The sequence below is a fragment of the Mus musculus genome, chromosome 3 (assembly GCF_000001635.26).
Source record: "Mus musculus strain C57BL/6J chromosome 3, GRCm38.p6 C57BL/6J".
In the NCBI taxonomy this organism is placed as follows: Eukaryota; Metazoa; Chordata; class Mammalia; order Rodentia; family Muridae; genus Mus; species Mus musculus.
The window spans coordinates 142,939,026-143,011,114 of record NC_000069.6 but is presented as its reverse complement, the minus strand read 5'-3'; the positions used below and the strand labels follow the sequence as shown (position 1 = coordinate 143,011,114).

Sequence of the window (72,089 nt, the reverse complement as noted above, 5' to 3'; positions counted from 1 at the left end):
CATCACATCGCAGGAGCCATGAAAACTCTGTGCTTATGTGGTGTAGAGAACAGTACCCACAGATGAGATAGCGCTATGTCATGCTTACAATCCACTGGCCCCATAAAGCACAGGTAGAAAACACAAGTTCAAGCCAAAGCTTGGTAGTACGAGCCTGTGATTCCAGCTACTCAAGAGGCTGAGTCAGGAGGATCACAAATTAGAGGCCAACCTGAGCAACTTCGTGAGACTTTATCTGAAAGTAAGAGAGAAAGATCAGTGGAGACAGACCTCAGTAGCTAAGACGAGTACTGTGAAAAGGCTTAGATGTTCTTAGGGAAATCTGCTGTCCAGAAATGGAGGTTCTACAAAATGGACTGGTACACCGAAATAAACCCTTTCCCCTGGAAGTTGCTTTTGTCGGAGTATCATAGAAACAGGAAGAGGAATTAAGATAGTTTCATGGTAATAGTTAGGCTGTTTCCAAATTTTCAGTAAGACTTTTGTGAATAAATGGTCTTAGCCACTTAGCTGGTTATTTACTCGTCAAGCTTGATTTCTAGAATTACTGAGTTAACAAGCCAAGCACTTCTGTTTTCAATGCCAGAGAGCCTTTACAAATGGTATACCAGCTTGTACTATAGCAACGTCCAAGAAAACTAACCGCTTTATACTCAATATAGCATTGATTTTTTTCAATATATTTGCTGGTCTTGAATAAAAAATAGTATTACACACTTCTTGACTATGGCTGAGAGGGACAGCATTCATAGTTAAATGTCATTTTTATTATTTTTAACAGTTTAACATTCTACTATCCTGCCCCACACTCTGAGACTGGGTGGGAAAGAAGTAAATCAATTGAGGGGCCACACACTTGAGAAGCTATGACTTCAAGGCCAGCCTGGTCTACATAGCTAGTTCCAGGCCAGCAAGGGATACATGGGGAGATCCTGCTTTGTTTTTTTTAAATAAATAAATAAATAAAAAACGCAATGAGTTAACTGAAGCAATATATTACTTCCTTGCACAGTGAGTGAGATAGTAACATATTTATTCAGTACTTCTGAATAAACAAATTTTTCATATACATTTTATTTTTAAATCTTCAAAATCTCACTGAATCCTAAAAGGAATGGAGACTACAAAATGGAGTCATCCCCATTCTGAAGAGGAAAAACTGAGGTCTGAAAAGACAACATGACATCACTGGCAGAACAACAACTTATTTGCAAGTCTAGCTGGAGTCAAAGCCAGTGTCCTTAACTTCTCCACAGTCTGCTCCTAAACTCAATCTTGAGGTTTCAGTTTTCATATTCATGTGACAAATGGACCTACACCTGGTTGACTTTGACCATAAAATGATCCTTGGCCACAGAACAAGACTGTCTAATACCCAGCAACCCTGAGGATGTGAGCCAAGAGGAAGAATGTTACCCAAACTCTATCTGTCTGGCCAGGAGCTGAAAGGCAACGAGAATGCCGAGGGAGCATCACTCATCTTGAAGCCTCATAAAAGAAGGGAAATTGTATTTGCAAGTCCGATTTCTGAGTGTTTGAGGCAGCCTGGCAGGAACACTGCAAGGAGGAGCTCAAATGAGGGCCCTGAGAAGAGACACGGATAATATAGTGTGTGGGGCTACCCACTGCAGGGTATGTAAATACTTTATACACTAATTCAATTACATTTCCAGGTTATTCAGGGAGGCTGATTTAAGCAACAGCCTGCACCAATGTCCCATCCCCCATGCATACATGCAGGAGGACAGAGTTAAGAGAGCTGGGTCGACCTTAACTCTGGATTTCTTGACTTTTATGGGTGTAAGTTGGAACTTTAATGTTTTATTAATGTCAAGGTTTTGGAGCTGGTATTCAAAATGTTTCAAGCAGAGATACGATGGGTCTCAAATACCTAAAATCTGTTCACACTGACAGATAGTAAAAAAATTCACTATTTTAGAGAAATTTCCAGCCACTCAAAGAACTCAGTGGGATTATCTTTGCATAAGTTATTATATAAAAGATTATTAAACATGCAAAAGGTGAAATGTTTAACTTATGACAACTGATATTTATTGGCAAGGACAGTATATATAATTATGAACGTTTTAAAGGGACTATTCCAATATATAACTAAACACGTTCTTAAATTAATCATCTTCAGAGAAAATGCAACAAGAACCATCAAAAGGAGATCTGCTCAAAGCATAAGGGAAATGAGCATCGGGAGATTCTGGAGTGTCCTTCCTTTCTATTACTCGTATCTTGTGCTGATTTATGCAAGAAGTCCTTTCCAAAACCTCAAGGCTCTGCTTGTATGCATTATTTTCTGGGGGGAAAAAATTCAAAGATGAGACAAGGTTGCAATTTCCAACAATAAAAACTTTTTTGGTCACACCAATTCTCTATTTCAAAAGGTCTGGCCTTAGGAAAGCAGTGAGGTGCATGGAATTTTTTTTTTTTTTTTGAGAAGAAAGGAGTTGGATAGAGAAGTAATTTCTTATTTTTCACATCTGAATAAATAAACATATTTGGTGATTTGTACTTTCCTTTAAAATGTTACTTAATGACAGATTTCCTTTTCCCAGGGCCGAGGATCTGCGTGCTATAAAATTTTAATCAGATTATTACCATTAATGAATGCTAACACATTCTCACGGTGTTACTTGTGTCTTTGCCACCATTTAGATGAGTCGTTCCCTCTTTCCCAGTTCATTCGCGATCCTCACAGGTTTTATTGGGGAGATTTTTATTTTTCCGGAAATTGAGAATTTCAAGGTACATATTTCCATATTCATAAATGTCTCAGCAATAAAGAATAAAGTGGAAAGAGAGTCAAACTGGGCAGAGAGAGTGCTTGTAAAACAGTCGCTCAAGAATAATCATCTCAACTAAAGTAACTGTTTGTGCAAAGACAAAAGGGCCCAAATTCCATCCTTGGATGTACACCCGCAGCTCTTATTAGCTTCAGAAAACAGCTGCGTGAGTGGAGCCAAGGACAGTGCTTAGCCCAATTTGCTCTAATCTATCCAGACCACTGCAGCCATGAAAGATAAAGACAGATTATAAAACACTCTGCGTGTCCGTACAGTAGCATGCTGGGTGTTTCTCCAGTCCCCAGGGCTTCCGTCTATAAGCATATCTGAGAAGTTTGAAAGGTGTAAGGAGCAAAATGAGTTGAGTTGAGCCTTGCTATAGTTGGTGGCTTTGTGTCACAGGAAGCCACTCTTTCTACTCTGGGGGCCAAACTCTGGCAAATTAAATTTACCAAAAGAATCAGCCCGAGTCATGTGCAAATGAAATTAAATGCAAAGAAAAGAATAAAAGGACATTGATTGTAAAGTTTTTTTTAAGAACCAATCAAGAAATGTTGAGTTACTATATATTAGACAGTTTCAATTATCTAATTTACAAGATAGATTTCAATGAGGGAATTTTTATAGTGAACTAAATTAAATTTCCCTCAGACATGCTTCTACCTGTATACTTAGTAACTACAGCAGATACTTATTCTCAGGACTAGCTTTGTCTAGGCCAGCACTTAGAACACAGGAGCAAGAGTGTTAATTCCCCTGCAAAACTGTTGACTCAATGTATTATATATACTCAGACACACCCTTATCATTCAGCATTGAACTATTGGGCTGTGATGGATCTTCTGGGCTCTTCCTTTTTCTTTCACTGGCATTTCATTAACAAAAAGAAAAAAGAAAAAAAAAGAAAGAAAAGAGGAAAGCACAAAGAAGACTTGGCAAACTGCTTTTCAAGTCCATGTCAAACAACACCCTGCCAACTGCACTCTGCTTACTGCAGCTGAAGGCTGCCCAGGGATGTTTGCTCTGGTAGCACACACCTGTTTGACATTTCTTACTTCCTCAGACCTTTTGAATGCATTTGGTCTTCTGTGCGTAGCTAGGGGACCTGACTCAAGATTTCTCACATGTTTAAAATTCCTATTGACATAAAGAAAAAGTATTTGGCATGATTACAAGATGGATCATGAAGGCCATCGCAGAACTTTGGAGGACCTTTGAAGCACAAAGTAAGAGAGATTTATGAGCAATTTGTCAGCTTTCGCTAATAATAGGCTGAGATTTCGTGGACATGTTTGACTGTTCTCTGGAAAAAGGAAACATTTCAAATTTCGTGATCCTGACATGGAGGTAGAAACATGTTGGTATGGGTGTTTAAATCTCTATGTACATATATAGAAGAGAGAACACGTGCACACATTGAATAGTTATACTGAATGCTCAGACCTATCAGATTTAGTCCATAGCACTGATTCTATAAAGGGCTTAGTAAGCAAAAGAGAAGAGCATGGGAAGGAGAAAGACAATGATTTTGACAAGGACAATGAGGAACAGTGACCACAAAGTTGAAACTTCTGGCCAAAATAAGGTATGTAGATGTGCTCATACTAAGCTTGCTCATTTGTGGAAAGAACAATGAATGTGGCATGCCCATGGTACTCCAGGTTAGCTGAGGCTTAATAGTAATGATGGTGGCATAAGGAAGAGGGATGTTAAGGAAGACAGTGAAAGAAGATATGAAGTTGCATCCTTCCTTCCCCTAAGAAAAATAAAATCCTTGGGAGCCAACTGGAGCCTTCATTGCATTCTTTACTCCAGGATTGACAAAAGTGAGCTGGAAAAGTGTGCTGCAGTTTTAAGACCGTAGTTGGTCATCTGAGTTGAGTAAGTACAAGACTGTGAGATGCACACCTTACAAAATGGGAACCAAAGTCAATGCAGTCACTATGCTGGGTTATACATATTACACAATATAGAGAAACAAAATGTTAATCTAAAATCAAAGCAGAGAATGCTGAGGACCCAAGAAATTGGATTATGTAAAACGAGACACTTGATCCCTCTGAGACAACAGCTATGACATGAGCATTGTCCCAAGGGGCCATTCATTCATGACTCTATTCTGCTCCTTGCTGGGCTTGGACAATCCCAGATCCCAGGCAGAGAAGCAGAGTGAGGAATCTTCTGTTAGTACAAGGACAGGTCTGTAGCCTTTTGACATTGACTGTCTAGTGACAAGAATAATCTCTGAATTCTGAAGTAATCTCCTACAGATCATTATGCAAAAGGTAACTTATACCTCATTGGGTTGAATACATAGCACAAAATATGAAAGCACAAAAGGTTTTCACCATAATGCTATGGTTTAAATATATTTCTATATTTTTATCATTCCTAAATGTATGCATTGATATTGATAGTTAATTTGCTAGAACATTTCAAACTTTTGGGAGTTTGAGAATTATATGGAAGTGATGTTATATAAAAAAACAGCCATAATCATTTCCATATATTGAACATATACTGTGTGTTGAATTACATAGTGTGTATATATACCTGTCAGGTTTCATCACTGTGATAAAACACCCGGCAGAGTGAACTTAAAGGTCAAAGGGATTATTCAAAGGTTCTCACCAAGGTATTCTGGTCCACAGCCATATGGCTCAATTGTTTGTGGGCCATGATAAAGTAGAATGCCAGGTAGCACATCATGGAACAAAGTTGCTTACCTTGTGGGGTTAGGGAAATAGAGTGTAAGCAAGAGGCCAGATGCAAATGGTCCTCTTCAAGACCATGACCCAGTGACCTATTATTCTTACTTCAGATATGTCCTACCTCCTACCATATCATATTACATATCATAACGGAGCCTTTATAATCATGCCACTTCCCCAAAGCCCCATCTATACTCATCTAAGCATCTGCAGAATAGGCCTTCAACACAGGAAACTGGGGATATTTCAGGTCCAAATCATAACAGGATAGGACGCAGCAATTCACACACATTTTACTTTTAGAACATGTGTCTGGTATTCCATAAAATAAGATAGAGGAAAATAACTATGGGTTCAAAGAAGGTCCAAGCATATAAACAATTCAAGATTAAAGTAGCAGAGTCCCCATGCTCATGCTAAACAGCTCTAGGTTAATATGGAAGCAGGGTCAAATCCTCACCAAGAATAATGCTGGGTTTTTCTTACGGCCTTTCTTATATTCATCAGAAAGAACTCTGATTACACAGACTTAAAGTTTTCTATCGCCTTTTTTCTCAATACTCAGGAAAACACGGGAAGAGCTTTCACATCATGATAATATCTAGTGTTTGATATCCTTATATCTATTTTCATTTCTAAGAAGGAAAATATAAAACGTAGAGAAACACTCAGGGTGAGTATGAAGTCACAAATAAAGCTGAATTGAAACTGGTGATAAGTGGCCTCTCGGATGCTGTTTCCATTTGATCCTGCTCTGCCTAATGGCTGACAATTCCCTCATCTTTATTCTCAACAAGCTCAATGGTATTGGTGTCCTGTGCATTGTAGGAAAGAAAGACAAGTCAGGAGCTTGCTTTATTTGATTGTCCAACTGGTTTTACAAGATTGGTGATTTGTATTCACACCTAGATATTCTTTGGGAATTCATTACCAGTCTCAGTTGGACCAACCAGGATGCTATCATAAAGGAAAGAAGCCTTTAACTATGTTTTACATCACCAAACATTCTGAAAATTCTCCAGAACAAACTAGAACTTTGTCGAATATGTTTTTAAAGTCATCCTTGAAACTTTTGCCTTAGGCTTTTTATATTTTTATTTTTTTCATAATTTCTTTGTTTTCTTTTCTTAAGCCAAGTTTATTGAAAAAGGAAAACTCACTGTGCTTAATCTGAATATTTTGCCAAGCCTGTCTCCCTCTGTCCCCCTTTCCTTTTGGGGTCATTCTGGGAGCTGGGCAGACTTCACGGGTGTTGAAAGAGTTGGGGTGGGGAGTAGCTCAGCAGGTAGAATGCTTGCTTAGCTGGTATCTCCTGTCATATTCATGGTAGTATAACCCTGTAATCTCCTGTCCCTTGGGAGGCAGAGACAGGGAGATCAAACATTTAAAGTCATCCTTGACTACTTGATACCTGAGTTCAAGACCATCCTGAACTATAAGAAGCTACTTTAAAGAGCAAGAGAGAATGCAATGGGTCCAGGAGGCTCTCTCAGAGTTAATGAAAAGAGCCTTCATTTCACATAGGGAGAGATAACACTTCCTATTCCCCAGCTTTTCACCATTCACTCCTTTGTTTGCAGAGCACAAAGCAGCCAGCAGCACCTCCAAGACTATAAAGTGCCAAACATTACTCTCCTCCCCATTTCGTGCACATAGTAACACTTGAGACCCTATAGAGATGTGTTATGTATTGATTGACTAAATAAAACTTGTATCTAAAAAGGAAGTTTATCAGGGACTTTGTGTTATCCAAAGGAAGACCTATGAGTTTCCGTTCCTCAGAATAATGAAAATATTAAGTTTAGTATAACTATAGCAGGTCTCCTTGCTTCCTCACCTCTCACCTAGAACTGAGAGATTTCCCTATAAACACTTGTGGTAACAAAATCATACATTTTGCATCTAGGACAATACTGATCGTTTCCTAGTCAACACAATAGTTTAAGATAGAAGTATGGAAAGATAAAGAAATCAAGCTAAAGCTTCAGTAAGTGACAAATGACATATTTATAAGGTTAAAGGGATAAGACATCAATCAATAAAATTATTCCTGAAACTACTCTTCAGTCTACAGTGTGACTTTATAGAGAGTTCTGGTTATTAGATTCTAATTATTATGTAATTTTTCCCAATTTAAAATAAGAGTGTGATTGATAGAATTTATTAGATGTCCCTTCCTAGTTTTCAGACTCTGAGTGTGGTAAGACATCATGAACATTAATATGTTAGACTACATGACAGAAGGATTCTGTGCAACTGAGGCTCATCATCAAATCCATCTTACACTAAGACTATCACTCTATATTTCCCCAGTACATCCATGTGGTCACACGTTCTGAGAACCTGACAGTAGAGTGAGAAGAGGAAACAGAGCCATTCCACAGAGGCGAGCCCTTCACGTGCCACTGGTTTAAAGATGGAGGAGGTAATGACAAAAGGAATCAAACTGGACTTTGTCAGCCATAGCAGCCCCCAGCTGACATCCAGCAAGGAAGAAGCTTGAAAGTTTCAACAGAATTTGATCAACAATTCAGCTGGGAAGTAGATCCTAAGAACTTCCTATCTGTGAAGAGCCAAGCTCAGTGGACCTCTTGAGTGGGTGTGGCAAGACCATGTGCACAGAAAAGAATGGAGCCTGCTGAGAACTATAAGCTACAGAACTGTGACGTCATCGGTTTGTGTTATTTTAGATCTTCAACTTCATGTACTTTTTACAGAGACAGTAGAAAGCAAAATGGTGGGGAATCCATCACCAGTTTTCACATAATAAATGCGGATAAAGGATTTAAATATACAAATAAAGTTTCATTTGCAACTGTTCTTCAGATGTCCAAGTCATGAGGCATTTTTGGTGGATATTTAACTAATGGCAGGGTGGCAGGGAGGATTTGATGGTCTAGGAGAGATATGTGCCACGAAACACTGTCCAGCATAACCCACAAAAGTTAAACCACTAAGTCAAACAGCATTTATTCTTTACCTGCTGCTCACAATGCCGAGCAATGGGAATACAGGTTAATCAAATGCCTGACTTGGTAGCACGTGAGTTCAGCACTTGAGAGATGGAAGCAGAATGATCAGAGATTCAAAATCATCCTTAGAGCTATGTAGTGAGTTTGAAGCCACCCTGGGTTATAGGAGACCCATCTCAAAACAAAATTTCCAGAATGTCACATGACCTTCCATGACCTGATCTCTGCTCACTTGCCTCACTTAGACCTAATCCTTACAATACAGAGGGTTAAACCAGTCACCACAGTGACTTCTTGAAGTCATCTGAACATTCATATTCTCTTTCATCTCAGTATGGCATAATGTACTCCCTTTAACTCTCACCCTCAGCTCGGTCTCACTAGAATATAAAGTTCGAAAAGTCAATTCAGAGTTGCAACAGTCTCTGTCAATTCAGAAACAAGGCTAAAGGCTAGGAGTGACTGGCCTGAGAGGAAAGGCAGGAGTTCAAAGGTTTGAAGCAGCTATCTGAAGAGGAATTCCAGTGAGAGGTTGCCAGGGACCGGCAAGAGGAATGGCAAGAGGAATGCTACACCACTGAGAACCCAGATGAATGCAAATAGATCAGCATAATAGTCGTTTTTCTGATCTTAACACCTGCGCACATACAGAAGATATTCTCCCTGTAAATGTTTTCACTGCCACAAAAGAAGACTGAGGACTCAATGTGTTGGCACATGCCTTTAATCCCAGCCTTTGCACGGCAAGAACTCTGTGAGTTCTAGGCTAATCAGGACTACATAGAAAGGTTCAGAACAACCAGAGAAATATACATAGTAAGACCCTGGTTTTTTAAAAAATAGGAAGAAAAGAGAGAAAAAAAAGAGAGGGATAGAAAGACAGAGGGAGAAAGAGAGGGAGAGATGGAGAGAGAGAGAGAGATTTTTCTTCATTGTTGCTATGGTCTTACAAGGGTCTGTGGTTGAGTTATAAATATTAGAAAGTCACGTATTTTTATAAATCACAACCACGTGTGTTTTATTCTTGTGTATGTGTTCCTACCTTTTCACATTGGAAAAAAATTACAGGTGGATAGAGGGGAGGTGGGAACCATCCACCAACAGGGTTTTGTGGATCGCAAGGCCCCATGCAATTAAGGCACCATTGTTAATTTTCAAATTGTCATAATCCATTGGAGAATTTAAGACAATTCAAAAAACAATTATGACTGAATGAAAAGTGAATTGGGCAATCAACTGAGATGAAATTTAGCCCAGAGAAACAAAACATTGAAGGGGGGAGCCTGGAATACGGTAAGAATGAAAGGCATACAGAAGGGACTGATTGTTCAGGGATGGTCTTCAAAGGCCAAGGCTCCTTGGCAAGAAGGTGGGGGAGTGTTTTACACTGTGTGTGATTTCACCGTTCTGCTAAGTACTGCAGATTTAGCCCTTTCATTTCTAAGTTGCATAATAAAAACGTGGAAGGCTACCCAGACACACATAGATATGGCTGTGTGCTGTTTACCTAAGACTATCATACAGAGGCAAATAAACAAATGGGTCCCCACAGACATTACTAAACAGCTCACTGCAAAATGGAATTTCAATTGTTTATTCTGATTCTTAGAAAGAAGATTAATTTGTGGTGCATCTAAATGAATTATTTCTCCCTAAATCAGCAAGTTCAAATAATCAGATCCTATTTTCTTATTTTGAATTTGAATAAATGTACTTAGCTAGATCATCAAATAACCTCAAAAGACCCTCTCATAAACTGTGAACAGCTACACAAATGTATGTCCTTTAATAATTTTTTAATCCTTTTCTTCCCCCACCGAAAAAAAAAGAATTCTTGTTCCCTGAAATCTTGCACACAAGCAAATCTTGCACACAAGAAAACCGATCAAAAAAGAGGAGCCAAATATTATTACACCATGGCTTGTGTTATTTTAAATTCTTAAATCTTTATTTCCTTCCAAGTCATTTTTACCTCTTGCAATCATCCTTCTGTGCCTTTTGCAAGACATTAGACAGGATTCATCTTCATCCTAGTGCTGTCCTTGATAAATCATGTCCCATCATGGTCTTCCTTGAGTTCTGAGTTCCCTCTGAATGCATTTGTTCATTCACTCACTCATACATGGGTCATTTTGCACTTTCCATGAGACCTCCTCCACAGAATCAAGCTCTGTGTTCTCCATGCAATGAAAGTTCATCTATTCTATGCCTCCCTAGGGTACTGGGCCTATTCTAGGCATCATAAAGTTTATAGAAAGGAGTATAGGTACTTATTGGTTTCTTTCAAAAAGATTGAAAGTGGCTGACTGTCAAAACAAACTACAAGATAATAACATGTTCACCCAAAAATAAAAGAAAAAAATCAAGCAATAAATGAGAAGAAAATTATATCAAAACCTTCCCCTGCGTTTTTATAAGCTCAAATGGGGAAAGTGGATGAATTGTGAAGATTTCATCCCCTGGTAAAAAGCTCCTTTACTGTCCCATTCCTTTCCGACTCAAAGTGGAACAAGGATAAAAAAAATGTCATGGTTAGTGTCACTCATGACCCAAGCTCAGCACCCTTCTCCACAAAGCATCCCAGCAAACAACTATTAGTTCATTAGAATGGTATTCAAACTATTCTCTATAGAAATGGCATGCTCTTCCCTCAAGCTTGTCATTTAAGGATCGGTATGGAGAATACAGTTAGGGATTATACTGGTTTAAGAAAGTGACACCCATAGGTTCTCCTCTGGAGTTTATGACCTCACCCACCATGGGTAACTAGCTAGGTTTACAATACCAAACATGAGTTCCCTCCTACTGAGTTGACCCTAAATCCAACTAGACTAGTGTTGGGTATCCCCAAAATATAAGTAACACTACTGCATCATTCAGAATATCTTGGCATGCTGGTCATAGTTGTTGTTCACAGACTTTACAGCTAAGTACAACTATTTATTGTTTTTCTCCATTGGCACCTTCAGATACTATGAGTCCAAACCGGGCAATGGTGGTGCATGCCTTTAATCCCAGCGCTTGGGAGGCAGAGGCAGGCAGATTTCTGTGTTCAAGGCCAGCCTGGTCTACGAGTGAGTTCCAGGACAGCCAGGGCTATACAGAGAAACACTGTCTTGAAAAAACAAAAACAAAAACAACCAAACAAACAAACAAACAAAAAAACCCCAGATACTATGAATCTTCAGAAAGAAACTTACAGGTCAATTTCAGATAGATTTCATCAAGTCCTGTATCTGAAGTTTATGGTGTCTTCAAAATATGAACTTACCTTCAAGTTTTAGGAGGCAGTCAAAAGTAATACTAATAGCCTATGATATTTGGGGAGTCTCTTGAACTCTCCTTACCAATAACTTGAAGGAATATTTTGGATGCCTGGCACTGGGGATTTTGCCAGTCTATGGCTCTTTGGGAGAGCATTTTGTCCCAAGTAAAATAACTTTATTCAGAGAGAGAGAGAGAGAGAGAGAGAGAGAGAGAGAGAGAGAGAGAGAAACACATCCAAGATGATTGCTGCAAGAGAGTGTCATCTATACATAACAAGAAAGCTGCACCCATGAAACCTCAACAATATGGCTTCTTTAACAAGACCAGCACAGTGATAACATCAGTTGACATATCAGTGTGGCTTGAGGAAATCTCGTAAGACCTCACCCATAGATCAAGAGTGACAAGAAATTAATGGCTACTGAGAGAAGAAGATTGTCTTCTCTAGGGACAAGCCCCTACAGATCATCTAATCTGGAACAATCTTCCCTAAACCCATATACACGTGAGCAACACGAAATAAACTTGACATGTTTAATTTATATATAAATGTAAACATAACAATAATAATTAAGAAGATGAGCTCAAGAATTTTGACACAGAGTGGAAAGGGGACACAGAAGGTGAGAGAAAATGGTTGAATTACATAAATATAATACTTGTGTACTAAAATCTCTGCTTGCTAAACAAAGAAATTAAAAATACAAAAATATGATTTTGCTATGTAAAAAGACTAATGATGGACATTTATAAAATTATAAAACATTTTAGGCTTAAACCAAGCACTAGTGATTAAGTCTTGCTTGATGTTCTTTGTATCCTAGATAGAAGCTAAACATGGTGTTCAACAACCTTAGTTGTGACACTAAGGAGACAAAGGTAGGTTCTTCTCTGTGAGTTCAAGACCAGCCTAGTCTACATAGCAAGTTCCAGACAAACTAGGATGATACAGTGAGACTATGTCTCAAACCCAAATTTAAATATTCAAAAGTAATAAAACACGAGCTACTGACCTCAGATCAGGCCCTATATAAACATACCACCCAGAGTAGTGTGACCATTGAGAATAATCAACAAGAGGAATACCCATACAAATCTTTGATTAACTTACAACACAATATGCATTCGGAAAAGAAGAGCCTTGGTAGGAAGATATAGGGGTGACAAAAAGCCAAGAATGAAGGATGTTTACAGTTGAACGAGTGACCAATGGACCTAGAGTAAATTACTTATTGAAAGAATTTAAATTAAAAATAATAACTAGACATTGAGTCTATAACTTGTGTGGTTTGTTTGTTTGTTTTTTTCTTTTTGGTTTGGTTTATTTTGTTTCCTTGGTTTTGTTGTTGCGTTTGAGTTTCTGGTTTTGTGAGAGAGAACTTAAAGTTGGGTGAGTAGGAGAGTGGAGGATCTGGAAAGACCTGGAGGAGGAGAAGGTCATAATAAAAATATTTAAATTGTAAAAATATTTTTAATAATAAAAAACACAATTTAAAAATTCATAACCATGAATTGCACTTCTTGGACTCTATTTGTTATCAGCACAGAGGTTAAGGGTTGTTTCCTTGCCGTTTTAGCTTTACCTACCTCCCTGGTGTCTGGTCTTGAAGAAGTAAGTTTAAGAGTTAAAGAAGCACAAAAGCCATTTTAATTGAATCCCCAATCCACCTGACGGCACCTATCATGTTTCTCTGTGGAATCACCCCTTAGCTTTCCTCAAGACAGGGACCTCATTCTCATTTGCCTCCTGTTGCTGGTAGTTACAGGATGTAATATGCAAACGCCTATATGCGGAGGAACCCCCCCAAATCAGCAAGTGCTCAAAATTGTGTGCAAAATATGAATAAAATATTGATTTCATTAAAAATGTTAAGGACTACTTAATTCAAAAACATTTTATATGTTTGCATATTTATTTTGAAATTTGCATATTTGTTTGCATATAACTTGTAAAGATGAATGTTAATTATACTTTAAAATCATTTATAAATTGTAACTAAGAATGTTGTATGAATTTTTAAAACTGACAAATTCTCAAGTACCACTAATTATAAAGTGTCATGTAAAGTACACTGGAGCAGGCCTCATATTGAAAAAATATTGAGATCTTGACAAATAGGAAAGCGAAATTATGAAGAGTGCTTGCTGATTAAACGACACCTCGGGCGAGTGAAAGTTAAGTATCATCCATGGTTTCTCACAGCATCCATCTACCCTCCCAGGGTCAGGATGCTCTGCTCCTAACTTGACAAATGCTCTACCTGGCTCTGCCACATTAGCCCACATTCAAACCTACCATCTGGGCGTTACTGCATATGTCATTCAGTTGGACATACTCTGGACATGAGGAACATAAGGAAACAGAAATTGTAGTGAGCCTTATGGCTGTTTAAGCAGCACTTCCAGTCACCTGGTCTGAGCTGAGATTTGGCCACGTACTAATTAAATTTGTACAATTATTTGGAGTAATTTTTAGTCATTTCCACAAGGTCAGATTTGAACTGGTTTCCATAAGGAGCCACTGGGGAGAAGGAAATGTACAGGTAATTACGCCGGACATGTGGACCTAACACTCATTATTAAATTGGACATGATATTGGATGCCTTAAAACTACAATAGGTCTTACCTTATTATATAACTTTCTGTAGTTTTGATAAAATGTTTACTTATCCTGAGCACAGACACACCATAGGAAAGAACCTTGGTCTATGTGTCAATTTTCCTAAATTAATAACTACTGTAAACCAATTTTAATTTTTTTAAAGAACTGTCATTTATTCCAACATCAAGGAAACACATTGCTACCGCTTCCCCTTTCTCTACCAGCATCATGCCCCTTGTCTCTGTTAGTTTAGGGCTGATTTGCAAATGTCTTACTACAGGAAATAATTAATGCTAAGTTATTCCATGTTGTTATATTATCAGTGTCCTATCTGAATCCATACTAACATAATTAGAGATAAAGTCGACAGCAAAAAACAAGTAACCCTTCAGGTTCCATGCCAAACAGCATCAGCCCTGCTGGCAGAGCAGAACTCAGTTCTCAAAAAATAATGTGATATTAAAAGGCAAAAGTAAACAAATTAGATTTGTAAGTTTGTTTTCTCCCTCTGGGTATTAATCAACCCCTGTAAACCGTGGGTTGGCCTCTTCAAATCTGCCTCAAATGGAATTTAGGGTTTTGAAAGGCAAATGGAAAAAATTGTCTCCCTCTGGTGGGGAATGTAACAAGTTTTCCATTTTCTTTTTCTTTCTTTTTCTCTGTTTCTCTTTCCCCCTCTTCCTTTGTTTTCTCTTCTTTTTCCTGCAGTCAGCTAATTTCAGCTAATTTTCCTGATGGCCTCAAAAGACTATTTTTGAATAACCAAATTTGTGTCATCTTTTCAGCGGATTTTATTATAATTTAAATGTGGCCAATACTCAGAAAATCCATATTCAAAAACAATCTCTACTTCTTTCACATTTTCTTCTGAATAAAATAAAAGGCTAAAAGGTGGGAAACATGACTCTAGAGAAGTCGGAAGGCTTTGTGTTTTCAAGAAACACTCAGCTGGCAGATGGCTGTTGTCAAGAACTATACTTTAGAATCTTTTTGAAAACGCATTTATTATTATTATTATTACTATAATTATTGGTTATTTTATTTATTTGCATTTTAAATGTTATACCCCTTCCCAATTTCCCTTCCGCAAACCCTCTATCACATCTCCCCTCCCCCCTGCTTCTATGAGGGTGCTCCCCAACTCACCCAACTTACATTTCTAAATAAGCAATTTCAGAGGAGGAAGATTCTAGAAGGCCCACCTCCCTCCATCCACCCACACTATTTGCCAAGGCCACCCAGGGCTCTCCCCTTCAGTGATCCTGAAACAATGGAAACATGTTCAGTTATCACCTGACAGCTGGCTTGTTTGTGTGTCAGACCCTCCAGCTAAGACTGGGAGCCCTTCAGCAGATGTCCTCTGTGTGTGTGTGTGTGTGTCCAAGTTATCAGTGTGTAACTTAGTGTTTAGTACACTGAGAATCCACTCTCATCTGAAGTAAGGAAAGCTTTGGGTACACAACCATGGGCAAAACACACCAGTCCCTGCCGCCATGAAACTATACCCTACCTATGAGATGGATCAAAAGGATATTCTGCTCTAGAAACAATAGATTAAATAGTAGTGACTGGATACAAACCGTATGCAGCTCATACTAGAGTTGGGATAGGTTATAATTTCCCTTTATGTAGAATTGTTCCTAAAAGTTCAATGGGATTACTCCCATTGTGGACAAAGGCTTTGCAGGTACTAGGAAAGTATTCAACCACGAGGTGCACCCCAAGGCCAAGACTTTTCATTGTTTGCCACAATAAATTTAATTGTGTTTATTTAAGACATACAGCGGCGCATGTGTGTGTGTGTGTGTGTGTGTGTGTGTGTGTGTGTTGTAAGCCACCTAGATTATAATAATAAAGCAAATTAATATCTGTCATCAAAATTATTACCAGCTTTACTTTCTTTAGGAAGAACAGCTCACATCTAGTCATTTAGCATGAGTTCCCAAAACAGCATAATTTTCTAACCTGCACTCTTGGTGTGTGCATTCAATCTCTAGATGTCTTTATGCTACTTGTCTCAGCTTCACTTCCTGCCTCTAGATTCCTGTCATAGCTTCTCTGATGATGGACTGTAAGCTGTAAGCCCAAAAGAATCCATTTCCCCCCCTAAGTTGCTTTTGGTCAGAATATTTTACTTCAGAAACAAAGAAGCTTAGATAATTCACCTACCGTCTTTGATTCCTGCTCACTGATTACCACCACTCTGTTCTCTACAAATCTCTACAAATCTACAAATCTCTACAACTATATTCGTACACACACACATGCACACACACACACACACACATACATATATACACACATATACATATATATATATACACATATACATATACATATATACACACATATATTGCAGGTGCTGCTATGTAGTATAGGACTCACCTAGCATGTACAAGGCTGAGTTCAGTACCCAGTACTGGAAAAAGAATAGCTTCCACATATGAGTTCAGGGAATGGATTCCTTTCTGTATTTGTTTTCTATCACTTGGCATAATATCAAGATTCTTCAAGATTTTAGCAAATGGCAAGATATTTTTTAAGTGCATAATATGCCACTGTCCATATATGCCTTGGTTTCTTATCTATTGACAATATTGGTTGGCTATTACATATTTTGCCTATTTTGTGTAATGTTCCAATGAATGTAGAGGGCAGCTATCTTTCTGAAATGGTCTTTCATATCATTTTGGTATTTGTACAGAAGAAGATTTCTGGGTCACCTTGGGAATTCTAATTCCAATTTCCTCTGAACACTCAATACTGCTTTAATCTTTTCTACATATTCTCGTCAACATTTGCTATCTTTCATTTTTATAATAAACATACTAATAAGTACATGTTGTTAACTTGATTTTATTTATTTGTTTATTTATGTGAGGACAGAAGTCTGTGCCAAGCACAGTGTGGAGATCATAGGACAACTCATTGGAGTTGGTTCTTTCCTTCCACATTAGACCCCAGGGAGCAAACATGGTTTGTCAGGCTTGCCATCAAGTGCGCTTGCACAGTGAGCCATTTAGCTGGTGCAGTGTGTTCTTTTGCAGTGGTCTTGTTTCTACTTCTCCGGTAACTAATGATGATGAGCATCATTGTGTGTTTTGTCCATTCGTAAATTTCTAAAGAAATGTCTCTCCAGATCTCTTGACCATTTCTAGTCAGGTCTTTTGTTTATTTGTGATTGACTTGATTCTTTAAAGTTGGGGTGTTGATTCCTGATCAACTATCCAGCTAATGAATGTGTGTCCCAGGGTGCTATAGTACGTTGTTTCCTTGGCTGAACATGAGATTTCGACATGGTGTGGTCCCATTTCTTTATTTTGCTTTTGTAGCCCAAGCCTTTGGTGTTATATCTAAAAATCATCATCACCATGGGCCATGCCAAGATGCTTTTCATCTGTGCTTTTTTTTTAATCATTGTCTAATTCTTTCTTGCTTTATAGTTGAGTACTTTATCCACTTTGAGTTATTTTTTATTTAATTTTAGTTTTTAATTATTCACTTTACATTTCACTCACTGTCCACTCCCAGCCACCCCCTTCCACAATTCTTTCCCCTACCCTCCTACCTTTCTCCTCTGAGTTGGGAGGGGCCCTCTGGGTATCCCCCTCATCCTCTGAGGGGCTAGGCACTTCCTTTCCCACTGAGGTCAGACAAGAAAGCCCAGCTAGAAGAAGATATCCTACATACAAGTAACAGCATTTGGTACAGTCCCTGCTCCAGTTGTTCAGGACTCACATGAAGGTCAAGCTGTACATCTGCTACATATGAGCACGAGGCCTGGGTCCAGGCTGTGTATATTCTTTGGTTGGTGGTTCAGACTCTGAGAGCGTCAAGGGCCCAGGTTAGTTGACTCTGTTGGTCTTCCTGTGGAGTTCCTGTCCCTTTCTGGGCACGCAAACCTTCCTCCTATTCATCCATAAGAGTCCCCAAGTGCCATCCACTGTTTGGCTGTGGGTATCTGTATCTGTCTGAGTCAGCTGCTGGGTGGAGCCTCTTAGAGGATAACTTGCTCCTGTCTGCAAGCATAACAGAGTATTACTAATAGTATTGGGGCTTAGTGCTTGGTGCATTTCTCAAGTTGGTACAGTTATTAGTTGTGTATTACCTCAGTCTCTGCTCCCTCCCCCATGCCTGCATTTCTTATAGACATAAATTTTAGGTTAACACTTTTGTGAGTGTGTTGGTGTCTCTATCATTCCACTATGGTTCCTGTCTGGCTACAGGAGGTGGCCTTTTCAGGTTCCAGATCTTCACTGTAGTGAGTTACAGCTCAGGTCACCACCATTGATTCTTGGGCACCTGAAAGCTTACACACTCATGGAAGGTGAACAACGCTCTACTCAATGATCTCTGAATCAGGGAAGAAATAAACAAAGAAATTAAAGACTTTCTAGAAGACAATGAGAAGAAAGACACAACCTACCCAATTTATGGGGACACAATGAAATCAGTGCTAAGAGGAAAGTTCACAACACAAAATGCCCCCATAAAGAAATTAGAAAGTTCTCATATCAGCAATTTAAAAGTACACCAGAAAGCTCCAGAAAAAAAAGAAGCAAGCAAGCACACCAAAAAGGAGTAGAAGGCGGGAAATACTCAAAATCAGGGCTGAAAACAATCAGTTAGAAACAAAGATATCAATATAAATGAAACCAAGAGCTGGTTCTTTGAGAAAATCAGTAAGATAGACAAACTGTTAGCCAAACAAACAAGAGACTGAGAGACAGTATTCAAATAAACAAAATCAGTAAAGAAAAGGGAGACATAACAACTGACACTGAGTAAACTCAAAGAATCATTAGTTCTTGCTTCAAAAAGCCTGTACTTCATAAAATTGCAAAGTTTCAACCGAATAGATGATTTTCTAGACAGATACCAGTTACCAAAGTTAAATCAAGATCAGGTAAACTCTTTAAACAGCTCCATAACCCCTAAAGAAATAAAAGCAGTCATTAAAAGTCTCCGGACCAAAAAATAAAGTCCGGAGCCAGATGGTTTGAGTGCAGAATTCTACCAGACTTTCACAGAAGCACTAATGCCAATATTACTCAAACTAGTCCACAAAATAGAAACAGGAGGAACACTACCAAACTGATTCTATGAGGCCTCAGTCACCCTAATATTTAAACCACACAAAGACTCAACAAAGAAAGAGAATTTCAGACCAATTTCTCTTACAAACATTGATGTAAAAATATTCAATAAAAGACTCTCAAACCGAATCCAGGAATACATCAAAGACATGATCTAACAAAAGATCAAATAGGTCTCATCCCAGGGATGCTGGGATGGTTCAATATATAAAAATTCATCAATGTATGCTTCAGTCCTGCATTGAGGGGAGAACAGGACAGTCATGGGAGGTGGAGAGGGAGGGGACCTGGGAGGGAGAGAGGAGAGGGAGAAAATAAGGGGGGCAGTATCAGGAACTGGAGACATGAAAGAAGTAGAGAAAGCCAGAAAAATCAAACAAAAATATGTAGCAGGGAGGATGAGGAACTAGGGCTAGCCACCGGAGAGTCCCAGACACCAGAGAAATGTGAGGCTCCCGGGACCCAACAGGGATGACTTTAGCCAAAATGCGCAGGGAAGTGGGAGATAGAACCTATTGAAACCACCTCCAGTAGATAGGCAGGGCCCCTGGTTGAGAGATGGGGCCACCCACCTGGGGATCCATCACATCTGCAGACACCAAACCCAACAGTGTTGCCATGGTCAAGAGGCACTTGCTGACAGGCACCTAGTGTGGCAGTTCCTTGGGAGGTTCAGCTAGCAACTGACAAACGCAGATGCTGATGCTTGGAGCCGTCTATCAGGCTGAACTCAGGAACTTGGTGGTGGAGCTGGCAGAAGGAGTGGAGGAGCAGAGCGGGATCACAACCCCATTGGTAGAACAACATAGGCTGGCCTGAACACCCAGTTCTCCCAGAGTATAGACCACCAACCACGGAGTATACCGGGAGGGATCCATGGCTCCAGATACATATATAGCAAAGAATGACTTTGCCTGACAGCAAAGGGAGGGGAGGCCCTTGTTCCAGGGGAGGCTGGATGCCCCAGCATAGGGGGATGCTGGAGTGATGGGACCGAAGAGAATGGGTGGGTGGGCGAGCACCCTCATACAAGCCAAGGGGAGTGGGGAGGGCGAATGTGAGATAAGGGGTTGTTGGAGGGGTAGCTGGGAAATGGGATATCATTTGAGATGTAAACGAATGAAATGATTAATAAAAAAAAAATCCATCAATGTAATCTACCATAACAAACCAACTGAAAGAAAAGAAAGATCACTCTTTCTGAGACCTGGTGGTGCCTGATGTAGAGCTCAGTCCAATCTGCTCTGTCCTGACTCACCTCACCACTGTTCGCAGTTCCCTCCTGCTGAGGAACAAGTCGCGCCTCAGCACCTCAGAGAAGGCATTTAAAGATACCAGAAGAGAAGACCCTTGGTCTTGCAAACTTTATGTGCCCCAGTACAGGGGAATGCCAGGGCCAAGAAGTGGAAGTGGGTGGGTAGGGGAGCAGGGGGGGTGGTATAGGGAACTTTGGGGATAGCATTTGAAATGTAAATAAAGAAAATATCTAATAAAAAATGAGAAAACAAATTTAAAAAAATAAAATAAAATAAAGATACCAGAAAGACACCCATGGAGCCGAAGTGACAATTCACTGAATTCGAATCACACTCACCAGCGCAACATGAAATTGTTAGAGAAGATTTGTGTGGACTTGATCTTGAGCTATTGCTATTTGTGTTTTTCATGATTCCATACCAGTTTTAATATTTTTATTTCTGTATAGAATGCTATTGGATTTTTATAATGTGTGTTCAATCTAAATATTGCTCTGGGAACTATGAAAATTTTAACACTATTACTTTGTGCATCCATGAGCATGGACTATATTTCTACTACATACGTCGTTTTCACTTTCTCTCATCATTGTAATGTAGCATTCCATATACAGATCTTGGAAACAATTAAGAATTAGAAGTTTATTGCCCTAGATCTACTCAGTCAACAAGGAGTTATTAAGTACCTACCATGACGCTACAGTAATCAAGAGAAACATTAGTTTGAGAAAGCAAGCTAATAAATAAACAAATAAATGGATTTTTTTAAGTTAAGTATGGCTTGTAGTTTTTGCTATGATGAAAAAAGAAGGGTGACCAATGGGTCAGAAGCTACAAACCCTTCAATCTATGATGGCAACCTGCCTGCAAGATATGCTCATGCAACAATGGCACAAAAGTTGTGGGTGTAACCAACCACTATCTAACTGGATTTCAAATCCACTCCATGAGAAGGAACTGATGCCTTACACTGCTCCAGTACCCAAGAACCCAAGACTAGATAGGACATGGACCTAGGGGAAAACCAAATACCATTATTCTACTAAAGGAACATAGTAATACAATGACTGTTAGTGACATTCTGCTACATTCAGTGATCAGTGTATTACTTACCCAGCCATCATCAGAGGAACTTCCTCCTTCAGCAGAAACAAGTACAGAGACTCACAACTGGACAGTGTGCAGAGAGTAAGAGACCCTAAATGGAATGTCTCCATCAAATCCCTTACCTCAGGGCTCAGGGAGCTCTGTGGAACAGGTGGTAGAGGACATGGAGAGGATCTGGGAGAAGGTAGGGAAGGGAAAACCATAATAAGAATGAAAAAATGTATGAGTGTGTGTGTGTGTGTGTGTGTGTGTGTGTGTGTGTGTGTGTGTCTGAGTGTCTGTCTGTGTCTGCACCTATACTGTATGTGTTTCTTATACTTTTTGCTCTTTTCTGTCTTTGTTTTTACAGGGGGTGGGGGGTTGGAGGTTGCTTGGTTGGCTTGTTTGTTTCTTTTGAGTTTTCACCCTATTAGTGTTTGTTTGTGTTTATTTTTATCTTATTTTAATTTTTAAATGACTGTTTTCTAATGAGAGAGAGAGAAAAAGAGTGTGGATTTGGGGAGACTGAGAGGTGGAGAACATCCAGGAGAAGTTGGGGAAGAGAAAATCAGAATCAGAATATATTACGTGAAAAAAGTCTATTTTCAATTACAAGAAAAAGAATGGGTTAGATGAATCGTATTTACTGAGGGAAAAATGTTAATATTGAGTGGGATAAAGATAGCATGAGAAGGAGACTGCTTCAAAGGTGTAGACAACATCAAGAAAAGCAAATAAGAGAAAGTGAGCCTACAGCTAGCAAATGGATGTGCCATTACTACCGCTAAGGATGAATGGGAAGAGCAGAACCATGGTTATCATAACCGAAAGGGAAAAGCATAGCTGAAGGAAAGGCTCTCCACTGAAGACCCATAGGAGGGAAACCAGGAGCAAGTGGAGTCATGAAATTCAAAGAGAATCCCAGGAAGTTCAAGATGAGAGGGAGGCAGGAGGTCATTACACTCCACCATGCCCATTTTAGCACTGTAGCCCCGAATGTTAACTGTTACATCAGACAGGACTTGTGGCTTTCAGGAGCAAATAGCCATGAATGACTTGCAGTCCATGTGTGCAGACTAGTAATTCCATTGATCCCATGCTCTTCCTGTCTTCTAGTATCCTGCCAGAGTCTCCCATTGATTAAGTCCAAGCAACCGGAAAGCAGGAAGTAATGAAACCTTGTGATTCAAAAGCCAGCTTCCTGGAACAGGTCATGGCTCCAGGGGAACCAATAGACAACACCTTCACAGAGAGTCTTTCTACCTGACAGTAGAGAAGGTGGCATTGGACTTAAACTTAAAATATGAAAGCCAAAGCAAGGAGAGATAATGAAGCAGAAAAGCCTCTGGTGTTGTACATCTGGCACTAAGACTTTTGATGTACAAGGCCCCTTGTGCTTTAGGCTATGTGAGTGGAATGAGCAAACAGGACTATGATGCTTTCTGAGGTCCCTTTTGTCTTGAACCATCTGAGGTTCTCTTTGAGTTTCATGATTCCACTTCTTATTGTCTCTCCCATGGAGTCTCAATAGCATGTGGGCAAGCTGAGTGCCTATCAGTTAGGGTCTGCCTGTTTTTGTTTTTGTTTTTTTGTTTTGTTTTGTTTTGTTTTTTCTGGTAGTCAACAGTCCTAGAAGTGAAGAAGAAAAGAAAGGGTTGGGGAGGGGAGGTAGAGCATCCAGTACTGATCATACTTCATGGAGTTCAGAGTGACTGAACCTACCTACAGAAGTATACTAAAAGATCAGTTTTGATCTATAGCCAAAGATGATACCTCCTCATAGTATTTACTCTTAGTTTCATTTACCGTTGCTGTAACAAAACAGCCCAAATAAAGTAAGTTAAAGGAGAAAGAATTTATTTGACTCACAATTGCAGCTTGTATCCCACCATTTTAAGGAAGTCAAGAGTGCAAGAACTAGAAGCAGCAGTCACATTACATCTATACTCAAAAGCAGAGAGCAATAAATGCATGCTTGCTATACTCAACTCTCTATCCACTATCAAACAAATCAAAACCCCCTTCCAGCCTAGAGAATGGTACCATGCACAATAGATGAATCACCCTACCTCAATTAACATTATCAAGATAATACCTGACAAACATATACTCAGGCCAACCTAATCTATACATTCCCTACCTTTCCTGGTGATTCTAGATTGTCTCAAACTGACGAAACTAACAATCGCAGTCTCTGGTAATATTTCAGTGGTATGGTATTTTTCTTTCCAATCAAAACTCTCTACAAACCACATTTTAAAACTAAGGAAGGAAACGATGCAGGTCATCTTTTTCTTGCAACTAAAACATCAGAGTTTGTTGTGACAGCCACCAGGGAAGTGAACAAAATTAATCACAATCCCTGCCTCAACTGACTTACTGAGTGGGAACCAGTTCAAATGGCAGGAAAGAGATTGAGCTATAGAGTAATCCACTGAAAATAAAAAAGTAAAAGATAAAAATAAATAAAAAACTGTTTTATTTAGGTACTGACTGAATGACAAGTGGTAAACTGTTTTATTTTATTTTCAATAAAACTGTTCTACACTTCTGAAACTACACAATGGATCAGAAGGCAATAGCAAGAAGGAGTTGACATTTGCCGGTCTCAAATTTATTCATTCATTTAATACTGACCCAATAAATGCTGGACACCGGTATTTGTATATTGAATAGCAAAGGACGGATCCATATGGGGTTGGTCAATGTCACAGAAATTGTTACCATTGTCAGATGCCATTCAGCCCCCACTAATATTTTGGGGCCTTTTATTTTTCTTTCCTTTTATTTTATTTTATTTTATGTTTGTTTGTTTGTTTTTGTTCTTAAATAATTTTACACATGTATACAGTATGCATGTCATTCTCATTTCCACCCTCTCCCATCTTCTCCCATTCCTTTCCATGTCTTTGCCCCCACATTAATCTCTTTCATATGCCCATTTTTATTGATTTTTGTTTTATGAGCCACCAAGATCAGCCAGAGCTATCTATATGTGACTGTAGGTTTGGCACTATCCTGCAGAGCCAGACAGGTTCAGTAGAGAGCACACAACAGCAATTTTCTCTCTCAGAAATTACTGCTAGCCAGTGGGTTGGAGGTCAGATGTAGGACCCATGAGCCTCTCTTCCTTTCTTCGTAGAGTTGGTCTTCTGTGGGCCCAGGTATTTACAGATGATGTAAGTTAGTGGTTGCAATAATTGTATCAAGCTTAAGTAAAGACATGGTTTGCTCTTTAGTCCATCTTTTGGCTCTGATGTACAACTCACCCCCTCTTCTGCAATATTCCGTGAGCTTTAAAGAAATCGGCACAACTAACTTGTTTAGGGATGGGGCTACATCTGTCACTTGTCTTCTGTATCTTAGTGGCTACAAGTCTCTGTATTCACCTCTTGAGTATAGTTTTCTTACGGTTCAATACCCGCAGAACACTCGGCTGTGGTAAGCATGTCTGATTTTAGCCACTATAGGCTTCAGCATAGCAGTACCACACCCAAAGAAACCTAAAGGCTTCTGGGAGAGCAGAAGACTCAATGGCAAGAAGCCTGCAATTCTATTTGCATATTGTCTGTATGGAGTGTGTATACCTTGTGGATGAATTTCCTTCAAATACTCATAGACTGTTACACGAAATAAACATAAATTCATTAAAAGAGTTAATAAATTCATAGTCATTTGTTTTATAGGATACATTCAAATTAATGGATATGAAATAGCGCCAAGTTTTGTATAGGAAACTTTTTAAGGTTAGCTGAGCATACCTGTAACCTTAGCATTTGGGAGGTTGAAGCAGAAAAATCAGGAGTTCAAGTTCACCCTTGTTCACATATCAAGTTCCAGGCTAGCCTAGACTACATGAAATCAGTAACGCACAAAGAGTAAAACACAGCTGTGGTACGAAGGTATGTGGTGAGAGTAGTCAATATGCCAGACATATGTATGTGAAATTACAAAAAAAAGTAAAAATAATTAATTTTAAAACAAACATGTTCAGACATTGGTGAGTAGATCAAGGCTCTAGCAAAACTATCCTCTAATCCCCCAAATCATTCAGAGATTTTATATGATAATATTTCTCAGATGTGTTCATTATAGCTTCTTCCAACTCATACTGTGTTCTGCCTCTGACACAACTGCATGGGGGCAGAATGAAGGCTGGGCTTCAAGGGGACACCACCGTTCTACTACTTGAATGTAACCTTGTTTTGTGTTCCCTCTTACTGAGTCTCTCCATGCTCCCAAACAGGCCTCTCATTAATATCCCTCAGAGATCTCTCTGGTAAGTGCACTCCTATCAGGTCTAACCTAGTAGTATAATAGATGTGCCCAGAACTGGCCAAATCTCAAAGAAAAAGAGTATAACCCACTTTTATACTATAGCAGACAGCGGGTACCAAACATGAGCCAGACACGTAACCAATATACAGAGAGAAAGGCAAGAAAGCAGGATTAATTCTGAATGAGAAGTTCCCAGAGAGTGGATCTGACATGGTCTGAAGAGTAAGTAGGCTGTTAACACTCAGTGGAGAGAGAACAGGGGTCATCCAGGCAAGAAGACAAATGAAGCTAGAGGGATCTGGGAAATAGCAACAAGTCCAGGGACGGATTTTTCCATTAGGCAATGCTGCTGTGTGGACAGAGAGGCATGCCAGTTGGAGAAAATAGCATCCCCAAAGAGCAGATGGAGAAGGAAGAAAGATACGCACCAAATGAAGATGAAAGCCAGGCAGAGATGAACTTATTCCCCTTCAAACCCTGCGCTCTCCTCATTCCTCTCATGTGCACTCCAGCACTACTAGCTTCTAGTCTCCAGAGCTCTACAGAGTGAGATTCCTGATGTTTAACTTGTCCTAAGTCTTCCGAGTTACAGTGCCTTCTGAGTCCAGCACAACATTTCTATCTCATCGGAGATTGCTTTGCTAGCCTCTATTTCTTCCATCTCTTCGCCTTTAGTGGCTTAAGAGCTAATCTTCATTGTCAATTTCATTTACTTTAGAAACACCAAGGACACATACATCTGTTTCCAGAGAACCGTAACTGAGGAAAGAAGCCCCTGCCACACATACAGCCTAAATGCCTGTGCCCTTCACAGCCGGAGTCCAGTCCTGAATGAAAAGGAAGAAGGAGAAAGCCAGCAGAATTCTCCGTTTCTTGGCTAAAGACACAGTGTGACCCCACACTCCTGACTTCCCCACTATAAAGACTGCGTGCCCTCAAACCTTAAACCAAAGTAAATCTTTCCTTATTTAGCTTGCTTCTCTCTGCCATTTTACCACAGAAGTGAGGAAAGTAAAAGACCTGGCTTGCATCCTTTCACACGTGGAAGCTGTGTGAGAGAGGAGACATGGGAAAAGCCCATGAGCACATGGTGATGTCCAAGGCCCACGTTGAACACTCCCACCTAGGTCACATCAGAAAACTCTCTTAACTTCTCCTAGTCCACGTTTTTAAAATATCAATGACAATATCTATTCCTGCAGTTGTTTTAAAGATTAAATGAATTAAGTAAAGTCTATGAATTAACATACTGTACATATATTTTTTAAAATGTATTTGTTCCCCAAACCCTTCTTGGTGGGTCTTATTCATCCATCCACCCATCCATTCATTCATCCATCCTTTTGTTTATTTGTTATATTCCCACCACAGTTTCCCCTCCCATCTCTCCTTCCAGCCCCTCCTCCCCACCTTTCTTTCCCCCCTCCCTTCATCTACTCCTCCTTCATCTCTCTTCAGAAAAGGGAAGGCCTCCAATGTATATCAACCAACCACAGTATAGCAAGTTGCAGTAAGACTATACACCTTCTCTCCTACTAACGATAGACAAAGCAACCCAGTAGGAAGAAAGGGTCTCAAAGGTAAGCAACAGAGTCAGAGACAGCCCAATGTTAGAAGTACCATATAACATATAGGTCAGTACCATGTAGGCTACCTGGTTGGCAGGTCAGTCTCTGTAAGCCACTATGGACCCATGTTGGTTAATTCTGCCAGTTTTCTTGTGATGTCCTTGATCTCTCTGGCTCTGTACTGGCTAGTTTTGTGTCAACTTGACACGACTGGAGTTATCACAGAGAAAGGAGCCTCAATTGGGGAAATGCCTCCATGAGATACAACTGTAAGGCATTTTCTCAATTAGTGATCAAGGGGGAAAGGCCCCTTGTGGGTGGGACCATCTCTGGGCTGGTAGTCTTGGTTCTATAAGAGAGCAGGCTGAGCAAGCCAGGGGAGGCAAAGCCAGTAAAGAACATCCCTCCATGGCCTCTGCATCAGCTCCTGCTTCCTGACTTGTTTGAGTTTCAGTCCTGACTTTCTTGGTGATAAACAGCAGTATGGAATTGTAAGCTGAACAAACCCTTTCCTCCCCAACTTGCTTCTTGGTCGTGATGTTTGTGCAGGAATAGAAACCCTGACTAAGACAGGCTCGTACAATCCTTCCTTTCTCTTCAACAGGATTCCCCAAGCTCTGCCTAATGTTTGGATATGGGTCACTGAATATTCTTCCATAAGTTGCTGAGTGAAGCCCCTCTGATAATAATGGGCTAGAAACCAATCTATAAGTATAGCAGAGTAGCATTAGAAATAATTTCATTGATTTTTTTCCATTGGTGTTTGGTTCTATCACAGCCTCTGATTCCTGAACCTCCAGGCAGTGTCAGGGGTAGACTCCCTCTCATGGTATGGGACTCAAGCTGGAACATCCATTGGTTAGCCACTCCCACAATTTCTGCATCATATTTAACCCAGCACATCTTGCAGGCAGGACAAATTGTAATCCAAAGGTTTTGTGGCTAGGTTAGTGTCCCCATCCCTCCTTTGGAAGTCTTGCCTAGATACAGGAGATGGCCAGTTCAGACTCCATATTCCCCAATGCGAGGAATCATATCTAGGGTCACCTTCAAAGATTTCTGGGAGTTTCCATTGCCCTAGGTTTCTAGATCATCCCAGAGATGTCCCTGGAATCCTGTTTTCTCTCCCAGAATTCCCTCCCTTTTGTCCTCTTCCTACATGATCCCTCCTACTCCCATCCCTGCCCCCCAGTACCATCCAGTCACCTACCTTCATTTAAGTACTGTGTTTATTCTGTTTCCCCTTCTTGATGAGATTGAAATACTTCTACCTTGAGCCCTCCTTGTTTCTTAGCTTCGTTGGGTCTGTGGATTGTAGTATGGCTATCCTTTACTCTATGGCTAAAATCCTAATGGGTCTTTAATGCTCCTTGCCATGTCGTCTGCTACACAGTTGATGCTCATTGTAGACTGTGTGCCCAGAAATCACACTGCAGCCCTGAATCCCATACATTCTCAGATCACACTGCCTTAAGTGCTTTGGACGGGTTTGTTGTCTACATTAAAATCCATTCCCCAAATAATTTGTGCATCAACTTCAATTCTTGGCACTGCTAAAAGCTAGCAGAAAGTATGTTCACCATAGATCCTGCTCCAAGGAGTTCATGGCCCCTGCTGATTCATCTCTGTGGATGGACTTTTAAGGAAATTATCCCACAGGATAGTGAATGGGGCCATTAAACCTGAGTGATACAAGAATGTATTCTTAACAGCCAAGTAACCCCTTCATGGGAATGTTTTGTGATGGATGCTATTAGGGCTTTGGATTTTAACCATAGTTAAAATCGGGACCCTTACCAGAAGACAGTATCTAGGGAGACAACCTATTATTCTATATTCACAGAATTGCATTTGATCTCAGTGGATTGGTCCTTTAAATATGGCATAGATGGATAGATTTAAAACTGGATTAGAGCTTTGACAACACTTATGTTTGCATGCTGTTGTGTAACCTCCGCAGTTAGGAAACAGAGCAGCAGTCAATGTCTAATCCAAGAGATTATTTAAGGTTTCAACATGCAGGCTAGAAGCTTAGAGTCAAGAGGCCCAGGACCAGATGATCACTGAGGCCACAGTACTCAATACAAAGTGAGCCAATGAGTATGAGCAAACACAATAGCCTGAGGGTAGAGAATGGTAGCAGCAGCGGATAAATAGGCTTGAGCAAGCCTACCTTAGGGGCTCGAGACAGTAACTGTCTCATTAGACTGAATTGGAGTGGATCAGAAGAAAGCCTGAGGTTGGGGAGAAACCTTTGTATAACTGTCACTCACTGGGTGTCTCTCTCTCTCTCTCTCTCTCTCTCTCTCTCTCTCTCTCTCTCTCTCTCTCTCTCCCTACCTGTACTCTACATTCTTTCTGCTGTTGTTTTGTTCACGACACAGGCTTTTTGTTTTACATGGCACAGGGGATCAAAACATTTCCCTTCTTTATGTCTATAAAGAGAAGATAATTATCAACTGCTCCCATGGCCTAGACCCTGTGGCAATTAACCTTAAGAACTCATTTCTGTTCGTGACCTCATGTTAAAGGTGATAGGAAGGATATGCCCGGTTTACCCACAAGCAAGTAGATGAAATAGCTGATGAACTCAGGGCTGTCTAAAGGTGATATTCTTAGATGATTGGGGTTTAATGTACCACCCTTTTAACAGGTAAATAGTTTGTTATTAATTTATGTTCGTATTCAAGTTTCATTTTCTAAGTATTCTTGAAACTGAAAGCTCCTTCTAGACTCAAGGAAACAAATTTCTAATACTGAGATTTCCACTAAAGTCCAGTAACAACTGGGGATTTAAGAGGTACAAAGAACATCAGACAGCTGTTCCTAGCTGATCCTCAATTCGACCCCATATGTGGCTAATGAGTCCATATCACGGGGCTTAGGTGGGAGAAGGGGTTTAGAACTTGTAGCCAAGTCTCAAAAGCAGTGTAGTTGAAAGAAAATGATAAGGTCAGATAAAAACTGTCTCCAACACCACCCCAGGAAATGGAAAAGGGACAGAGTGTGCCGCAGAATGGGAATAAGAACTGGATATGCTGGAGATGAACTGCATCCTTTCTCAACACAGTCTACAACTTTACTATTCATGAGCAGAAATGGTGTCTAGATTATTTCTCAGTTTAAGAAAAAGGAATACCATTGACCACGTCTTTCTCGGTGTTTTAATGTTGAGCTATTATAATCTCACATTCCAGTGGCCTTCTAGCTGCATGGTTATAGTCTCCTTATACTTACCCTGAAATTGTTTTTCCATTGTTATCTTACATTATAGTCTCATCGTAATGTCATGTTTAAGGGTTCCCCATACACTTGTAATGAAATCGTTTTGCAGTTCAGAATGGCATCATATTGGCACTTTAAGCGGGGTATCCATCACCCTGTATTGATAGTTTTCACAACAAAACACCCTATTTTAGTGACTGTGAAAGTAAATAGCTGTTGCCGGTGATCTGTTCTTCCATTTCAAACTTAAATGGTCTCATCTGTTTTATTTTACCTTGCAATTTTCACACCCACTGTGGCATGGGCCAAGTTGATACTGGTTGCTTTCAAATGAGGACAGTCATTGCACTAGCTCATAAATGTTTATATGACAGCCACTCATCTGTTCTGAGTTACTCTTTGTGCGATAGATCACCAATATGCTTTGGTCACCCCATTTGTAAGACTAGTAGAGATAAGTCTCATGCCAACAGAAATCTAGAGGGGAAACTATTTGTAAACAGTTTCAAATCAAATCAAATAAATATATAAAAGTGATGCGGGCATCTGCAAAATGTTCATAATAAAACAGATCAGAACTCTATCTCCAGACAGCCATACATAAAAAATCTAAATGATATTCTACAGACAAAAAAATTTTAAAAGGTGTTCTAAATGCAGGAAATCTGAGAATATGTATCATTATGATTGTCATGAATCAGACATTCTTAGCTAACATTTTTTTTAACTCACTACCATTGCTTTTTTTCTTCTGGTTAAACTTCATAAGGTTAACAATTTGGTTCCTGTCTCCACTTTAGAGATTAAATGCTACTCAACTCAGGCTGAATCTAAACTCCCTCACTCCTGGAAGAGAGCCAGGGCAAAGCGAGTCTCCTGACAATAGGCTTCACTTTGAGATCTTTCTATTCTCTGCTGCTAAAAGAGCCGTTGCAGCCTTGCAACTCCTCCACAGCCGTTTTGACAGTTCCTCCCAGGTCAAGCTAGAAGGTGGGGGAGCTGACGGAGAATCCAAGAGCTCCATTTATACACTAAAAGATTTCTGCTAGGGTGTCAAGCCTGAACCCATTTTGGCCTTCCACTGGAGCTGGAGATGCAGAAGCTGATAAGCTTTTATTTTCTGAAAAATGACCTCTCTGTCTCTGGAAGTTAATACAGATGCTGACCATAGGACAGGCAGCACACCGGTTGATTCCAAGTGCGGAGTGCTGCAAACCCACTCACTTTGAATGTTCTTGCTTGAATGTATTTTCTGTCGGGAAACGAGTGTCACAGCAAGTGACTTTTGTTCTTGGGTGACCGAAAATACTCCAAAAACAAAATAATGCATCCCTTGAAGTGGAATTTGCTTTAGATAAAAACAAAATATATGTGCTTGGGAATAGACTATGGCATGAGTTGTATAACAAACTGATGATGCATTAGGGTTTAGAGTAACACTATGGTATCCAGTCCCAGTATCACTATATTGTGTGGGGCCTTCATGAGGACTCTCACCTCCAAGTTGCCTTTGGAATAAGCCCTAAAAAGAAAGTGGGATATGCACACACACATACATGAAAAAGTGAAGTGGCTTAAGACACAAGCTTAATTATAAGCAGCTGAGCATTGAAATAAAAATCATACAACCTACCTATTCCTGGTTTCTGCCTGTCCCTTCTCTGTGGCTTTGACAATGTATCTACTTCCAATGGGGATCCTCTCCTGCTGCTGGGATTACAGGCAGTAAGCAACCTCTAGTATTCACAGAGGCTCACCCCTGCCTACCCTCCTCACTGAGGGCTCAATCCTAGCTTCTTCTGAGGAAGCTGAACCAAACCGATCTTTTTCTCTATTTTTCCACCTCATTGTACTCACCCCTGCCCGTACCCACCCCCCACCTATAAGGCTGTCCTAGGCCATACAGAATATATGGAGGGTTTTTTTTTCCTGTTTTCTTTAAGACTGGGGTCATTTTGGGACATCATTTAACTGGCACCTCTCATGGCCCTCCCTACTGCCTCTCTTTCTTACAAACAGTTCCAACAACTCCCATCACTTGAACAAAATCTCTGATCCTGTATCTGACTCCCCTTCAGACATTATCTCTCTAGCTAAGCTTTTCACAAGACTGGCATTCATTCATATCCACCCATGTCAACTGAATCCCTTTGAAACCCTCCTTTCTACTAAACTGCCCTGGTTTCCATGGTCATTTGTTTGAATGTCACTACCACAGTGAAGTTTAGCAATAATTTTACCAGATGTTTCATGAGAGTCTTCTTTTGGTTTCAACTTCACCCCAGTCTAATTCTCCTCAGCCCACTCTGGTTCCCTCTTCTCCTCTTAGGACAAGTTTCTTCTCCTCCTCCCACCCTTCGCTGAAGCATTTTTGCCTTCAAGGGCTAGGGAGAAAGAGCAATCTATAAACTACTTGCCCTCCAAGTACAATGACCTAAGTTCAAGTCTTGGGCGTCATGGTTTACAAAACCATGGTCCTATTTGCAATCCCAGCACCGGGGAGGTGGGGACTGGCCGATCCCTGAGACTTACTTGTAGAGCCCACCAGGAGATTTCTAAGCCGATGAAAGACCCCCAGGTCAAAAAGAGTGAACAGCACATCAGGAAGATAGATATCTAAGGTTGTCCTCTGAACTCTGTCTATATCGTGCCCAGCGAAAAGTTGATCAAAGTTTGGATTTGACAGGGTTATGTCCTCATTAGTCCAGCTCATCTCTCCTCAAGAAGAGATCTTCAGTATAGGAATAGCCCGGCGGCATCTTTCTTCTTTTGAATGTAGCTGTATATAAATATACAGATATGCTGACAGCCAAAGTAATTTTAAAGAAGAAGAATGAGTGTGGAGTTCTAACTTCTGTTGACTCAGAAAAGAGGATGAATGGTTCATATTTTCACAAATGAATACAAAATGGAAATGCAAATTTGAATGGGATAGCAAAACTGTGTGCTATAGGGAAACACAGACTGGCCTTTCTTTTTTATGTGCAGCTAATAAAACCCAAACACTAAAGACCATGAGTAACTCTATCCCACAGATTAACCCAGTTCAACTAGCACTAAAGGATGCTGAACTAAAAGGAGTCCTTCCCAAGATCTGGATGCTGTGCAATTAAGCACAAAATTCCAGCACCTTTAAGCTTCTTTTCAAATGGCAGACACATGTCCTCTTCTATTAAAGGGAAGTCCTGTAGCAGTTCTTTGAAAATAGCAAGGGTATGAAAGAGAGTCAAAGTTGGCAAATTCCTTTTAGAATTCTCAATGGAAACCAATCTCTCTTTAACTTGGACCATCAGTGCTCTCCTCCAAACCACCACCTGGGAATAACTGCTTTGCACATTAAGTAAGTGCAAAGCATTAGAAGTGACGTAAGGTACTATTATTCTGGCGTACTCTGATTTGAAAAGGGTAAATCAATTTAAAGCATTTTTGTTTAAAATCAGTTCTTTAAGGCGGTGTGCACATAGTGGCTGCCAAGTTTCAACCCAAAGTGAATGTTAAGGTCTATGTTATTAACCCTTGAAAAATGAGCCCCATCATGGGAACAATGGCTGACCTGGGGACTACCAGGTGCAGTGGCCGAAGCTGACAGTCAGTCAAGTAAGAGTAATGCAGGGTTCCTTCATATGCAAATCACATAATAATGTGTGTTCGCCATTAAGGGCAATGTCCGATTATTGTAAAAGTATGTATAGATACAAATACCTTTTTTAAAAAAAGAAACCAAATTCATTTATGCCGAACTCTCTATGGTTGACACACCATGATAAATCACCTCATTACACACAAAACCACAAATATGGACTTTGAGGTTGAGTGTGAGGATATGAGAGAGATGATTAGGATTCCCCACTGTGTCTTGCCATGACCCTGGATTAAAAATATATAAAATAAAAGACTATAGATCATGGTTAGAGTTTCCTCTAATATTAGGACTGTACACCTGCAGTTACCAAAACACATTTAGACATGTGTTCTGGCACTCAGATGTTACTTCTTAAACTAAAACTATTTTAGAAAACTTTCACAGCAAATGTCTCTGTATTTAACAATATAAAGCATTCTTCTAAGCATGTTACAAGAGAAGAGTGAAATATAAATCGCTGCATTTGTATTCTAGAAAGTGTCATAAATGGGCTATAGAGTGCTTAAGGCATTCTAAATTAAATAAAATGTCCAGTGTGTGTGTGTGTGTGTGTGTGTGTGTGTGTGTGTGTATGTGTGTGTATGTGTGTGTGTGTGTGTGTGTGTGCACGCGAGTGCAAGCGTGTGGGCATCCGCATGCGTGCACGCTTTCACAAATCTGTACACACTTATGATTTGCTCACTTTTTCCTATTTAAGTCATTTTGCAATTTGGCAGAGTGTTACCAAGCAAAGCAAAACAAAAAAAAAAAAAACTCTCTAAAACCCCAAGTCATTTTATAAATGGCAACTTGTGTCCTAGGCACGTGTCCAATACAAACTTTTAAGTACAGCTTCCCAGATTAGACACCCATGTCCTATTCCCTAGCCCCTACCCGTTGTGGTCACTATTCTTCATGTGCAAAAATGTCAAGGCAGAATCCTTTCGGGTGTGAATTTACTATTTAAATCCAGAAACATTGGAGCTAAAATGAGACTTCCAAAAGAGATTGTAGTGTCTTTATAGAGAAGTAAGATGAGCTGTCCAGACAGCTGGCAGGGGGAAAAAAGGACAGAAAGAAAAGGGGGAAAAGTGAAATGTTCTGAAGTATATATGGAGTGGGAGATCAAAGAAGCCTGGTTTTTCTATCCTCAGAAGTCCCCAGAGCCTGCTTGATCCTAAGTCCATCCTTCTCACCGTTATTCAAACTCGTGTAACCTGTGTTCCTCAGAGCCAACCCACCGCAGCTCACCTGCTCAATCACCAGGAATGGGACAAAAGAGACTAAGGAAGCCCAGCTGTGCTGTCTACCAGAGACAATGGTGAGGCTTCAACACCCAGCCTCGCATTTCAGAATCAAATTGTCTGTTGGATTTTCAATTTATTTTCAAGTTAGAAACTTTTCTGACTCCAGGTGAAGAAAACCTGAAGCAGGTTCGATCTGTGTGTTTCTGCGACGCACAGATGCCTGAGAAAATGGCAAATGCCGTCGTTCCTTATTAACTTCATCCAGCCTGATGGAGTTGGTGAAGATGGATGCAGCAATAAGTAATATTTCATTGAGGTCTGCTGGCACTTCTCATGATGGACATTAAAAAGATCTAATATATATTATGAATGTGAGGGTGGGTGGATACACAGACAAGCATTTCACTCCAAGGGACATTAGCAGAGTGATAAATCCCATGTATTAAATCTCTAAGAACTACAATACCCTGAGTTAAGACATCTGTACGGAATCGGGTGCCAAATGAAACATCAAAATCAAAAAAAAAAAAAAAGGCATCCTTTATGAGAGTCATAGGATTTTTTTTTTAAGTACTGGAAAAAAAAACTGGCAAATTATCCAGAAATTTCATTGATAAACATGCAACCTAGGTTTTCAAAAAAAAAAAAAAAAAGGAAATGACTTATTGGGTCACTCAGGTTCTTAGAAACAAAGTCAGAACTAGCCTTCCTTCTCCAGCTAAAACATTCTCTCTGCCACATCATGAGCAGAAATTGCCCGAAAGCCAGAATGCACAAAGCCTCACAGTAGCACCCATGGATGTTTGTTTCAGTATGTATGCACATTGTCCTTTAGGATACATGCTCAATTTTTTCATTTTTCTCCATGTTTGGTCAGTCTCTCACCTTCTTAAAGACTAAGGCTAACACTAAACCATTCTTGGTGTATGGCCCATGGACCTCATGGGGACAAGAACAGCTATGAATATGCCCAAACCCAAAGCTGTGGACTTAAAATATTATGAGCCTTGAGTATAACCTAATTGGGTACACTGACCCCACAGAGAGAGACAGAGTCAGAGACAGGAAGAGACAGAGAGAGACAGAAAGAGACAACACGGAGACAGAGAAAGAGACAGACATGGAGCCAGCCACACAGAAAGAGATGTGGAAAGTATGAGGGAGAGAAAAGAAAAGAAAAAGACTCTGAGCTAAATTATCTTTAACTGAACCTGAGAGAGGAGGAAATAGGCTAGATAATAGGCTTGACCTCATTGGTACAGGAAAAGACTTTCTGAATAGAACACTGCTAACATGGGCACTAAGATCAACAATTAATAAATGGGATGTCATGAAACTGAAAAGTGTCTGCACAGAAGGGACCCATCCCATCATTCAGACAAAGTGACAGCTTACAGAATAAAAAAGATTTTTTTTTACCAAATACTCATCTGATAGAGGGATAATATACAAAATGTAAGGAACTCAAAATGCCAGATATCAAAAAGAAAAAAAAAAAATCCGATTTAAAAACAGGATACAGATCTCAACAGAATTCTCAGAAGAGGAAGCTCAAATGGCTGTGAAACACCTAAAGGAACGTCTCCATCCTTATTCATCAGAGAAATGCAAACTAAACGAACTTTGAGGTTCCAGCTTTTTTTAAAAGCTTTATTTATTTATCTTATGCATATGAGTACACCACCATTGCTTTCTTCAGACATACCAGAAGAGAACATCAGACCCCATTACAGATGGTTGTGAGTCACCATGTGGTTGCTGGGATGCGAACTCAGGACCTCTGGAAAATCAGTCGGTGCTCTTAACCGCTGAGCCATCTCTCCAGCCCTCAAGATTCCATCTTACACCGTAACTCTGGTCAGTAAAGCAAGTGAGAGCTCATGTTGACAAGGATGTGGAGAGAGGGGAACACTCATCCATTGCAGGTGTGAGTGCAAACAGGCACAGCCACTATTGAAATCAGTGCAGTGGATCCACAGAAAGATGGGAATGACTGTCTCAAGTCCAGCAATACCACTCTTGAGCATACACCTAAGTGCAACTTTATTCTACAACAGAGATACTTGCTTAACCATGTTCATTGCTGTGCTAGTCACAATAGCCAGAAATCAGAAGCAACCTAGATGTCCTTCCACAGGGAATTAAGCAACGAATACATGGTGCATTCTTTACGCAGTGGAGCATTGCTCAGCCGTTAAAAAAAAATAAATTCATGAACTTCATAGGTAAACAAATGGAACTAGAAGAAAATCACAGGAGTGTGGTAACCCAGAGCCAGAAAGAGAAACATAGTATGTATTCACTTCTATGTGGAGGTTAGCTGTTAAGTAAGTGATAACCAAGCTACAATCCATGTAACTACAGAGGTGAAGTACAGAGTAAGGACGGTGGTGGGGTAGAGAGAAATAGACCTCCCTAGGAGAGAGAAATAGAAGAGATAATGATGGATGGATGGATGGATGGATGGATGGATGGATGGATGGGGTAGGCTGGAACCAGAAGATCAAGTGGAACGGGTGATTGAGAAGGGAGAAAATACAGGAAGAGACAGCTAAAACTAAGGGCCATCTGAGGAGTAGTACAATAGAAACCTTCCTAAGGTACACATATACACATACATATATAAAAGTGATCTAAATGAAATTGTCAAAGAAAGACAGACCCCCAACTAGACATCTCTTGTCAACAAATGAAGCTTCCAGTACTGACATTGGGTGGTACCTAATTGAGTTGCTGGCCAAAGAGGTCTCTCATGAATCCGCAAACAACTCAAACCATAGGTTGGTCTCCACAAACTGACAGCAAGCCCTCATTGCTAAAGCAACCCCCTACAAGACTCATTGGATATGGAGAAGTTGAGTTGTTGCCTACACAGAGCCTTCTCTGGAATAGGAAGGCCCTCCGAATGCTACAAAAAATAAACATAAATACAACCAGACATAAAACCTTTGATCTACAATGGAGTCTGGCCAGCGAGATACACCAGTGCAGTGGTGGCACGAAGATTGAGTAAGGATTTACTAGAGTAACCAACCAATGTCTAACTTAAGTAAGTCCCACTCCACGAGTTGTTACCCATACAGCTGACAGTGTTTGGGTGACCAAAAACCTGAGACTAGAAGCCAAAGACTTAGAGGAAAACCAAATACTAGTGTTTTAAGGGGGAGAGTAGCAATAAAATGATTCCTAATAACATTCTACTATAGCTTGCTCAGTCATTGTCAGAAACAATTCCTCCTGCTGCAGATGGGAACACAAATGAAAGTACAGACATTATGCCAAGAGTGAGAGACTTTGGGACACTCACCCCTAAATGGGGTACCTCCATCAAATCCCTCCTCTCGGGGTTCAGGGAACCATTGGAAGAAAATTTAGAAAGAGTCTACGAGCCAGAGGTGATGGAGGACACAGAGGAAACAAGGCTCTTGGAATCAACAGGATCAGCGCACATAAGAACTTACAGATAGTGTGCAGCAGGCACAGGGACTGCACATAAGAACTTACAGATAGTGTACAGCAGGCACAGGGACTGCACATAAGAACTTACAGATAGTGTACAGCAGGCACAGGGACTGCACAGGTCTGCACTAGTCAGGGTTCTAGAGCTAAAGGGACAAGTGGACATGTGCCCTCCACCCATAACCCAGGAACAATCTCTAGTTGATAGCCACTGACAAATGAAAATTCAGTTTCCTCATATTTTTTATGAATATCTCAGCTATGGTGAGCCACCAACTAGATGACATAAAATTACCAAAAAAACAAGGAGAAGGGCAGAGTAAACATTAAACATGCATTCAGCCACCCATCGCTTCAGCCCAAGTTGCCTGGGAGAAGCCGAATATAAGGCACACTCTGGCTAAGCCCCCTGCACAGAAACAACACCTGTGTCTCAGCTGAATTTTTACTCAAAGCCAAGGAGAAACCTAGCTTAAGATGATGCTGCAGGCTTAGAACAGATTTTATCCCAGGGCCAGTGAATTGCTGCAACACTCTTTTGTGGGGAACAAGTACAAATGATGAGGAGATTTTTCGGGGGCTCAATATTTAAATTCAGGAAATTATCATGGGAAAGAAAAAGCCATAGACACAGAAAAAGCAAGGCAAACATAGACAGACTGCCTTTCATTCTTTGATAGGTATGTGTACTTGAAAACCATTAATAGCAGTCTGTTGGACACTGGTAGAATTCCTATATACTGTTTTATAACAGTAATGAACTTGTATGAGCCTCAGTGAGCAGGCCTGCCATTAAATCTTCTCTGAGAAACGGGATGTGGATGCTTGGGTGTTTTGTGAGCTTTGCCCATACAGCATTGGAAATTTTAGTCGCTGGATCCCAGAATTATTATTCTTGTGAAGTAAAATAAAGTAGAAGCCCACAGAGTACACACTCACAATCAATTTTTAACCTAAGTTATTCTTAAAATCATCCTTGCTGGAAGTAAATTTGGAGATAAGGAACAAAGAAGAAATGTCAGATGACAAATGTCCAGTGTTAACAACCCAATCACAAACAAATTAAATGTCCATCTCTGTCACAGCTGGAATCTCATCCTGGCCAGGGGGAGAAAGCCTCTGTGTTGCTCAGAACAAATGGATTGGAGGCTAATCAAAATCTAATGAATCTCTCAGGAGAGGCCTTCCTCGGCCCACATTCTTACGGGCCTGTCTGTACTTCGTCTAAAGGGCCTGTACCTACCAGTTGTTTTCTGGGATAGCAATTGTTTGGTTAATAACAGACACCCGCAGGAAGACATTTCAGTTAAGTCTATTATCCCGATCTGAGTCTTTGCTCACCGAGGTGTCAAGGTGATACATTTGGTAATCTGTCTCACAGTACATTTTATTACCAATAGAAGCAAGTGAACGGAGCAGGAGCATGAAAGTTGGAGCAGCGGCAAAAGGAAGAAAGGCGACCATGACTTCCAGACAAAGCCTGGGACTGTTTTGTCTGATCAACTCCAGCAGCTTCGTTTGAATTTATCAAAAGGATGAAAAGAAATGGGGGTGGGGTGGGGGGGCGCTGATAAGTGGGAGTTTGAAACATTAATTTAACCAGAAGTAAACAGAGGACGCAAGAAGGGCAAAGCAGTAAGAAAAATGCATAGAGGGGCTATCAGCAGCGCGCATCGCACGGGGCCTGCTTCCAATTCTCCGCAGGGTGGCTTCCGGTGCTTTTCATTTTTCAATAAAATAAAAATCATAGCCATCTCTGACATTCCTCACGGACTTCCTAGATGCCAGCACTTTACATGCATTCACCCCAAATCTCAGAACTGTTCATCAACCCCGTTTATAGCTGCAGAAACTAAGCTTTCGGGGGCTTCAAAGGTCACCTACAGCCAACTGGTGAGCCTACCAGAAGCACAGTAAAGTTCTGACCCAGAACACAGGCTGTGCCTCCATTAGCATCTTGGAACCTTCTTCCTCCTCACTCTCCCTGATCTTCTCAACGGTTGCTTCTCCTGTCGTTTACAGCTCCACGTTGAAGACACATTAAAAGCTGCCTACCACAAAATGCAACCCTGCTCCAAACCATGCCATCAAGCAAGACAGGTAAAATCATTTGGCTGTCTTAACTTTGCAGATTATGTAATTAGTATAACAAAAAGGGGCTGAGGCAGGGAGTGTGAACTGGAGTCTAGGGCTCAGCTTCCCTGTGTACACTCAGCATCTGCACGAACACCAGTTGTTCTCACTTTGCTTGGCAAGTTGACAAATGCCGGGTTCTAACCTCAACTGAAAGTTTACAGTCCCTGGGAAGGCTCAGACTAAATGAAGCAGCATATATATGTTTCAGCCTCTTCCTGCCCAACACATACACATGTGTGCACACACACATACACATGCACTTCACACACACACACACACACACACACACACACACACACACTGCGGTACACCTCTAACTGAAGCATGTACCAGACTCAGACATGACAGTGCAAGGGTTTGTATACAGCTAGGATTTCCTGGCAACACATTCATTCATGCTACCATCAGAAGTTTGTTTTGTTCCCACTGGGGATTTACAACTTTGCAAAGGGACAAAGCCATTTGCAACTCCAAGGTTATTTCCAATGACATCACCTGAAGAGATGCAGACATCTCTCAAAACAAGCAAAAAAACCCAGAAACTAACTTCAGGTTAAAGCTATGCCTATCTCATTTCATTTTTGATAGCTTCACTGAGAACTCTATTATTAATGTTTAGAGACCATTTTTGCCAGGCATAATGGCATAAGACTATAATACCAGCTATTTAAAAATACTTCCAGGTCTGCCTGGGAAGTCTAATTAGACATACCTTCTCTCAAAGGAAAGGGAGTACGAGGTAGGGGGGTGGGGGGTGCTGTAGCTGTAGCTGTGGCACAGCCCTTGCCTCACATGGACAAGGCACTGGGTTCAATCGTCACTACGAGTTTGTTCATATACTAGTCCCTCAGGAACGATGTGATGTCACTGACAGTTACCACAACACGAGAGCTAGCACCTGAGAATTGGGGTCAGCCATGTGGGTGGGTTCCAGCTTCCCTTTTTTTCTAGATGTTGAGTTAGGGTGTACTTTTAAATTCCCAGATTCTCCTTTCCTCACATGTAAAGCCAAATGAGCCCTTGCTCCATAGCCGGTGAGTGGCAGGGGTTGAATCAGCTATGGGGCATAAAGCACCATGGAATGTATGGTGCACAGCTGGGCCGCCAGTTTCCTTACATCTTGCGCGCACTGGACTGGCCAGCAGTAACGACGCTGCAACAGGATCCTTCTGCACACGTTTATTGGGAGAGCTTGATTGCAGAGGCGAAAAGACCCCCAAACCCAGAACTGGTGTTGCTGTTATAGGCCTAGGAGAGGCGTGTCTTACACCCGGATTGGTTATGCACTACGCCTCATTTGCATGTCTCACATCTGATTGGTTACTCTCTCTCAGTACCTTACAGAACCTCATTATCATACCTCATTTGCATATCTCACATCTGATTGGTTATACTCTCAGTACCTTACAGAACCTCATTATCATGCCCGGGCCAGGCAGTGTCTTTGCAAAACACTTTACTGCATATGTACACATTGGTTGTTTGTCCAAACTTATGCGTGGTGGCCAGCAGTAGTCAGTGTCACTCTGCAACGGCACATGTGGCTTCCCACACTTACAAGCTTCCCTCTGAGTTGTAACAATAGATTCACAGAGTCGGGGTTCCAACAGATGCTATTTTGTGTATCTCCCCCCCCCCCGAAAAAAAAAAAAACTTTTCTTACTTTTCTTTCTTAAAGAGTTTATAAGTAGAGGCTGAAATGATGCCTCTGGATAAAAGCGCGTGTCACACAAGCCCGGTGACTGAAGTAGAGATCCCCAGAGTCCACACAAATAGCTGGTGGAGGCTGTGCTCCTCTGTAATTCCAGAATTCCTACAGTCAGATGGGCAGCAGAAGGGGAAAACCTTCCAGAAGCTCATGAGCCACAAGTAAATATGCAGCAGAGGGACAGAAATGAGAGGCCCTACCTCCATCAAAATGGAAATCATGAGTAGACTACTGAGCCTTGTGCTCGGACCTCCATAAGCAGACAGCGGTACATGTGTGTCTGTAGTCACATGTGCATATCCCATGCCCATGCACACATGCACAGTTATAAATTAGTGGAGGTTTCATTTATATGCCTATATGAAAATTCACAGATACAAGTGTTTGACTTGGGTATAATATGATATTATTTATTGAGCATTTTCATTGTGCCAAACACTGTTTTATAGCATTCGGTTGAACAATGGCAATCTTGGTGCCATGGAAAGTACTAGAGAAGTGTTCTGTTAGCCCAGGGAAGGACTTTATCCATATGAAGAAAAGAAATCCTGAAGGCACCTCCATAAACATTAGGATATCTAAGTCAGGTCTGGAATCAATGAGGGGAGTCGCCAATTCCAGGTGCAGCGCACCTACAAAGGCATACACATCCTTAGTGTGTTCTGAAAACACAGCAGCTCGGAGAAGCTTCTGGGATGGAAGGTGACTCTGGAGAGGTCGCTTGGAGGTAAATGATGGAGGCTATGCTGCGGGCCTTGGATACCTGTCCACTGGAGAACAAACTGTCCCACGGCCATGGTTTTAAGACCACAGCAGTGGATGGGCAGGTTAAACTAGAGAGGGGACCAACTGGCTACTTTCAGACAGGAAGTGAAAATCAAGGCCACACATATGTCCATGCCAGTGAGTTTGACAAATGCAGATCTTTCTGAGAGGAGAAATGAAAGACTAAGCCTTCACTTGTGGTTGTCACTGTCTTCCAGAAAGCCTAAATGTCAGAGCCAGAGGAGCATCTTGTATAAAACCCAACGAGCTAAGAAAAGGGTTGTTTAATAGGATTTAGGGACCAGAGAGTAAACACTAGCTTATCCACAAAGAAACTCAGCCTAGACCCCTCAGATCTCTGGAATGATTTTCACAATGTATCTCAGCAAGTGAGTACAGCGTCAGTCACTGTGAAGCGTCATCTCCGAACGGAGATTAAATCTTTTGTTTGTTTGTTTGTTTGTCCATTTTTGCAGTGGGTGAAAGGGTAACAGGTAGTGTTTGCATGTCCAGCATTTCCTGTCTCAAGAAAAGGATGTTTATTCTCCTGTTTGTCTTCCTACTCCTTACACAGGATGTGAGACATAGGCCACCACACAGAAGCCAATCTGGATTGAAGTGTTTAATCAAGACCAGGGACAACAAACTGCTCGCCCAGCTCACCCAGTTATATGAGTCAGTATGAAAGGCCATTTTCTCTAGGAGTGCAAGGGAAAAAAAAAAAAAACAGGGGCGCACTTGCAGGCAGTCCTTGCATATCCAAAGTCAGGCTTTACAGGAGAAGGCCTTCCTTCCTTCTCTAGCCTCATCACATGTGTAAGACAGCAGGAAACCAAGCAGAACTGCAGTTTAGGTATGAAGATCCATTCCACTTCTGATCACCTCCTCTACTTGGGCTATTGGCATTTGTATGGCTAGGTCTCTAAAGGGATATAAACACCTGACACATGGTGATAATATGATTTTATAGTTTATTAAAATAGATATGCTTATCCAGGGCTCTAGAAATTATAAAACTCCACTTGCTCTTTTGAAGCTCCTGTCAGTCTAGAGCTGAGACCTTCCTGTCTAGTCATTCTTTGCCTCTCAGTTATTTGTGTCCACTCTGCACAGTGTCCCAGCTGTATTGTGTTGACGTTGAACACTCGGTTTTCAGTGCAATGACTCCATCCAGGTTTCTCTCTGGGAAAGCTGTGGCTGGGTGGTTCCTAAAGTTTCAGGACTCTGAGACAACACGGGGAAATTATTGTTCCTGACCAAATTCAAAATCAAATGTGTAAAAGACAAATGTCTTTATTTGATGGTATGCTGGAGGGGAACTCTGCTGTCAGACCTCAGAGTTCTTTCTGATTCCTTTATTTTTCCAAAGAATGCCTTCTGCTCTTTGTTAGCTCTGAGCCAGTGTTACAGCTTTGACCCCAGAAAGCGATAGAAGAAAAGAGCCTGGCTGAACACAGTGCTATAAAAACACAAAGCAGCAAAAATAAGCCTACTCTTATGTCATTAGCATTTATATTTAAAAATGACACGTCTATGCTCAATGGCTTGACTTTGAGGCTAATTCGAGCCAGCTGGGACATAAAATAGATAGCAGTGACATACAGCCACAGAAAACATGGGCTTCACTACCGCCTTAATGACCACAAAAGGACACTCCATTATGAATGTAATTTGGGAGCAAACAGTCAGCATGCAGAGGATGTGGGATAAACTGTGTTCCATGAAAGGTAGCATTACTTTGCATGTGCATGTATGTGTACATGCGTATGAATGTATGTGAAGGCTCAAGAACAACAATGGATATACTTCCCCCTTCATTGTTTGAGACAGGGTCTCTCATTCTCAAGGAAGTTTGCTGATTAGACAAAGGGAGCCCTCGAAATCCACCAGAGTCCCCTGCTCACTTTGCAGTGATGGGCCTCCAACACATGTCACCATGCTCAGCTTGGTTACGTGGGTTCCGGCATCAAATTCAGATTCTCAAGTTTACATGGCAAACACACTGAGCTAACTCTCCTGTCTGCTTTTCTTTTTACAAGTGTGTGTGTGTGTGTGTGTGTGTGTGTGTGTGTGTGTGTGTGTGTGTGTGTAGAAGTCAAAGGACAACCTGGAAGTCAGTTCTCTCCTCCTACTGTGTGGGTCCCAGGGATTGAACTCAACTGTTACCTTAGCCTGCTGAGCCATCTTGCTGCCCTCCTAGCCTATATTAATGCTTCATTTACCAGATCCTTAGTAGAAAGAAAGAAAAATGGTTCCTTTAACAAAATATACCTACTATATAATTTTCAGTCTTTTGAGACTCATTTTATGTCTACAGGAGTTTTGCACATATGTGTGCAAGCATCTCTGTGTCCAAACAGGTCAGAATAAAACACTGGATTCCCCAGGATTGGAGTTACAGATGGATGTGTGTTGCCACGTGGGCACTAGGAACTGAACCCGTGAGAGCAGCAAGAGCTCTTAGCCACCGAGTTAGCTCTCCAATCCAAAGCATCTCCATTTTTAAAACAACCAAATCAGAGAACGGGGAGTTAAATTTCAACTGGAAAGATCTGAATCAAGCATAAAGCAGAACTTCCCAGCCAAATTTGTGGGGCCTTTAAGGAGAAAGAAGAGAAGTACTAATCAAAGAGAGACAGGACTTATAAATACTTCAAACTCTGATGTATGACAGAAGCTGCCGCTGCTCATGAGAAACCCCAGAAGGAAAACCATTCCTTGAACGCATCAGCCTTAGCACAGTTTGTTCCCGCTACTTACAATGTCTTTCTCCTCCAACAAACAAAGCTATTTCCAACATCACCTCCCTAGAAACCTTCCCTGCCTGACCCTAGCTGAGGTTACTCGCTCCCCTTTCTCTGTTGCTCTGTACTGGGTACACACATAGTTCCGTTCTTTTGCTCCTGATATAAAATTGTGCCCATTCGTTCATATCTGCATTGGCCTTCCCATAGGAAATACAGCTTCTTGTACTCACACAGGCCGGTGTGTGTGTGTGTGTTATTGCTCCTGGAGAGGTAAAAGTGTCTGAAGCATAGAGGGCTCATTCCTCACTGTGGGGCTGAAGACACGGGGACCGAATGTGCAGAATTGCTGGGCAGATCTTCTTGGAACATGGTGATGGTTTGCACAGCCAGAGAAGTCACACAAGGGTCATTCATTCTTAGGCACCCTTGCTCTTCTGTTGCAATTTCTTCTACTCCTTTGGTTTCTGCTGTTTCCCTAAGGATTACTAAATCTCCTTCTCTGGCACTGAAGTACTCAGCTGCCTGCTGAACACTTGTGTAAAAACAGCCCACCCACACATAGGACTTTCAGCAGATTCATCCCACCTATAAGCTCACTCCATCATTACTGTCCCTGGATAAGAAGCACCAAGCACCTTGGCTCCCTTTTCCTCAGCACCACACTGTTGACTAGAGAGTCGGTCCTTTCAGTTGGCCAGCCCTCAACCATGGCCTTCCCTCTCTTCTTTTAGTTTCTGTTCATGCCCTATGCATTCTTTTTTTTTTTTTTTTTTTTTTTTTTGGGTGCAGCGAACTTTATTGATGGTATTCAAGAGAGTAGGGAGGGCTCCCTAGGCCCCTCCTGTTATTATGGGGGTCTGGGATGGAAATTGTGAGGGAGATGCTCAGTGTTGGGGGCCGAGTTGGAATAGGGCCTCTCTCTTGCTCAGTGTCCTTGCTGGGGTGGGTGGTCCAGGGTTTCTTACTCCTTGGAGGCCATGTAGGCCATGAGGTCCACCACCCTGTTGCTGTAGCCGTATTCATTGTCATACCAGGAAATGAGCTTGACAAAGTTGTCATTGAGAGCAATGCCAGCCCCGGCATCGAAGGTGGAAGAGTGGGAGTTGCTGTTGAAGTCGCAGGAGACAACCTGGTCCTCAGTGTAGCCCAAGATGCCCTTCAGTGGGCCCTCAGATGCCTGCTTCACCACCTTCTTGATGTCATCATACTTGGCAGGTTTCTCCAGGCGGCACGTCAGATCCACGACGGACACATTGGGGGTAGGAACACGGAAGGCCATGCCAGTGAGCTTCCCGTTCAGCTCTGGGATGACCTTGCCCACAGCCTTGGCAGCACCAGTGGATGCAGGGATGATGTTCTGGGCAGCCCCACGACCATCACGCCACAGCTTTCCAGAGGGGCCATCCACAGTCTTCTGGGTGGCAGTGATGGCATGGACTGTGGTCATGAGCCCTTCCACAATGCCAAAGTTGTCATGGATGACCTTGGCCAGGGGGGCTAAGCAGTTGGTGGTGCAGGATGCATTGCTGACAATCTTGAGTGAGTTGTCATATTTCTCGTGGTTCACACCCATCACAAACATGGGGGCATCGGCAGAAGGGGCGGAGATGATGACCCTTTTGGCTCCACCCTTCAAGTGGGCCCCGGCCTTCTCCATGGTGGTGAAGACACCAGTAGACTCCACGACATACTCAGCACCGGCCTCACCCCATTTGATGTTAGTGGGGTCTCGCTCCTGGAAGATGGTGATGGGCTTCCCGTTGATGACAAGCTTCCCATTCTCGGCCTTGACTGTGCCGTTGAATTTGCCATGAGTGGAGTCATACTGGAACATGTAGACCATGTAGTTGAGGTCAATGAAGGGGTCGTTGATGGCAACAATCTCCACTTTGCCACTGCAGATGGCAGCCCTGGTGACCAGGCGCCCAATACGGCCAAATCCGTTCACACCGACCTTCACCATTTTGTCTACGGGACGAGGCTGGCACTGCACAAGAAGATGCGGCTGTCTCTGGAACAGGGAGGAGCAGAGAGCCGCCCTATGCATTCTTAACATACTTCACCTTACCAAGGCAAGAGAGACTGCTAAGAGACTTCCTTCTTCCTGCCTTTTATTCCTGTTTCTGTTATACTGCAAATAATGCTCCTAAAACAACAATATATTTATTTGTTTAAAGAAACAGTGGCAGCCCCCACCATGCAATTTCTCCTACCACACCACGCCCGTAACCTTCTCATCTTTTCCTGTCTGTCCATCATTTTCTTCTCCCACCCCAGACACCACATCGCACTAACACATACCTTCTGCCTTTATCTACCAACTTCCCAGGCCCTTCCTGTACTGCTTTGCCCTCAAGGTGGAGCCTCGGGTTATCCTGCCTGAATGCTCCTCCGCTCTGTCACTTCTCTGTCTTATCTCCACCTCTCTATCAGCGTCCTATCCAGTTTTGTAGATCAACAGGGTTTTGTTTTTTCTTTTTGAGAACTTCATACAATATCTTTTAATGTTTTCCTCCCCCAACTCTTCGCAGGCCCTCCCCAAAAGCCACCCAACTTCATATTCTTTATCTCTTAAAAAAAAAATGTTACCTACAAACACCAAAAACAAAGTCAGATTGGGTACAGTTTGTGCTGGCCAGCCACTCCCAAGCATGAGGCCTGTCCTTGAGTGCAGTTAAGATACCCAGCATCACGCAAGTGAACAAAAGACTGATTCTCTGGCTCCTAGAAGCTACAAATACACTACCCGAATGGGTGTAGAACCTTGTGGCCACTCCTCTTTTTTCATGGTGTCTGACTTGAACAGGTCTTGAGCATGACAGTCTCTGTGAGTTCATATGTGCTTCAGCCCTGTTGTGTCTGCAAAGGCTGTTTTCTTGGAGCCATCTACCATATGTGGCGTTTACAATTCCCCATACCCTCTTCTGCATCGATCCCTGAGCTTGGGGGGTTAAGGAGTTGTTGATGAAGACGCCTCATTCAGGGCTAAGTGTTCCGAGGTATCTCCGTCTCTACACATTGTCCAGTTGTAAACATGTGTTAATTCCCACCTACTGCAAAAAGCTTCTCTGATGGGGCTTGGGCAAGACACTCACCTATGGCCACACCAATATGTCATTAGCAGTCATTCTATTACTATATTTCTTTAGCTGAATAATGGTGTTAGCAGCAGTTCCTAAAATGCAATTCACAAACCGCCCCTGCCCCCAAAAGAGCTCAGACATAAAAGTAAGGGAGACTTGTGAATTTAGATGAAAAAAAAAATGTACATCTTGATTTTCACTAACTTCTAACAGAAATGAATTATTTCCTTCGATTATGAATGTCAGTAACAAAGTATATATTAGATGTATGTATGACTTTGTTCTGACTGGACACATCCATCCTACATTTCAGAGCTTGCAGCCTTGCCGAATCATTTATAATCACCACTTCAAAATCAATTTCTTTTATTAGAATGGAGCTTATTTAAAATAATAACACAAAGTATACTTATTACCATATAATAATTTTATATTGTAACAACTGTTTTAGTATAATAGAAGCTCCCCTTCGTTAAATTGTTTTTCTTTTATTTTATTCACTTAAAATATGACTCTTAAGAAGAGGCCAATGGACAATAGAGTTTAACGTTTTATGTCTATCTATATTTTTACCTCAAGGTTTCTAGATCACCTTACAGCTCAAACACACAGAATGAACATACCCTTCTACCCCGAACCATCAATGAGTTGAAATCTCTCGTGAGGCCCTCAGTACACTGCCTTCTACTTTATGCATGGTTTATAGTCCTTTGCTGGGCTATGTGTCATGATCATAGGAACAGTTGTTTCCTATTTTTAGTCTCCTATAATACTAAATCCATGGTAAATGGTGAACACAAGTTATACTGAACACATCCTTTTTCCATGGAACATTTGAGATTAGTGGCATTCGGACTGAGGAAACAGACAAGTGGCTGGTACGTTTTGGTCACTGAAGTGAGCTGGTGAACTTGTACCATGCGGACTGTTCTATTCTCTTATCTGATTTCTGTCTCAAACCAACAAAACATGGAGAAGGACAGACAAACGAGACTCTGGAGATCTCTCTGGTGATCCAGACACACAGCAATGAATCACATATATTTGTATGTTAGTGTTTACAAATATATGGGTTTTTTAATAGTCCCATCATACAAATAGCAGTTTAAATGATCTGGATTTGAACACTCACAAGACGGTAAGAAAACATTTGGAATATTGACCATTCAGCAACCATCTATGCTTCAGGGTCAAAAAAGATTTTTGGAACAATGATTTTTATTGTTGTTTGCTGTTGCATAGCATAAGGTCTTTATGTGGGAATATAAACTAGTTCCTCCCAGTGAAGGCATTTTATGTTCACCAAGCCCATCACCTTAATGGTGTAGTTTAAAGAAATAATGAACTATAATGTGGACATGGGACACTCGTCTCTGAGTAATTAACTGAGATTGATAGAAATAAATACTGGATAAACACGCTTTTGACAGGGAGCCTTGGGAGAAACAGAATTTGTGAATGATCCTTTTTTAAAGGTATAAAAACAAATACTATCAGGGCTAGAAAGATGGGTCAGTGGTTACGAGCACTAACTGCTCTTCCAGAGGTCCCGAGTTCAATTCCCAGCAACCATATGGTAGCTCACCACCATCTGTAATAAAATCTGATTCCCCTTTTTTTGGTGCATGAAAGCAGAACACTTGTATACATAAAATAAATAAATAAATCCTTTTTAAAAATACTGTAAAATATCCCAACTTAATAAAATATAAATATTACATTATATATACAAATATATATACATATGTGTATATATGCAAATAATTGAGGATTTGGAATTTGATTTTTTTTTCTAATAGCCTAAAACATAATAAATGTCCCCAAAACATCTGCCAGGAATGTCCCTTAGAATGCTAATGTTTTATAATTTATAGTTTCCAGCAGTCTGTGCAAACTCCCTGCTCTCTCTTCTTGTAGCAATTCTGGTGTATCACTGCATTGCAGTTCATTGTTTTAATGGCAGGTAAGAGAACTACTATATCAGTAATAGTAATAATAATAAATAATAATTAATAATAAGCATCCATATGTGTGTATGTTGTAAGTTTCAATGTTTTCAATGTTTACACTGTTAATGTTTTCAGTTAATTCCTCTAAGAACACTAAGGAAGGCAGCATAGCTTTAGTACCAAATACACAGGCAAAGGGTACAGGTCTCATGGATGTAAAGCAATTTCCTCAGGTTTCTGTAGCCAGGGATACCACAATCAAAGCACAGAGGCCGGTCAGCCATGTGTGAATTCAGTCCCGTGTTCCTATTTCACCCAGAGTAGCACCAGAGATCAATCACTCCATGCCGATGACTTCTGGATCTTATGTCAGCTTTTATCAATTACTGTGGCTAAAAGAATGACTTAGCATAGGTATGCAAGAGACACTTGATCATTTGGTCATTAATTTACAGCATCTTGTATTTGCCAAAATAAAAGTCAGCTGTCTGGGCCTCTAAGTTCTAGAGAAAGCATATCCCACATTTAGAGATAATTGCTCTGACTTATATCCCAAGAATTGTGCAAGTTACCACTCAGCGTATCCCACTCATGATGTGCTCAGTCTTGCCACTTAGGCCACAGGACACAACACATCCTATGCCTTCACAGAATAATATGCCATGTAGACACCAAGTCTCATTGCAAGAATAGTGGTGTATGATCCTGGGATTCTGGGGGGGGGGGGGGTATACCATCTGCACTGGAAAATAGATAACATCCAAAATACAGACTTTCTGCATTCTGAATGTTATAGTTTGGACCTAAAAAAATGTCCTCCAAAAGCTCTTGTGTGTGAAAGTCTTAATCTCCAATACAGTTGCACTATGGGGTTGGGGAGGCATTTGGGAGATAATTACATTGTGAGGGCTCAACTTCATGAATAGATTAACAGAACCAATGTTCCATGGGGGATTAGGAGCCTGTGGACACTTTAGGAGGTGGGGCCTAGGAAGTAGGTCACTTGTGGCAGTGCAGGGGGTCTTCAGTAAGGGGCATGTTTACTCCACAGTCCCTTCTTCCCTCCCTGTCCCTGCTTCCTGGCTGTCGTGAAGTAAACAGCTTTTCTTCACCACATGCTCCCAGCTGGGCCCAGAGAGAATGGAATCAAATGAGACTGGAAGGCCGAATGACTATGGTCCTTGAAGCTGAGCCTCTCAGCTATCTGCCAGGGACAGAAAGCTACCTCGTGGGATATGGTAGAGATGAAGGCCCCCAGCAGGGAGCAGCAAATGATTCAATCTATCAGGAGGCCACTGTGGCTGGATACTGCCGAGCCTCGTGGGCAGCTGTAGCAAAGGGACTCGGCCTCCTCCACAGACCTGCCTGCAATGGCTCATCTGAAAAAGAAGCCCACCAAAAGATGAAGAAGTTTTTCCTAAGGCTTCCAGGAATGTGGGTCTGAGAAGCACAGGCAGCAGCCTCCGGGAGCTACTTTAGAGTACCCTCGGCCACCCCTGGCATCATTCTCCAGATGCCAGGCACTTAAAGGTCACAGCTCATCGTCCCTTGGGAGGCAGCTCTCAGCGAAGGAATGCCATTTCTTTCAGTGCTGCGTTCCATTCCAAGGGCACGGTATACAAAGGATTTTTAGATACACGGTTTAGTGCCCTTGGCCTGGACTGGCCTTGGAGCCTTCAGCTCCAGATCTCCTGGGGACCTGGCCTGTCTCACTTGTGACTAACAATGCAGTTCTTGGACCCCGATCTGTATTCTTCACTCCCTTACAGTCCTTGGTCCGGGAGTCATCCCCAGCAAACCTTCCACATGTTTGCTAATCTCAGACATTTTCTTCCCAGGGATTCAGACCTGTAAGAGCTGTACTTAGAGTCGGCAATCTTTCCCTGATACACTTTCTCTAACAACAGAGGACCTTCTCACATGAGATTTGAGGACAGTTTTGAAAGCAAATTTCACATAGCTGTTCAATCCCTAACTTAAGAATTTAAACTTCCCAGTTGCCTTTGAAAAGTTCAACGTAAAAGTCAGTAGGCCACATAGAGAGCTGAGCTCTGCGGCTCTGTAACTTTAAGCAGCTGCTTCATCACATTACGAATGCATTTTCCCATCTAAGAAATCAACATTATTGTCGCCATTTTATAACCTTCTCCTTTCACAGAAACACCTGATTCTTTCAGACAGAGTTTTCTTTCTACTGAGAAGTCTTTACAGATTCCTAGAACTTTGCCCATGTTGACAATCAAGTCATATGCGTTGGCATAGAAAGAAACTAAACCAGGAATAGAGACTCACTTCTACCTCTTTCCATGACTTCCTATTTGTTTGTTTGCCTGCTAACTTGTTTTTATATTTGTTTGTTAGCTTGTTTATCTCTGTAGTACTCACAGTGCTTCAGAGATTGCACTTGGCCTGAGTATGAAGCATGAACAAGACAGACAGACAGCCTCGTCCTTCAGAACAAGACAGACAGCCTTGTCCTTCATGAAGCTTAAAGCCTCTTACAAAACCAGACCTTAGATAAATGATGCAAATAATTATTTGAGTAGCAAATTTTTGGAAAGAAGCCAGGGTGTGTTGAATGTGTGTAACCGAAAGCCCTGGCATGGCCTGGGATGCCTGCAGTACCCAGAGGAACTAGAAATTAAGTGGAAATTCAAAGAATTGGATGAGAGGGCTGGGGACAGAGCTCAGGCAATCAGTTCCCAACAGGACATGAATGAAGCATTGTAGTCTCAACACTTGGAGGTGGAGAAAGAGGAATCTGGGCTACAGGGAAAAAGCTGTAGGCCAGCCTAGGCCATGTGAGATGATGCCTCCAATGTAAATAACAGGGAAAAGAGTTAGCAAGGAGGAAGAAAGTGATTCACGGACAGAAAATTTCATACTTGAAAAGTCTACAAAAGGAAAAAGCTTGCCACATTCATGAAACTAAATGAAGGCAACTTGGAAAGAGCAGTGGCTGAGGGTCGGAGGGAGGGAATCAGCTCACAGGGATCCTATGCATCACAGTGATGGTTGAAAGCTTCACACTTCATTCAATGAGAAAACACATGCCAGGGTCCCAGGCAGGGTCTGGTTCCCAAGTTCAATATAATGCCATTATCACCTACCTGTTTATTACACCAAGTACTAAGAAAATTCAATAAGATAATGACCATGAGTATGCCTAGAAAATAAGACATGTGTGAAAACAAAAGACATTATTATCACCACTCAATTCAGGGGACTGATGGACTTTGGGTCACTATTCAAATAAAGCTGTAATTTCAGAATTCATCATTGGACAAAAATAAACAAATAAAACACCACTGTCACATAGCAGGTGCATGCCTTCTTGGAGTGCTACCTCTAGCCCAGCTCTGTGATTGCAATCAGTGTCCTGCCATGTTCCCAGCAGTCGCTGGATGACCCAAGTGCTGCTTTCTGTTACTGTGAGTTCTCAGAAGTGGCCTGTGCCATGCACAACACTGAAAACTATCACAGAATGGGTTGCCATGATACCATGAGTAAAGGCTTTCTGGAACACAGGAAAAGAAGACCACAAAAAAGTGTGTGTGTGTGTGTGTGTGTGTGTGTGTGTGAGTGAAGATATGCATTTGAGAATGGGTGTACTGTGTAGTTTCACAAAATAAAAGCCCCAGCTGCAAATGTCTTTCAATCTAACTATTACCCAATGGTCTAACATGCAGAGGATATCTTCTTTTATATATATATATATATATATATATATACTGTATATGATAGGCAATGAGCCATCTTAAAATTTAAATCTTGTTTCAAGCCCTAATTCCCTGAGTGTAGTAGCCTTAAAACAATGGACATAAAAAAGCAAAGATAAAAGCTACCATGATTGGTGTCCTACTTAACATCAAACGATACTTCTCTCAATCACCTTAGTATATACACATGTAATAATATGTACAATTCACTGCACATATATGCAGACATGTATCCCTCCTGATGGTAAGTATACAACTGGAAAATGTGCTGGAATTGGATTTAGGGGTCTTGTTTTGAAACTTCCGTATAAGGTACTTTTTAAAAGGTTGGAAAACTTACTGTCACATAGGAACACTTATTGAAACATGCGTTTTTTAGTACTGGGGCAGAGCAGACAGACAGCTTCGATTAGGGAAGCTAGGGGAATATTTCATTTGATTGCTCTAAAAGATGAAAAGGGAAGGAAGACAGAGGATGAAACAATTTCAGGTGCTTTCAATGCATTTATCAAATCAGAGTGAACTGCTTTTGACTGCATATAACAACTCAGAAGGCATTCACTCAACCAAAAGGCAGGGGCTTCCTTTCCACTGTGACGAATCTAACTTAATGAAAATTATATTTTTTTTAAACGCTAAACATATGAGATATAAGAAGAAAAGGGGAGACAAGAGAAAGGAGTGTGACGGTTAGTACACTTCGGGAGAAGACAATAGGCACTAGTTTGAACTGATTAATGTTAGAATTTCTGCCTGACCTTGTATTTGACGAAACTCAATATAAAGGCCAAGCTTCTATAAGGACTTCAATTATAAGAGGTTATCTAAAGCACTCTTAAGCTGGTTTTCAAGATGAAATACTAACTGAAGTTTGTATTTATTTCGCAAACAACCATGTTAACCTTGCTATTTACACTGCCAATGACATCTTCCAAGACTGTGGACTCCCTGTGCTATAAATCCCCACCAGATAAGCAGCTCATTCCTTGTTTGTCAAAGTGTAGTGGGAAGTTGCACCAGGAAAATGAATCAAACCCAATACCGTATATTACAAAAAGAGAATCTATAGAGCACATGCCGTATACTCTGTATGAATCCTTCATCCATTATATACAAATTGGTATCACGATGACCAGTACTTAGCACCTGTGAGCCTAGGGTTGAAACACGAGCGTGAATAATACCCTGCATGTGTTGTCTTGCTTGGTAGATCTCCTTCACTCGTGTTTTACCAACTGACCTTGCTCTAAGAAACAGGCTGGGCATGTGAGCCCTGCATGAATATCCTGACTTGTCTAAGATCATGTGGGTAACATGATCCTAACATAGGCCAATTTGTATTTTGAACAATGGAAATCTTTCTCTGAATGTTCCTGTTTGTACAGATATGAGAAAGTCATATGAGGGGGACAGAGGAGAACATTGCAATCTCAACAGTCATAAGCTCATAGCTGGTTGTTTGTAAATAGGCAGGAACCCACCATGTTTATCCTCCAATGTTCCTTTAAAAGATCTTCCACAGGTTTAGGGCTTTCATCAAGCAATTCTGAACCATTTTTGACATGGGAAGCTTCTCCTACCCACCACAATAGTGATTTGAATATGAAATATTCCTCTTGGGCTCATCTATCTAAACATGTGGCCCCCAGCTTGTAGTTCTGCTTTGAAAAGCTATAGAACCTCTGCGAGTAGGGAAAAGCAGATCACTGTGGTGGGCCTTGGTGGCTTATAGCCCAGCCCCACTTCTGCGCACTCTCTGCTACCTAAGCACAGACACATCACATCCCAGCATCATCTGTTTTCTACCATGAAATCCTGTGTCCCTTCTGAAATCGTAATCCCAAATAAGTCTTACTCCCACAGTTTGTTTAGTGTTGGGTCTTTGGTCACAACAAGAAACGTAACTGATATAACCATCAATATAATGAGCACCTTAGATCATTTGTCTTAAATATGGAGAGAAGTTACTATAGCTAACCTACATGTCTGTCTTCTCTTGACCCCATCTATAACTTAACATACACACTTCCCAACATTGATATGTTAGATTTGAAGCTAAAACTTAGTAACAAAGAAATTTTGTTGACCTGGGATGGCTCCGTGGGTATCTCGTTCTCTTCTCTGTGTTATGCATTGGCAGTGAACACAGGCCCGGGTATCTGGCTGTATTATACTTCCCTCCTAGTCTAGGTGAGACAGCACAGAGCATGGGCCTGGGAGTTAGACTTGAAACAAATTTTACTCTACCTCTCATAGTGTGACCTCGGACTTGGCCTTCAGTCAAAATAAGTTACAAATACTTAATGTTGGAATTCAAGGCCACCTAAAGCCAGATGCAGCAGCGTACACCTGTAATCCTAGTGACCCTGTAGGGAGAGGGGAGGCAGAGACAGGAGGACCCCTGGAAGCTTGAGGGCCAGTTAGGGTTACAATTGCTGTGATGGAACACCATGACCAAAGCAACCAGGGGAGGACAGGTTTTATCAGACTTACACTTCCTCACCACTGTTCATCACTGAAAGAAATCAGGACAGGAACTCAAGCATTGGAACCTGGAGGCAGAAGTTGATGCACAGGCCATGGAGGGATGCTGCTTACTGCTTGCTCAGCATGGTTTGCTCAGCCTGTTTTCTTACGGGATCAGGATCACCAGCCCAGGGCTGAGCCATCCACAATGTACTGTGCCCTCCCCTACAACTAAGAAGTTGCCCTACCTGACTGTCTGTTTAAAGTTTTGTCTCCTGGAGGCATTTTTCTCAACTGAGGGTCCCTCCTCTAAGGTGACTGTAGCTTGTATCAAATTGATATTAAACCAGCCAGCACAACTGACCCCTTGTCAACTTGACACACACATCATGGTTAAGCCACAACATTTCTTTTTTTGTTCAACTCCCAAATTAAGCATTAGTGATGATATCAAAATATAAAATATCTTACAAACTTAAAAAGTTTCATGCTCTTACACATTCAAACACTGTAATAATTCAGTGTTTTAAAGTTCAAAATCTCTGAACTGTGGGCTCCTATAAGGAAAAAAAAGTTAAAGCTTTTCTATTTCAAGTGAAATAATCAGGGCATGGTTACAATCAAATCAAAGCAAAACCAAATTTCAATAGTACATGAAGCACTGTCCAATTATCTGGGATTCACTCTTGGTCTTCTGGGCTCCTTTAAGGGGCTTAGGTCACTTCTCTGGCTCTGGCTCCTGAAGAACACACACACACACACACACACACACACACACACACACACACACACACACACACAGAGAGAGAGAGAGAGGGAGACAGAGAGAGAGACTTTGAAGCTATTGGCCCTAAATGAATGCACCCATCAAATCCTTCCCTTCTTAATTATTGCTAATTTCTCAGTTCCTGTACCAATTGTCCCAGTAAAGCAAAGGTTTCTGTTTTGGTGCTGGTCTCTTGTTAATCATGGCTGACTCTCAGCCCCAGCTAACCAGAATCACAGTCATAATTCAAAATATCAAAGAGCCAGGCTAAAGTCTTTTAACTTCCCTCTGAAACTTCACAAGGCCGCCATCATCTGCTTCTACACAACAGCGCACTGAGCTTTCAACATTCGGTGGCTCTTCTAGCCTTAAGTTCAGAAGTCTTCCCCTATCCTAAAAACAACGTGGTCAGGTCTTTCACAGCAAACATCCCACTACCCTGGCACCTACTTGTCTTAGTTAGGCTTGCTATTGCTGTGATGAAATACCATGACCAAAGTAACTTGAGGAGGAAAGGGTTTATTTAGCATACCCTTCCATATCATTGTTCATCATGGAAGGAAGTCCGGGACAGGAACTCCAACTGGGCAGGACCCTGAAGGCAAAAGCCATGGAGCAGTGCTGCTCTCTAGCTTGCTATCCATTCCTTGTTTAGCCTACATTCTTATATAACTGAGGACCATCAGCCCAGACCATCATCCACATCAGTCACTAAGAAATTGCCCTATTGGCTTGCTTACAGCCTGACAGTATGGAGACATCTTCTTCATTGAGCCTCCCTCCTTTCCAATGGCTCTAGCTTCTGTCAAGTTGACATAAACTAGCCAGCACAGTTGACCCCTGGTCAACTTGTTACATACATCACTACAAAGACACAACCTTCCCTTTCTTATTAATCTCCCAATATCTCACATTAATATGAGCATTCCAATATAAAATGTTTCAAAATTTGAAAGTCTCACAGTCTTTAAAAAATACAAACACTTAGAAAGTTCAAAGCCATGGTTTTTTACTGTGTCGCCTTCTCGAGGGGGAGATGCCTGATCTTGTTGCAACTTGATATGTCATGTTTGGTTGATATCCCTGAAAGTCCTGCCTTTTCTGAACAGAAATGGAGGAGGCATATATGGGAAGGGAGTAGGTAAGGTTGGGTGGAGGAGGTGGGAGACAAAATGGGGGAGGGGAAACAGCAGTTGGGATGTAATATATGAGAGACTAAATTAATAAATGAAAATTAGAATTCAAAACCAGGGGCCAGTGGTTAAGAGCACTGGCTGCTCTTCCAGAGGGTTCAGTACTCAGCACCCACATGGTGGCTCACAGCTGTCTATAACTCCAGTTCTAGGGCATCTGATACCCTCGCCTGCAAGCAAAACACCAAAGCACATAAAATATGATAAATAATTTTAAAGTTCAAAGTCTCTTTAAAATATTCAAACTTTCTCTTAAAAATCCAAAGTCTTTGTGAAACTCCAAAAATCTCTTTAAAAGTTTAAAAGTCTCTCAACTGTGGTTTCCTGTAAAATTAATTAATTAATTGGTTAATTAATTAATAATTAATTTCTCGGTTCATGAGGGAAGAACCAAGGCACAGCCACAATCTGAACACATTACTATGACAAAGGGAACAGGCAAATGTGTCTAAGGGTATGGCACACTTGGTAGCAAGCACCCAGCACCCAGCACCCAGCATCCACAGTTCAGCCCCCAGCACTTCTGAAGTGGGGATGAGAAGTTCAGAGTGATCCTTAGTGTATAAGAAATCCCAGGCCAGCCTAGGCTAGAGACCTTGTCTCAAAAAACAAATGCATGTACAGAATAATACCACATAGATAAACTCTTGACACCAATATGATACAATGCTATGTATACAATCAGATGTGATAAACTGAACATATACAAATGCTGTGTAGTTTCAAAGTTCCCCAGAGAACTATAGAAACAACGAAGCCTTATAGTAAGGAAATCATGATAACAACTTAACCTAGTTATACTATTATCTATGAGTTCCCTTACATGAAGTCTTTCTTTGATTCGTCCCTTTGTCTGTCCCTCTGGGTACTAAGGGTGTGTCTGTAGTCCAGCTAAAAGGATTAAAGGTGTGTAGCATGTCTGCATTCCAGCCAGATCACACAGATCTAGAAGGTCTTAGGAAGGGATCAGAGCAGCCCTGTTGCTGGATTAAAATTCCTCTGTGCCTCCTACATCAGTTAACAATCAACAAGCCCCTCCCAGACCAATCTGATGGTGACAATTATTCAGTTGAGGTTCCACTTTCCCAACCGTGTCACACCAACAAACACCAAGGAGCACAATGATAGACAGATGTACAGTTGCAGGATGCCTGTTGCTCTGTAGGGTTCTTGCCTCAAATGCTCAACCTCACTTCAGTCATCAGAAAACATTTACAAACAGAAAAAGAGGAACGTTCTATATGTAGTGAATCAAGTAGGAAGGCCATAAGAGCTTAAAAACGATCAATGATTAGAGGATGGAGAACATCAAAGAAATAACTGTTCGATAACAAATCACGGGATCCGAGATCAGTTCTTAGAACAGGAAACGGAACAAACAAAGCACTGTACCTTGTTGATTTCCTGGCTCTGATCATTGTTCCAGGGATATTAAGAGTGACACGCGATAGATATCTGGGTAACAGACACACAGGAACTATCGGTACTACTTTTCCAGCTTCTGTTAGTCTAGAATTAGTTCAAAATTAAAATGAAATAACAGATAAAAAACACCTGAAAGGATTCTCTGAGTGAGCCAGTGTGAAGGAGCCCCAAACCCCAGGAGGGAGAAGAAAGAACGAGAACAGCTGCATTGTCACAAAGGAACGGGAAGCAGACAGCCAGGAGCAAACACATTAAAAATGAAACAAGTTTTAGCACAGAAGGAAGTTAATCAAAGAAATCCACACTAAAACAAGGATTCATCCTGGTCTTCAGACAGACACATTTGATCCGGGGTGCCAGTCAGCAGAGGAGAGTGTGAGAAGAGAAATCACGAAACCACTCTAAGGGGAAGAAACTCAGTACACCCTCTCTTTGAGAGGAACTTTTAAAGTTTATGTGTGCATCCTTGACAAAGATTTTTCTCTTCCAAGACCTAACTATAATGAAGTAAATAAGTCAAAAATACAGAGGCTATTGTAAAAGCCTAATTGTAAAGGCTAATCATGAAATTTTTCAAATAAATGGGTAAAGGTTAATAAATGGTATATCCTATATCCATACATGAAAATAGTATTCAATAATGTTAAAACAGTTCATCCATTTACAGTAATAAATACATATGATTTTTATGTGAGATACAAAGAACGATTCACAATAAACATCAATTACAGTACAAATTATGGTATGAAATATTTATGGTTATGTATAAATTTGTTTAAAATGTGAGGGGAAATATTTTGATTTATTATCGTTTTATTTACCAACTTGTAACTTCTAGTATAAAATTAACACGTGATCTCTGTTTTTCAATTGAATTTTTTGAAAAATGGATGTCTTATTTAGACTTCATCTGTTTTTCAGGGATCTGGGACTCTGGGATGATGCTTTTCTTCTGTATTTCTAGAGAGTGGAAAACTCCATGGCTGCACTTTCAAGACCCGCCACTAGGTGGTACACTGCTTCTCCAATGCATGTTTCAGACATTTTTAAGCTTTCTGAGCTACGCATTACTTACTAAGGTGACCCCAGACAATAACCCAGCCTCACATTTCTCTTTCTTTTACGTAAAAATCGTTCGCATTCCCTAGAATAATTATTAACTCATTGGCTGTTTTCTCAGTTTTCTTACAGTAGACACTAAATATTTCCTGCACAGGATAAGAGACAAAAATCGAAGTAGCAAAATCCTGGTCAGTTGACAGCTTCACATTATGTCAACTTCCTAAACAAAGTTAAGCTGGTTTTTATGAAGCCCCTTATTGCTCTACATTGTAAGTCTTCAAAAGAAAGGGAGAGAGAGTCTCAGCATTTCCCAAACATCCGATTCTGTGTGTGTGTGTGTGTGTGTGTGTGCGCGCGCGCGCGCGTGCGTATGTGGTTGTGTGTGAGTGTGTGTATATAAAATCTGTAGACTAAATCTTTGAAGGAATGAGATTCCAATGAATCTTACCTTAGAAATTCTGCCCTCAACACCTCTCCATGTAATGTAGTCACCTGAGATCAGCCTCCTGACTACACATGTCATCTGTCCCATGTCCATACTGCCCAGAGCCATTAAGTCACAGGGTGCCAATGGCTTTTATGTTGGCAGTGTGGCCCTGAACTTTATCAACAAGATTCTCTGTGCCTAAAGCCCTTCTATCTGAACTGTGCCAGTCTTACCCTAGAGTTCATACGTGGATCCTTTTCTTATTCATACCTGATTGCCTCTGAACTAAACTCAATGCAAGTACAGGAAGGTGTCTATTCTCCAGACCCAGCTTGTGTGAGATGATAAAATCCCATATCCCTGGGAAAGACTGTAAAATACAGCAGTTAACTCAAAGCTTGTCTAGGAAAACTGCATAGACATCCTCTGAACGCAGAACTGACATGGTGGTGAACACATTTGATCCCAGAACTTGAGAGGCAGGAGCAGGTGAATCTCTGAGAGTTTTCAAGGCCACCCTGGTCTACACAGCAAGTTCCAAAATAATGAGGGTTATATAGAGAGACCCTTTCTTTAATAGAATGTAGGAAGGAAGGAAGGAAGGAAGGAAGGAAGGAAGGAAGGAAGGAAGGAAGGGAGGGAGGGAGGGAGGAAGGAAAGGAGGGAGGGAGGGAGGGAGGGAGGGAGGAAGGGAGGGAAGAAAGGAAGGAAAGGAAGGAAGGGAGGAGGGAGGGAGGGAGGAAGGAAAGGAGGGAGGGAGGGAGGGAGGGAGGGAGGGAGGAAAGGAAGGAAAGGAAGGAAGGGAGGAGGGAGGGAGGGAGGAAGGAAAGAAAGGAGGGAGGGAGGAAGGAAAGGAAGGAAGGAAGGAAGGAAAGGCAGAAAAGGCAGGAAAGGCAGGAAAGGCAGGAAAGGCAGGAAGGCAGGAAGGCAGGAAGGCAGGAAGGCAGGAAGAAGGAAAGAGAGAAAGAAAGAAAGAAAGAAAGAAAGAAAGAAAGAAAGAAAGAAAGAAAGAAAGAAAGAAAGGAAGGAAGAAAGGAAGGAAGAAGGAAAGAAAGAAAGGAAGGAAGAAGGAAAGAAAGAAAGAAAGAGAGAGAGAGAGAGAGAGAGAGAGAGAGAAAGAAAGAAAGAAAGAAAGAAAGAAAGAAAGAAAGAAAGAAAGAAAGAAAGAAAGAAAGAAAGAAAGAGGCAGGATAAATAAAGGAAAGGGCAACCAGACAGGCAACTATCCCTTATTACACTGACATAGTCATATTGATGCTTAGAAATAGTCTACAAAAGCAGTTATCACTAAGCACCTGTTATCTTCTCTACTATCGTGTGAGCTGGGACAGGGAACCAAGTTAAGGTCATCTCAATCCCCCCGATAATTAGCATAGTACCCAGAACCCTATAAGCCTTACTTAAGGAATGAACCATGTCACTCCTTGTGTGTGCTTGTGTTAGTAAAATAATAGAATGAGTATCTTGATTCCAACATCACATTTTAAAACTTGTTTTAACATATGTTAATCATAAAGTGACTTTCTTATTTCCTTGGAACTGTTTACAAGCAGATTCTGTGGTTCAGATACAAAGAGGGTAGGAAAGTGCAGTGGTTCAAAATAACTTACACGATCTTAGGCTTACTCAAGCACTTTAATACAACCCAAAGCGGTGAAACACCACCCCCCAGCTACTTGTTTTAAACTGTTGTAAAGTTATAAAATACACAGGAGATATGAAGGACACTGACTTCACAGGTGCCTTTGAAGACGCCATACAACTTAAAAACAACAGCATTTAAATTCTCCGTGGGCCCTTTCCTTCTCCTAAGTGCAAACTATCCTGAACTTTGTTTTTAACCTCACTTCATTACCATCTATATTTAACCACATACGCTTTGTTGAATAATAAATTCTGCAGTTTTGCAAGTTACGCATACTTTTCTCCAATGGAACCACGCTGTAAACATAACATTTCCATCCCACACCACCATTCTCCCTCCCCACCTACTCTTAATCCTGTGGGTTATATATTTTTTTTAAATATACGGTGCCCACAAGGACACACACACATGCACACAAAGATAAACTCGTTCAACTTCTTCAAATTATATCATGAAACTGAAGAGCCAAAAGACTAATCAGGGTGTGATGTTCTTCCAGGGGGTCTGTGGGCCTAAGCTGAGGTTCTTTGGTGCATAAGACAGCTAGATGGTTCAACACCTATCCATTCTCCCAGTGTTCTAACAAAACCTTTGTTTGTTGTCAGATGAAGGCAAAGTCACCCCACTAATAAAAGCCTAGACTTTCTAACCCTCTTGTCAGGCAGAGGTATCTAAAGATCTAAGCGATATAAGCGCATGTTTGAAAGTAGGAAAAGAGAAATCCCTTAAAGAGAACATGTGAGGAGCATGTTCTTTGTGCCCTTTGGTCTTTCTCCGAGCATCCTTCGGTGCGGACAGAGCAAGTGGCACAGCAGTCTTTCACATTTGATAGAGCGTTAAAGCCTAAGTGTAGCTGCAAAGAAGTTGGTGTGTGATGCACTCTCAAACCCAACCGGTCACTGCTTCCTCTAGACTTTCTGTTCCATATAAAAAAATTATAAAGACCCATCTTACTTCAGTCATTATGATTTGGACTTCCTAACATGCACAGCCACACTGAAGTTCTATTTGATAGAGCAATAATCAGAGACCTTTGCTCTGAAATTAAACCTGATGGCGGCTCTCTCTTCCGTGGACTCTAGCATAGACCAATGGTGCCGAAACTCAGTCACTAAGGCAAATCTCTTTCTTACAACACAGAGTAGACTCCACCTAAATCTGCTGTTTAGTGTGTTCAGGTGTTCATGATCCAGCATGCTGGCCAACTGCTGCAGGGCAAACCCATACCATCACCTCCACTTGTTTCCTTCATGTTGAATCGTATGTGCATGGATCTATGGTACAAAGCATATGTCAACACTTACAAGTACTTTTCAAAAGATTTGTCAAAGCAAACCTCAGCAGAACGGGAAAAGGCATGTAGCCCAGCTTCCTCTGTATTACACACAAGCATGGATGTCTGTCTACCTTTCACAGATGCTGACCATCTGGCAAAGTATATTGCCAAGAGTTATATACTCTAGTGAAGAAAACACGCTCATTAGAGGAGTCCTTTCTTCTATGTTTGAGACTTCAAACACTTAGGGTGGAGCACTGAGTGCCAAGATTAAGGAGAACTTCATTTCTATCAGTTACCATGAGCCCAGAAGAAAGCAGTATAGGGACAACTTGGTCATCTCAGATGTGCAAGAACACCTCCTTCCTAACTGTATGCAAAGGATTTCTGTTCTTTTTTTTTTTTAGGTATTTATTTCCAATGCTATCCCAAAAGTCCCCCACACCCTCTCCCACCCACTCCCCCACCCACCCACTCCCACTTCTTGGCCCTGGCGTTCCCCTGTACTGAGGCATATAAAGTTTGCACGACCAATGGGCCTCTTTTCCACTGATGTCCGACTAGGCTATCTTCTGATACATATGCAGCTAGAGACACAAGCTCTGGGGGGTACTGGTTAGTTCATAATGTTGTTCCACCTATAGGGTTGTAGATCCCTTTAGCTCCTTGGGTACTTTCTCTAGCTCCTCCATTGGGGGCCCTGTGATCCATCCAATAGCTGACTGTGAGCATCCACTTCTGTGTTTGCAAGGCCCCGGGATTTCTGTTCTTATTAAACTCTGTTCAATTTATTTTTGCATAATGTTAAAAATCTATAAGTCCCCAACTCCTCAGGATAAAGGTAGAGTGTTCTAAACTAGTTTATGTGATATAGTGGAAAGATACGTGTTTAGGAATCACAAACACTTGTTCTAAGACTCACTAGTGATGTGACCTTTGGCAAGTCATGTAACCTCTTTGAACACCATGTTTTCCTTCTGAGGATACAGCACAGCAACTAGACACGCAGAGGGCCTGTGAAGACCAAACAATCGAATGTCCTTGAGATGGTTCACTGGGTGAAGCTTGCACACCAGCCTGCTGACCTGAGTTCAATCCCTGAAACCATGTAAAGGTAGGAAAGTCAATCCACTAAGTTACTCTCTGACCTACCTGTAGCCAGACTTTTGGCTACTTTATAGGGTTCTTTTTCTATCACCCTTCTCCACCCATAATCTACCCTTCCTCCAACACCCCCATCACCAGGTAGGAAAGAAAGAAGGCTAAGGGGAAAGGGGGCATCAATATTGTTAGACTACTTCCTGCTGATTAGCAGAGTTGAGTACCTTGGGGGCAAGTTCTATCTTCCCTATCAGGGTATCCAGTTTCTTGGTTGTTTTAATCAGAGTTTCTATTTCTGAACAAAACATTATGACCAAGAAACAAGTTGGGGAGGGGAAAGGATTTATTCAACTTACACTTCCACATTGCTGTTCATTAACAAAGGAAGTCAGGACAGGACAGGAACTCATATAGGGTAGGAACTTGGAGGCAGGGGCTGATGCAGAGGCCATAGAGGGTGCTGCTTACTGGCTTGCTCCCCTGGCTTTCTCAGCTTCCTTTCTTATAGAACCCAGGGCCACCAGTCCTAGGATGGCACCACCCACAATTGGCCCTCCCACCCTTGATCACTAATTGAGAAAATGCCTTACGGCTGGATCTCATGGAGGCATTTCCTCAAGGGAAGCTCCTTTCTCTGTGATAACTCTAGCCTATGTCAAGTGGACACACAAAACCAGCCAGTACATTGGTCTTATCTCTTTGTGCACACCCACTTGATAAACCAAAACAACCACAACAGCAACAGCAATGGCCACTACAACCCCTCTAGGGGCGCTAGCATTTGTATACCCTCTCAAGAGTCCCCAGAGTTTCAAGCCTCATATACTTGCAGAAACTATCTACATCTGGCAAAATCACATCCCTACTAGAGGGCAAGGCAAATCAGAGTGAGCTGTTGTGGACAATCTAAAGCATCCCATGTCCCACACCTGGGATTAAAATGATAACATATCCTCTAACATTTCTGCATTTTTAAAGAAACCAAAATTCTCATTATGCTGACCACCGTATATGCACCATTGCACATCATACATACATAATAATAGTAAATATTTTTAAGGTCATGAAAATCAAAAGGATATTTGTGGTGAACAAAAGACATCCTCTGCCTTCAAGTCGTCATTCTATAGTGGATAAATGAGAACACGTATTGCAGTCTCAGTGGAAAACATTGAGAAGAAATATAAAGTAGTCTATGTAATTAGCATCATAACTGAAGATAGGAAATTAAAGGGCCAGTGGGGGGGGCAATTCTGCCTTGATGTAAAGAACATCATTCTAGCCGAGTCTTTAATTAACTAAGAAGAGCCATGCAGATATCTGATAACATGAACATGTACACTCATACACACATACAAAAAGACAAAAGGCCAAGGACTAGAAGCTAGAGAGGGTGTGGCTAGTGAAGCACCAAGCAGGTGTCTAAGACATAATAGTTTCCTTATTGTAGTGGAGTTCCCAGCTGCCCACTCTCAAATGGAACTCTTTCTGTTTTGTTCCTGGCCGAGTGGACCATCTCTTAAGCTGTATCCTTGAGTCCCATGCAATGACTGCCCCCTTTCCTCTCTCGCTATTTTAGCCTAAGCCTGGATTCTCCACTACAAATATTTAATGTATTCTTCCAAATGTTTAACAAATTCTTTGAAGTTGATACATTCTGAGGGTTAGATACATAGCAAGGGCTTTGCCAAAACCTTTTTGAGTATCTAACTTGATCCTCACGGAAATCCTAGGATGGAGTTATGCTTTTGTTACAAGTATGGGAATAGCTTAGAAGTCAGTATCATGAAGTTCATATGGCTAAAAGAAGCCGAGGTGGGGACTGGGACCAAAGCTCCATCACACTTAGGCTCCTCAGAGAAGCCCCTGTCTTCTGCTACCTCTGCTATGGAAGGAAGGAGGGGGCAGGCACAAAGTCCTATGCCTATGTAAAACTCTATTAGCATTTGCTGGCTACAGGAGTGTGGGGGAGAAAGAATCAGTTTCCCTTTAGGGGATGAGCCTTGGTGGATCCACAACACTCAAGAGCAGGTCCCCATACCCTAGAGTATTTGAACAATACAAATTGAATTTGAGGCTGTTACAGTGTTTTTCTGTTTTTTAAGAACATGCAGTTACATGGGTAGAAGTGGGTGTGGGTCTTGGAGGAGTTACAGGGTGAGAGAGTGTGAGCAAAATACATAACATGGAGTTCTCAGAGAATTAATAAAAATACTCCTTTTTTAAAAAAATCAGCGGGCTAATTGGATATGACTGACTTTCAAACTAATAAGATTGTGTGGACTTCGTGAAGAGGCCACGTACTCTGCATATTGTTTTCAAAGGAACTGTGAGCTGCAGCTTTGATTAATTATATTAATTCCTGAATTTAGAACCAAGCTGAAAGCTGTTTAATTCCTGGAGTCCTTTCATGTCCCATACAAGCCTTCACTGGAAGCCCTGAGAAGCACTTTTAGAAGCTGAAATTGTTTTCTCTCTAATCCCCTGGAGACCAATGCAGTGAACTTTATCCTGTGACGCTGCTGAATTCAGTCATGATATAATTAGGGAGAGTTTTATTTTGCTTTGTTTTGGTTTTGTCCGAGTCAAGTCCATGAACTGTAGCTAACACTGGCTATCTTCAAAGCGTTCCAGGGGAAGTTGGCAGCTTATACACACATGCAATAAGAGAGAACAAGGAATATGACAGGCACGGGAGGAGAGCCAGTGTGCCTGGGACCTAGCAGGGAGGCATTTCTACTGTCTTGGAGGCTTGTGTGATATTCTTGTAAGAGTGTTTCCATACTTTCAAAGAGATGTTTCTAATGAGCTACTTGGGATGAGGACCTCAAGGGACATGTTCAAACTAAAAATGATGGTTATTGAGCAAGAACTACATTCAGAAACAAAAGAACACTTTGTTTTCTTGAGCCCTTTCATGGAGTTGGGTAGAGCCAAATTGCTCAGTATAAGAAAGAGATGAATATGCAGAGCCTGGGGTGGGAGGAAGGGTGGATTCAGGAAAAGTATTCGTGGGGAGATGGGGGTGGGGGGATGAAGACAAATGCAATCATCCCTGGAGCACCACGGCTAAAAAGGGACAACAACAACAACAGTAGCAGAAAGTATGGAGTGCTTGTTACTGTACCATGTGGAAGGCTAGCCCTGTCCTCTTCCCTGTGGAGCCTGTGACTCTCACTTAGGCCCTCACAAAAGTCAACTTGAGAGTGAGAGGGAAAGAATGAAGCCATGCAGGAGAAGTTAGTTCTATGTCCGTGAGGGCAGAAAATTACAACCAGGGCTGCTCTGTGGAAGACGTCTGCTGCTGTCTGGCTGACATGGTGTATTGAGAAAGTGAAATAGAGACAAATAGTTCTGGTGAAGGAACAGGGTAATCTTAGGAGGGGCCATGAGAGGAGTCTGAAACATTACGCAACTTCTCTTAGTGCAAATGGGCAACAGTTAAGAAGATTTGAGAAGAGGAATGACATCATCGGGTTAAAATTTGAAATAATTACTTTGGCAGCAATTAAGAGAACAGGCTGAGGAGGCAATGAAGAGATGGAAGGGAAGTGAGAAGCTTTGCAGCATTCCAGGAGAGAAGCGAGAGGCATGAACTGGTGAGCTGTGGAGACAGAGAGGATGAGAGGAACACACCATGGAGACACTTGGAAAAGCTAGCACTAAAAGGTCTCCGTTGGTTAGATACGGCCCAGTGTTCTGATGTTATTAGAGCTGAGGGGTTACCGAGACATTCACATCCTCGCTGGTTACCACTCTTTGATGGAGTTCTCACCTATTATGAGCAGGCCCGCAGGCCCAGGGTTCGATCTCCAGGACCACAGAAGTAAACATGTATAAAATACATACACAATATATAAAATGATATTGTATTCAATATCATATTTGCAGAGAGAAGGGATTATGAGCAAAACATTCTGGCTTTCTTGGACCAACAGACTCCATGTATTGCAGCTCTCCATGCTCAGCTAAGAAAACTTGGGGAAAGTAGGGTGAGTTCACTCGCCTTTCAGGCCCTGAGGTAGAGAGTAAGGATAGCACTCAGTTTCTGACCTGAGAGCGAAGGTATCATTGAGGTGAGAAGGCAGAAGCAGGCTCGGATGCAAATGGTAAGAGACCCTGAAGTCCAATTTTAGACACGTTGGGTTTCAGCAGCCTCCGGGATATAGAAGACAGAAGAACTATCCAGAAAGCAGATTGAGCTTTGTAATCTTAACATTTCAAGTATTCAAGAGCTAGCTTTAAAATATAGTTTAGAAAGTTACTAGATTCTAAGGCTATGTATATGAATGGTTAAGATTTCCCAGGGGTAATTTATACAGAGAAAGGGAGAATCAAGGGGAGAGGGATGAAGAGACAACCCTGGGAAACATCAATATTTACAACATACATAAAGTTCCTGAGAACCGTTATAATAGCATGAGAAAAAAGAAAAACCACCAAGAGAGTCCATAGTCTAAAAGTCAGGGCAAGACAATGTTTGAAGAAACAAGCTAGGGTCAGAGTCCAGTGCTACAGACAGATCAAGTAAGATGAAGAAGCTGAAAATTATCCTTTGGATTTAACAGCAAAGGGAGTCACTATTGATCTTTGCAAAGGCAGTTTTAGGAAAAGGATAGAGAGAAGCCAGACTGAACAATGAAAGCATGTAAGAAAACAGAGATAAAGAAAAGATTTTTTTTCTCTCTCTAAGTTTCAAAGGAGATTAGTCAAAGAGAGATATGAGATGAGGAAAAACATTTTATGATAGATATATTAGCCCAAGTCCTCAAGGAAATGGAGCCTTGAGAAGGATTTGGTTGCTTTTCTCTATCAGTGAGATGGAGCCCAGGAAAGAGAGCGTGAGAGGAGGAAACGATTATGAAATGAGCCAAGCAGTAAGAGAGGTGCTCATCCTCTGGTGCTCCTCACAAGCAAGCCAGCAGGGCAGGTACTCCTGGGCTGCATCGGAAGGCCTGGGTGCAGCTTGGTCGGTAGAGTGCTTGCATAACACACATAAGGCCTTGGGTTCCATACCCTACAGTTCATGCAGCAGGCATGGTAGTGCATGTCTGCAATCCCAGCCCTCAGAATATGGGAGACAAGAGGGTCAGAGGCTCCTGAACATTTGGGGTATTTGACAGTTGGTCTCAAAAGAATTAAGTGAGCACATGAGAAAGAGAGAGAGAGAGAGAGAGAGAGAGAGAGTCTGTAGTGAGATAGATAGATGATAGATAGATAGATAGATAGATAGATAGATAGATAGATAGATATCACCTCTAGTAGTTTGCATAAAGAAAATCAATTGAAGAGTTGCTATCTGGGCAGCAGGGTAAAGCTGGTCCTGGTTGGGGGAAGGGATTCTAGTGAGTCGCCCTGAGGGCATGAGGCCCCAGGAGTATGAGAGACGAAGAACAGGCAGGTTGACCAGCTCAGATACCTCTCAGGCTCATTTCC

At 41.4% G+C, this 72,089-nt stretch overlaps 1 long non-coding RNA gene and 1 pseudogene across 1 annotated transcript; one reads left to right on the top strand and one right to left on the bottom strand.

Annotated features, from left to right (window-relative positions):
• The first annotated feature begins 41,143 nt into the window (after positions 1–41,143).
• Gm33289 lies at positions 41,144–54,060 on the top strand. The gene is made up of 3 exons (XR_376138.2): positions 41,144–41,285; positions 51,542–51,587; positions 53,935–54,060. It is a non-coding gene; the product is annotated as a predicted gene, 33289 (long non-coding RNA).
• On the bottom strand, positions 47,322–48,522 carry Gm2574 (predicted pseudogene 2574; annotated as a pseudogene).
• Positions 54,061–72,089: the final 18,029 nt, after the last annotated feature.